Source organism: Triticum dicoccoides, chromosome 5A, assembly GCF_002162155.2.
Source record: "Triticum dicoccoides isolate Atlit2015 ecotype Zavitan chromosome 5A, WEW_v2.0, whole genome shotgun sequence".
Lineage (NCBI taxonomy): Eukaryota > Viridiplantae > Streptophyta > Magnoliopsida > Poales > Poaceae > Triticum > Triticum dicoccoides.
In genome coordinates this window covers 230,578,261-230,650,349 of record NC_041388.1, presented here as the reverse complement: position 1 = coordinate 230,650,349, position 72,089 = coordinate 230,578,261, and positions in this window count along the sequence as shown.

The following is a 72,089-nucleotide window of genomic DNA, read 5'->3' as shown; positions in this document are numbered from 1 at the left end:
AGATTTAATAGGGGACACATCAATAACTTTTAGATCTTCATCTTTATTATCATGGAAACTAAAAAAACGTGCTCTTATAAAGGAATCTTTCTTAGCACGGATCCTAGCGGTTCTTTCTTTGCACTCATCAATGGAAATTATCATGGCTTTGAGAGACTCATTGATATCATGCTTAGGTGGAATGGATCCAAGTTTCAAAGAATCAACATCAAGAGAAATTCTATCAACGTTCCTAGCCAACTCATCAATCTTAAGCAATTTTTCTTCAATCAAAGCATTGAAATTCTTTTGCAAAGTAATAAATTCTTTAATATTAGATTCAAAATCAGAGGGCATCTTATTATAATTTCCATAAGAATTGTTGTAGGAATTACCATAATTATTAGAGGAATTACTAGGATAAGGCCTAGGATTAAAATTTCCTCTGGACGCGTTGTTACCAAAATTGTTCCTACCAACAAAATTCACATCCAAAGATTCATTATTATTCTCAATCAAAGTAGACAAAGGAATATCATTAGGATCATAAGAAACACTTTTATTAGCAAATAATTTCATAAGTTCATCCATCTTTCCACTCAAAACATTAATTTCTTCTATTGCATGCACTTTCTTATTAGTAGATCGTTCAGTGTGCCATTGAGAATAATTAACCATAATATTATCTAGTAGTTTAGTAGATTCTCCTAAAGTGATTTTCATAAAAGTGCCTCCCGCGGCTGAATCTAAAAGATTTCTAGAAGCAAAATTCAATCCAGCATAAATTTTTTGTATAATCATCCACAAATTCAAACCATGAGTAGGGCAATTCATATCATTAATTTCAGCCTCTCCCAAGCTTGTGCAACATGTTCATGATCAAGTTGCTTAAAATTCATAATATCATTTCTAAGAGAGATGATCTTAGTGGGAGGAAAATACTTAGAGATAAAAGCATCTTTGCACTTATTCCACGAATCAATACTATTTTTAGGCAAAGACGAAAACCAAGCTTTAGCACGAATAGATTCAATTTAACAATATCATTGTCCACACCTTTCTTATATTGCATATCACACAAATCAACAAAGCTATTTAGATTGGTAGCGGCTTCTTCACTAGGAAGGCCGGAAAACGGATCTTTCATGACAAGATTCAACAAGGCAGCATTAATTTCACAAGATTCAGCATCGGTAAGAGAAGCAATCGGAGTGCTAATAAAATCATTATTGTTGGTATTGGTAAAGTCACACAATTTAGGATTATCTTGAGCCATCGTGAGAAGCAAGCAATCCAACACACAAGCAAACAAGGAACGGGCAAAAGAGGCAAATAGAGAAAGAAAGGGAGGATAGAGAGAGAGAGAGGGCGAATAAAACGGCAAGGGTGAAGTGGGGGAGAGGAAAACGAGAGGCAAATGGCAAATAATGTAATGCGGGAGATAAGGGTTTGTGATGGGTACTTGGTATGTTGACTTTTGCGTAGACCTCCCCGGCAACGGCGCCAGAAATCCTTCTTGCTACCTCTTGAGCACTTGCGTTGGTTTTCCCTTGAAGAGGAAAGGGTGGTGCAGAAAAGTAGCGTAAGTATTTCCCTCAGTTCTTGAGAACCAAGGTATCAATCTAGTAGGAGGCTACGCGTGAGTCCCTCGCACCTACACAAAACAAATAAATCCTCGCAACCGACGCGATAAGGGGTTGTCAATCCCTACACGGTCACTTACGAGAGTGAGATCTGATAGATATGATAAGATAATAATTTTGGTATTTTTATGATAAAGATGCAAAGTAAAATAAAAGGCAATGAAAATAACTAAGTGTTGGAAGATTAATATGATAAAGATAGACCCGGGGGCCATAGGTTTCACTAGTGGATTTTCTCAAGAGCATAGATATTTTACGGTGGGTGAACAAATTACTGTTGAGCAATTGACAGAATTGAGCATAGTTATGAGAATATCTAAGTATGATCATGTACATAGGCATCACGTCCAATTGGTTCATCTATGCTTATTGATCGTGGTGACTTGGAAACTTTACTAGTGATGCATGCTTGCTTGATTGAGCCTATTGTATTTGGTTGTTCTCGCTTCATATGCCTCCATACTATGAAATGCTCCCTTGTCCTTTCTTATGATGAGCATGATGCATACACTTGTTGGGTATTTTACCACACGAATGATAGGTTTTGCATCTCCGCTAACCTCATTTGTTTTTTCGAGTGCTTGTCATGTTCTTTCATTTTGCAGGATTCACAAGGCGATGCCATCATGAGACAATTTGGTCATGTGAAGGCATACACGATGTGCAATACCAACATTTGCGGGAATCTCCTAAAGGTGAACTCCTTCCCTTTGAGCCATCCTCAATTACGCATTTTGGATCGGTCACTCTTTCATTATTGTCTCCTTGTTGTCTATATGATACATCTCGTGAATGGAGGAGCAACATGGGAGATTGGCTCTATGGACCTTCAAATTGAGGAGCGCTCAGACTTATTGGAAGCACCTTCGAGCCTCCACTCATGCCATGACATCGAGCATTGGTACACCAACACCTCCATATTTGTTGATTGTGCTCACACATGTCATGCTCATTGGACATCTCACACTCATGACAAATTTGCATCTTATGCATGGATTGACTCATATTATGATTGCCTTGTTGCATCTTGTATTCCCATGTCATCCATGATATATGAGCTTGTGCATTTTCTTAGCAAATTTGTTGTGATCTTTCTTGATGGCATATTCATACATCATGATCATAGTGCCCATTATCAATTGCATGATAACATCATAACATTGAGCACCAATTACCATGTTCATGCTTTTGATACACCGTCCCATTATGACATAATTTTGCACAATGGTTGCATTGATCACATTCACCACACCTTTGTGCATACTACAAATTATATTGTTCCCATGAATGCTTTACATATCATTCTATATCATCTTGATAAGCTTCATGCGCTTTGTCACAAACAATATTATCGAACGGACTCATTCTTACATGATGGACACTTTGTGTGCTCTAACCATTGTATTCCCGAGTGTCATTTGTGTTTGCTCTTTTTGCATGTATACCACTCCGGCGACACCTTGGAGTACTTGGATTGTGCAACGTCTTCCATTCCAACCAACTACAAGTCCGTCCACGACTACTATTTCCATGGTGATGAGGATCACAATCCGAGGTCGGATCTTTCCCAAGGGGGAAGATGATGGGGAGCATCCCACATTCATCCCCATGTACACTCCCACTACTCTCCAAGCCCCAAGAGAACATAAGACGAGACCTCAAGTATACGCCATTGGACACAAGGTGAACTCGCTCCTCTCCGAATCGTCACTTTCCACATGTGAGACATGGTTACTACCTCAAACATGTGTGCTATGCATGACCAGGAACCAAGAGGAAGCCCATGGAAAAGAAGGTGAGGACACCAAGCGCGAGGAACAAGAAGAAGAGCTGCGGAAGAAGCTCCATCCACCGGACGACCGGTCGGGTCCGGACGTCCGGCGCCTGAAGACCCACCGGACGACCGGCCCAGACCGGACGACCGGCGACCCCGCACCCGAGCCAAATGAGCGGACGTCCGACGCCAGCGGACGACCGGCGACCGGACGACCGGCCACCTCTGGAAATCCAGCACACCAACGTCCGAGCCAGATCGAGCGGACGTCCGACGTCTACCGGACATCCGGCCGCCCGTGAGCCACCGGACGACCGGTAACTGTCGGACGTCCGACACCTGTCTGCGCATAGTGTATCAGGCCCGAGGCCCATGTACCCCTTTGCCCCTCACTTACCCCTTCGTGGCCCTAGACCATATATACTCCTCCACCTCCACCATTTGAGGGTTAGCATTGGTTTAGCTCATATTTGGAGATAGAGCATTGCTCATCCACATCGGATCTACTCCACGAGAGAGACCGCGGCCCCTCCTCGAAGAAGATCCCTTTGGATTCAAGACCTCCTTGCGGAGAAGAACATCAAGACCTCGTCACGGAGATGACTGGTTACCTCTTGTATCGTCTGTTGTTGACTTTGGATCTTGTATCTCCTCTCGTGTTCCGAGGATCTAGCACATGTGTGACTTAATCTTGTTGGTTTGAGTGTTCCTCTTTGTGCCCCTTTGTGATTTCCCGTCTTGTTTTCCCCTCGTGTTCTTCTGTTCATCGCGGGATCCTCTCCTTTCGTGTAAGATTGGCCGAATAGGGTTCTACCCTAGATCAAGAGCTCTTGAAACCGAGGTGACATCTCTCCTCTCACATTTCCACTTTGATGCACATGAGACATGGCTACTACCACATACGAACACTTTGTGCATACTCAGGTATCATGGAGAAGCTAAGGAGCAAGGAGACGAAGAAGAAGAAGATGGACGTGAAGACGGAGAAGAAGAAGTGATGAAGAAGAAACTACAGGCTCCGGACGTCCACTCGCCACCGGACGTCCGACGATCTCCAGGATCCGGACGTCCAGCCCTCTCCGGACGACCGACGCCATTGCACCCAAGCCAAATCTACGAATCTCCGGAATCCAACGGACGACCGATGCCCGAATGACCGACCCCGACCGGACGTCCCACCGAAGACCACCCGAGCCGAATCTACGGACATCCGACAGGCACTGGACGTCTAGACCCTCGCGAGCCTCTGGACGACCTGTGACTCCCGGACGTACGACGCCTGTGTGCTGTTTCGTGTTGGGCCGCAGCCCTTGTACCCCTTTGCCCCCCTCTTTTGCACTAAGACTATATATAGACCTCCTATTCCTTCTAGCTAGGGTTAGCAAAGGATTAGCTCATATTTTGCGTGAGAGTTTTGCTCATCCACTTGGTTACCTTCTCCTCGAAGATTCGAGCCTCCACCGAAGAAGATCCCCAAAGCGGATTCAAGACCCCTTTTAGGGAAGAACTCAATACCTCCTTTGGAGAAGAACCGGCTACCGTGTACCGTCCGTTGTTGACTTTGATCTTGTATCTCCTATCGTGTTCCGAGGATCTAGCACTTGTGTGATCATTCTTGTTGGTTTGAGTGTTCTCTTGTGTTCCCCTTGTGATTTTTCCCTCGTTTCCCCCCTCGTGTTCTTCGTGTTCATCGCGGGATCCACTCCTTTCATGAAAGATCGGCCGATTAGGGTTCTACCCTACATCACCATCACTTGACTGACCAGATTTAAGGGGCATTTAAACAACATGTGCAACATATGAACTAGCATAAACATTGCATATTCCAGATTCTACAATGGAATGCACATGTATTAGGTTATGCCATGTATGATGATGCCTAAATGTACACTATAGCAGGCAGAAGTGATTCATCATTGCACGCACAATTGAATTGCAGGTTAAGGGCTAGTTCTATTCCGCCTTTTCATAGACTATTGTCAAAATAAGCCATAAAATATGTAAAGATGTCAATTTTGAGTTATGGTCTTGGGCTTAACTTATTTCGCTTTGGAGGGGGGTGTTTCGGGTAGAAGCTCACTAAAAATTGAAGGGAAGGGGAATAGTGAAATGACTCTGTCGTCTGCCTATATTACACTCAAAATACCACTGCTCACGCCCGCGTCACACCTGACCCTCAAGTAAAAACAAACACGCAAGCGTTCATTGCCCTGCCCGCTTGCATCTCCTCTCCCCTTTCCCTCTACCTCGATCTCTTGCCTGCAGTGCTAGGGTTCCTCCAGCGAGCCGTCGCCACTGATCCCATCTGGCCTGGTTCTCGACGATGCTCTGTCCAGCTAGGCTACATGGTCGGCGGGTAGGACCAAATCTCCCCGGCTGCTCCTCCCTCTGGCACCTGCCATTGTGGTCTGTCCAAGCACTACTCTGGCTGGCACCGCACAACTACGACTGATGCCACACTGTGGTAGAAGGCACCTTATTCCCCCTCCCCTCCTCCCAGGTCGTGGCCTTGAGGTGTTGCTGAAGGATGAGCTCATCCAACAAGGTGAGGATCACCTTTGATTTTTTTTGCCAAATTTTCATTCTGATCCGCTATATGATGAATTGCTATGAGATGGTTCTACTGCTGCTATATGATGCATTGCTATGAGTTGCTCCTACTGTTGCTATATGATGAATTTCTATGAGTTGCTGCTGCTATCCGATGAATTGCTATGAGCTGCTGCTATATGATGAGTTGCTATAAGCTTCTCCTCCTGCTGCTATATGATGAATTGCTATGAACTGCTCCTGCTACTGCTATATGATGAATTGCTATGAGTTGCTCCTGCTGCTATATCATGAATTGCTATGAGCTGCTCCTGCTGCTGCTATGTGATGAATGCTATGAGTTGTTGCTGGTATATGATGAATTGCACACTACTGATGCTGCTGCTGTATGATGAGTTGCTATGAGCTGCTGCTAATGCTACTGCTATATGATGCTTTCAGGTGGTGCTGCTATATGATAATAACCAGCCACTTGGTCCATCGAATTTTGATAAATAATTGTTCTTCATTTAAATTTGGGTCATGCGTTCTTCGTTTAAATTAGGCAATGGGATCTCTATGGAAGACATTGACCAAAGTAGATTGTGCCAAGTAGATGGTATCTTTGTATTTGCATTTTGAACTAATAGTGATGGTCTATTTTCCTATCATATTAATTACTACACTGGGTTCAATTTGTGATGTTTGCAAGTCAAATTAATTTTTATATGGGCAGCAAAATGACAAAATATAATGCAATCTAGACTTTTCACTGATCATACCAAAGATAAGCTGAAAAGGAAGGCAATGAAAAGAACTGGTTGGCTTATTGCCTAGAGCTTATATTCACATGTGCTTATTTTCTTAGGATAACCCATAATAACTGTCCCTAAGATACTTGGCCAATAGAACTGACATACAAATAACATGTCACGATGATTGCAATGAAGGAGTGACCTACCATAGTACATTGTATAGGCTCACCATTGCCTCTCCTTTTTTGTGATGTTCCATGAAAATGCCACATACATCTTGTACTTTTTCATTTCGTAACCCTATCCGCAAGTTGACACGGCTAATTTCAGACATCTCTACATGATAATACATTGCATATCCCTTGCGCATATTTAAACCACCAATTAACGATTGTGTGTGTAGCATAAACTAGCTGATGAGGACATCAATACAATTGTTACACCCACAGCCCCTGCTGCTATACATACTGGACCAATTACTAGAGCTCGTGCACGCCAACTAAATTACCAGGTACTTTCGTTTCTTGGTAATGATTCTAATGTTCATGAGAATATGATGCTGCCTAAATTGGATACATTTGTTTTGCTTACAAATGAAGGGCCTAGCTTGGAAAAGGATGAACATTGGAGCAAGAACAAGCATGGAGATGATGGCATGCGCAAGGGGAACAAGAACGGAGTTACAAGTGATGATTTCAGGACTTTGAAGCCACCATAATGGGTGCATGAAGCCTTGGACGAAATATACAAGATGCCACTTCATAAATTTCGTCCCGAGGCTATTTTAGGTGTTGCGTCACCTTATTATTGGGCCAGGCCCATGTAATTTCGAAATACATAAGTATAGGCTATTTTTAGAGTCCGTATGTGTGGGGAAACAAGAGATAGGGTTGATTTCGGACCCCTCCACCAAGGGCCACGAAATTCCCCCCTCTTCCTCCATATATACAGCCCTTAGGGCATCGTTTAGATTTTGGGTTTTGTTTAGATTAAAAGTTCGCCATAGCTGCAACTTCGCGTACTTCATTTGTGTTCAACGACCAGACAAAGGCGTCACAGAACCCCACCTTGATCAATAAAGCTTTCATCTTATATTCGCAATATCCAGATTGCAATCTTAGTTTCTTGCTTGTTCTTCGTTTGCTCGCAGGAAACAGACCCTCGTGGTCAGGTTGATCGTGCTCCGGCGAGGTCAATAACCTCTCGGAGTTGGTTTAGCGATTGCTAAGGCGCGACGTCCTCGCACGTTCGTAGTCGGATCGTCAAAGTCGACTTCCACCAAAGCGAAATCCACCATCTCATTGAAAGACGGGACACCTTTGCCTCTATCAAGTGGTATCAGATTTCCAGGTTGCTCGGTGAGATTTTACAGTTTTTCGTAGTTTAGATCGAGTCTGTTCTTCATACCTACAGTCCACGAAAAAGCCACACAAAAAAAATTAGGGTTAGTTCATCATATCCGAACCAATCTGAGCCTTTGCATAATCTTTTTAGGGTTTTGCTTTGTTGAATTTGCGGTTGCATCGTCGGTCTAGTTGCTGGTCTTAGAGTCTAGTCTTTTAGAGTTTCGAGTTCTGGTCATAAGTTGTCACGCCGCCGCCGCACCATCATCATCGCCCCTGCCATCTACCACCACCGCTCCGAATCCGTATCCATATACCACCACCAATCCGTGCCCATATACCACCACCGATCCATATCCATATACTACCACCGCTACCACCACCGCTGCCATATACCACCACCATATATCCACCACCAATCCGAGTTCCTTGCTTATTAGGTTTGTTTTCGGGATCCATCTAGACTCCGATTCGTGTTTCCTTGCCGGAGTAGGTTTCGGAAAAAAAAAATTCGAAAACGCATTTTTCGAAAAAATTTCTGGCTATCCTATTTTTAGGTGTTTCTGAGTGTTTTGAGACAGGTGCCATTATAGGAAGTTTTTTTTGACCCGTTTCCAGTTTTTGGGTCCGGGCAGTCGAAAAAAAAAATTGGTCGAAAAATTTCGTGCCCATCCTGTCAGTTTGAGCTAGGAAGAGTTTTGAGACACTCGCCATTATAGTGATTTTTCGCAAAAAAAAAAGCGAAAAAAAATAATTCAGAGTGTGCTTTTCCCTTGTTTACGTGCCGTGCCGTCATTTTGTTGGTGTTCTAGGCTCGCGTCTCTAGCACAGTCTAGCCTAGGACCAGCACAGTACCGTCGTTGAGCGTTTATTCAACTTTGCATCTCTGAATTGATTATTGCTGACCCTTTTTGCTACCATAGTATAAGCCTTCCCAGCTCCACATACATCTACGTCGTGCGTTTGACTCTCCCTGGTAATCGCTCTATCCAAGCTTTGAGAGTTTTGACTACAACGGTTGCCGATCACCGCCTGTTGCTGGGTAAGAACTGGTAAGAATTTGAGATTTGCTTGACGGATTTGTGACACCCACCACCACCACTTGTTCGTAGTCTGTAGGATCATATTCTTGTGTGTTTCTATTGCTGCTAACCATGCCAGGATCACAAGCCGACGAGATTGACTGGGAGAATTTATCGAACAAGGAGCTTCATGATAAGTTTCAGCAAATGATGACTGAACAGGTGCAAGATGTGCTGAACAATTTTGAAGAGGCCATGGAGAAGATCACTGGCCTTGAGAAGACGTTCGAAACAAAGCTCGATAACAAGTTTAATGAATTGCTCGCGCGTCTTCCACCACCACCACCCGCTGCACCTAACGCACCTCTCCAACAACAACAACAATGACTACCTCCACGTCGCGAAGCAGACCTCCACCGAGCAAGCCGTGTTCCTCTTGCGTTTGGCCAAACTGTTGGTGCTGCTGTTGATACTTCTGTGGCTCCTGCTGCTGATGCGGAGGAGGATGATTATGTGGGAGATTATGAGGATGAGGTTGATCAAAATCAACACTACGTGCAGCCACCTGTACCACCACCAGCAGGTCGACCTCAGGTATATATTCGTAATGGTAGGCCTGCACCACCACCTCAGGTATGAGATGATGTCCATATTCCTAAACTGAAATTGAATATTCCACCATTTGAGGGTAGATATGTTCCTGATATATATCTTACTTGGGAGTTAGAAACTGAACAACGATTTACATGTTTACAATATCCTGAGGAGAGACGAGTTGCTGCTGCTGTTTGTGCTTTCACTAGTTTTGCATGTGTATGGTGGTCTGAACATTGTAGATTATATCCTATTCCAACTACTTGGGCTGCTTTGAAAACTGCTATGCGTACGCGTTGGGTTCCACCATATTATCAACGTGAATTGCTTCAAAAATTGCAGCATTTAAGACAAGGAAAAAATTCTGTAGAAGAATATTATCAGGAATTACAAACTGGCATGATTAGATGTGGTATTGTTGAGGAGAATGAAGCTATGCTTGCACGTTTTCTAGGTGGATTAAATAGAGAGATTCAGACCATTCTAGACTATAAGGAGTATACTAATATCACTCGTTTATTCCATCTTGCTTGTAAAGCTGAACGTGAAGTGCAGGATCGACAAGCATTGGGGCGAACTAACTTTTCTGCAGGCCGACCTTCATCATGGACACCACGTGCATCTTCTACTTCGACTGCACCAGCACCTCCATCAGGTGCCACCTCCAGCCGTGATACAAGAAAATAGGCACAACCACCATTATCTGCCAAGAGCGCACCTGCGGGGCCTACACAGCGTTCTTCTTCTTCCATAGCATCAACAGGGCACACAAGTGATATTATTTGTCGTCGTTGTAAGGGAGGAGGTCATTATGCGAGAGAATGCAAATCTCCGCGTGTGATGATTGCTACCGCGGATGGTGGATATGAGTCCGCTAGTGACTATGATGAGGAGACATTGGCTCTTATTACACGTGAAGAACATGGTGGAGATGATTCTGATCATGAGACGCAATACATGGCTCCTGAAGACGCTGACAGGTATGAATGTTTAGTTGCCCAACGTGTTTTGAGTGTGCAGGTCACACAAGCTGAGCAAAATCAGAGGCACAATTTGTTCCATACCAAGGGAGTTGTGAAGGAACGTTCTGTGCGTGTCATAATAGACGGAGGGAGCTGCAACAACTTGGCTAGCATGGAGATGGTGGAGAAGCTTTCTCTCACCACAAGACCACATCCACATCCTTACTACATCCAATGGTTCAACAACAGCGGCAAGGTTAAGGTAACTCGTACTGTTCGTGTGCATTTTAGTATCTCTACATATGCTGATTATGTTGATTGTGATGTGGTACCTATGCAAGCATGTTCCTTATTACTTGGTAGACCATGGCAATATGATAAAAATTCTGTACACCATGGTAGAAACAATCACTATACTCTTGTTCATAAGGATAAAAATATTACTTTGCTTCCTATGACTCCTGATTCCATTTTGAAAGATGATATTAATAGAGCTAATAAAGCACAACAGGAGAAGAATAAGAGTGAAAATCAGATTGTGGCAAAAGAATTTGAGCAACAAATGAAGCATAATAATAAACCATCTAGTGTTGCTTCTGAAATTAAATTGAAAAGTGCATGTTTATTTGCCACCAAATCTGATATTGATGAGCTAGATTTCAGCAAATCTGTTTGCTATGCTTTTGTGTGCAAAGAGACATTATTTTCATTCGAGGACGTGCCTTCCTCTTTGCCTCCTGCTGTCACTAACATTTTGCAGGAGTTCGCTGACGTTTTTCCACAAGACGTGCCACCGGGATTACCGCCTATTCGAGGGATTGAGCATCAGATTGACTTAATTCCCGGTGCTTCACTGCCAAACCGTGCACCATACCGTACCAATCCAGAGGAGACGAAGGAGATTATGCGTCAAGTACAAGAGCTTCTCGACAAAGGTTATATACGCGAATCCCTTAGTCCTTGTGCTGTTCCTATTATTCTAGTGCCGAAAAAGGATGGTACATCACGTATGTGTGTTGATTGTAGAGGCATTAATAATATTACTATTCGTTATCGTCATCCTATTCCTAGCCTAGATGATATGCTTGACGAATTGAGTGGTTCTACAATATTCTCCAAAGTTGATTTGCGTAGTGGCTACCATCAAATTCGTATGAAATTGGGAGATGAATGGAAAACAGCATTTAAAACTAAGTTTGGATTATATGAGTGGTTAGTCATGCCTTTTGGATTAACTAATGCACCTAGTACTTTCATGAGATTAATGAACGAAGTTTTACGTGTTTTCATTGGACGATTTGTGGTAGTTTACTTTGATGACATATTGATTTATAGCAGATCTTTGGAGGAACATTTGGAACATTTACGTGCTGTTTTTATTGCCCTACGTGATGCACGTTTGTTTGGTAACCTTGGGAAGTGCACCTTTTGCACCGACCGAGTATCTTTTCTTGGCTATGTTGTTACTCCACAGGGAATTGAAGTTGATAAAGCCAAGATTGAAGCTATTGAGAGTTGGCCGCAGCCCAAAACAGTCACACAAGTGAGGAGTTTTCTTGGCCTCGCTGGATTCTATAGGCGTTTTGTGAGAGATTTCAGTACCATTGCTGCACCTCTCAATGAGCTTACAAAGAAAGATGTGCCTTTTCTTTGGGGTACCGCACAGGAAGAAGCCTTCTCCGTATTGAAAGATAAGTTGACACATGCTCCTTCACTCCAACTTCCTGATTTTAATAAGACTTTTGAGCTTGAATGTGATGCTAGTGGAATTGGATTAGGAGGTGTGTTATTACAAGATGGCAAACCCGTTGCATACTTTTCTGAAAAATTGAGTGGGCCTAGTCTGAATTATTCTACTTATGATAAAGAATTATATGCTCTTGTTCGGACTTTAGAAACATGGCAACATTATTTATGGCCCAAAGAATTTGTTATACATTCTGATCATGAATCTTTGAAACATATTAAAAGTCAAGCTAAACTGAATCGTAGACATGCTAAATGGGTTGAATTCATTGAGACTTTCCCTTATGTCATTAAACACAAGAAGGGAAAAGAAAATGTTATTGCTGATGCATTGTCTCGTCGCTATACTATGCTTTCACAACTTGACTTCAAAATATTTGGTTTGGAGACCATCAAAGATCAATATGTGCATGATGCTGATTTTAAAGATGTAATGCAGAAAGGACGAATGTGGAACAAGTTTGTCGTTAACGATGGATTTGTGTTTCGTGCTAACAAGCTATGCATTCCAGCTAGCTCCGTTCGTCTTTTGTTGTTGCAGGAGGCGCATGGAGGAGGATTAATGGGACACTTTGGCGTGAAGAAGACGGAGGACGTACTTGCTACACATTTCTTTTGGCCAAAGATGAGACGGGATGTTGAGCGTTTTATTGCTCGATGCACTACATGTCAAAAAGCTAAGTCACGACTCAATCCTCATGGTTTATATATGCCTTTGCCTGTACCTAGTGTTCCTTGGGAGGATATATCTATGGACTTTGTTTTAGGTTTACCTCGAACAAAGAAGGGGAGGGATAGCATATTTGTTGTCGTGGATAGATTCTCGAAAATGGCACACTTTATACCATGTCATAAAAGCGATGATGCTGTTAATGTTGCTGATTTGTTCTTTCATGAAATTATTCGCTTGCATGGTATGCCAAATACTATTGTTTCAGATCGTGATACTAAATTTCTTAGCCACTTTTGGAGATGTTTATGGGCTAAGTTGGGGACTAAACTGCTTTTTAGTACTACTTGTCACCCCCAAACTGATGGACAAACTGAAGTAGTCAATAGAACGTTGTCTACTATGCTTAGGGCTGTTTTGAAGAATAATAAGAAAATGTGGGAGGAATGCTTGCCTCATATTGAATTTGCTTATAATCGTTCATTGCATTCTACTACTAAGATGTGCCCTTTTGAAGTTGTGTATGGTTTCCTACCTCGTGTACCTATTGATTTGTTGCCTCTTCCATCTTCGGAGAAGGTTAATTTTGATGCTAAACAACGTGCTGAATTGATTTTAAAAATGCATGAGTTAACTAAGGAAAACATTGAGCGTATGAATGCTAAATATAAACTTGCTGGAGATAAGGGTAGAAAACATGTTGTGTTTGCACCTGGAGATCTTGTTTGGTTACATTTGCGTAAGGATAGATTTCCTGATTTGCGCAAATCATAGCTAATGCGACGTGCTGATGGTCCCTTTAAGGTGTTAGAGAAAATAAATGATAATGCATATAAACTTGAGCTGCCTGCAGATTTTGGGGTTAGTCCCACTTTTAACATTGCAGATTTGAAGCCTTATTTGGGTGAGGAAGATGAACTTCCGTCGAGGACGACTTCATTTCAAGAAGGGGAGGATGATGAGGACATCAAAACAATTGTTACACCCACAGCCCCTGCTGCTATACATACTGGACCAATTACTAGAGCTCGTGCACGCCAACTAAATTACCAGGTACTTTTGTTTCTTGGTAATGATTCTAATGGTCACGAGAATATGATGCTGCCTAAATTGGATACATTTGTTTTGCTTACAAATGAAGGGCCTAGCTTGGAGAAGGATGAACATTGGAGCAAGAACAAGCATGGAGATGATGGCATGCGCAAGGGGAACAAGAACGGAGTTACAAGTGATATTTCAGGACTTTGAAGCCACCATAATGGGTGCATGAAGCCTTGGACGAAATATACAAGATGCCACTTCATAAATTTCGTCCCGAGGCTATTTTAGGTGCTGCGTCACCTTATTATTGGGCCAGGCCCATGTAATTTCGAAATACATAAGTATAGGCTATTTTTAGAGTCCGTATGTGTGGGGAAACAAGAGATAGGGTTGATTTCGGACCCCTCCACCAAGGGCCACGAAATTCCCCCCTCTTCCTCCATATATACAACCCTTAGGGCATCGTTTAGATTTTGGGTTTTGTTTAGATTAAAAGTTCGCCATAGCTGCAACTTCGCGTACTTCGTTTGTGTTCAACGACCAGACAAAGGCATCACAGAACCCCACCTTGATCAATAAAGCTTTCATCTTATATTCGCAATATCCAGATTGCAATCTTAGTTTCTTGCTTGTTCTTCGTTTGCTCGCAGGAAACAGACCCTCGTGGTCAGGTTGATCGTGCTCCGGCGTGGTCAATAACCTCTCGGAGTTGGTTTAGCGATTGCTAAGGCGCGACGTCCTCGCACGTTCGTAGTCGGATCGTCAAAGTCGACTTCCACCAAAGCGAAATCCACCATCTCATCGAAAGACGGGACACCTTTGCCTCTATCACTAGCCATGACTCTGTGTGCTGGACTAGTAGGCACTCTAAGGGAGCCTAATGTAGTGCACTGGAATTCCTACATGCCACCTACGATTTTGTGTAATGTACTACCTCTGTTCCTAAATATGTCTTTGTAGATATTCCAGTATGGACCACATACAGATGTATATACATGCATTTTCGAGTGTAGATTCACTCATTTTGCTCTCTATGTAGCCTAGAAAGACTTATATTTAGGAATAGAGGTAATATCATGTATGACATCTACATATCTAATTTAGCAGCCAGTAGTAGACATCATTGTCTGCACAAAGAGATTACTGGTCGAAAATCCTAGCAAAGCACATTGGCAGGAACACAACAATACAAAAGAGAGACAGAGAGAGACACACTTACAAGATCACATCAATGCCTCAATCTAGGATCTTGGTTGGCCAAGCTGCTAGATCCAGAAGAAACATCGTCCTTGTAGTTTTTGCCAGCTGCATAACATGTAACAATGACCTATTCGTATATTTGAAGTACATCAGGCAGGTGATGCTGGACAGGTTTAAAGGTGACAAGTACCTAGGCCATGGCGGGTGCTTGGCATCTTTCCAGATGGCGGGAATCAGGTTAGAAACGTCAAGGGTGATGACGCTGCGCTGGCTGTCGGAGTCCGGTAAGGATATGTGGAACCGTCGAGTAGGGTGTTTGGGATCGGCTCCGGTAAGGTGGAGTACGGTGTGGGCGAAGCGGATCTAAGGCCGTGGACGAGGGTGTCGGTGAAGCTGCACCGGCGGTTGGGTTCAAAATGGTGTCGACTATGCGGATCTGAGGTCGTGGACGGGGTGTCAGAAGCTGCTCAGGTAGGTTGGACGAGGGTGCGATGAAGTGGATCCGAGGCTGTTGGGGATATTACTACTGGACGTAAACCGGCCAGGAGCAGCCGGGTTAACTCTATGAAGATAGAAGCCCATAAAGACGTGAGGATAGTGGCGCTTTACGAAGGCCCAAGGCCCAAAGGTGGGTTCAGGCCTGTAGATGTAAACCGACTCTCTCATGTAAACTTGCATTGTAAGATAAGAAGGATAGAGACCGAGTTGGACACTTTGATGATCCGGCCTCGAGACTCTGTAAACCGGCGGGCGTCAACCTCTGTATATAAAGGGATGACCCGGCCGCAGTTTAGGGACAACACACAACAAGTCGAGAGCCAGGCAAAGCGGATTCACTCCCTGGTCATCAAAACCCTAGCAATACCAACACAACTAGACATAGTCTTTTACCTTCAACAAAGGGGCCGAACTAGTATAAACTCCCGTGTCCCTTGTCCGGTTTAACCCCTTTAAGCTAACCCGTCGCGATGGCTCCACAACTAAGTCCTTTCACGAGGACATCTGCCGTGACAAAACCACGACAGTTGGCGCCCACCGTGGGGCTATCATACGATGGTTTCGAGTTCTTGAAGGGCAACTTCGAAGGACTCAAGGGATACGCTATGGGCCGGATGACTAAGAGTCGTCGCGGCAAGCTCTACATCAACGATGCAGGATGAGGTCCCGAGGCCGGTTCAATTGAATACGGGTATCGGGTCCCCTTTGGTGGGATTCACGTCTTCATCGGCAAGATCGGCGAACCGGGCCCTGAGCCGGACACCTGCACCGACACGATCGAGACGGCTCAGCGTGCAAGCTTTGCCCCGGTTCAGCCTGCCGTAAAACATGTCTTTGTAGGTGTCATTCATGGAGCGGAATATGAGGATGGACCGGCGTCTGATGGAGAAAACATTGTCTGTTCCGATGACGAGTCTTCAACCGGAGAGACCGAGTCGTTGTATCAGCTGGAGGACGACCGGATTAGTGGAGGTTCCGATGGCAACAGTATTCTGGACCCCCTCGATCTGCCAAGCCGGGTCGCGGTCTTCATGGCTCGTACACAACCAACGCAACATTCTTCTACCGCCACGACAATGATCTCTGGTTCAGCAACAGCAACGCCAGCGGGAGCAGGGGGGTCTGCGCCGCCTCCGGCTTAGGTTTTGTCTGATTTGTTCGACACATTGGCAACATTGCTGGCAGGAGAAGTGGATGCGGCAACCCGAGATCAGCACAATGCGGAGATTGCAAAGGTGAAAGATCAGATAATTTAGGCTAAAGCGGACCTGGCAGTAGAGAACGCCATGATGGCTACAGAACAGGCCGAGTTAGAGGCTCAGGCCTACCGGCTTAGGCTGGATCAAAGCGCCTCAGATGATGTCATCAGGAGGAGATACCGGTCGCACCTCCCGCTGGGTTATGAGCCAAGAAATCTCTTCAACACGCCAGGAGCTGGAACCAGTAACCAGCCGGTAGTAAACCGGACGGAGGCACCGGTAACAGGAGCGCCAGTTCAGCCAAGCATGATGAACCCGCCTCGTCAGAACAACATTGTGCCACAGTATGTTCCGACGCCCCCCGGGCATTACTCCAACCCGTTGGATAACATTGTGGCCGCCGCTTCACGATTGGCAGCCCTCCCAATTGATGGCGAGTCACCGGTGGTGATTAAGACGCGACGGGCCAGAGAGCTCCTTCAAACAGCTTTAACCCAGCAGTAGGCTTATTCGCATAGTCGCGAGAGGATTCATTCCACCCCCCGTCTGAGTCAGAGCTACAGCAGGCACGTTGAGGATGAACTGGCCGTGTCAAGCAGTGCACGTCACTGTAACTCACTGCGAGGGCATAACCCGGCAGGTGGTGGTGCTAATGCGCAGGATGTGGTAGATCATGGTCGTGCACGTCGAGAGGCTGAGTTAGCAGCACAGCATGCGGCTCGTTAGCTCACTCCGGTTCCTCCTACCGCTTCAGTGGAGCCAGGTGTGGTCTTCAGTTCTTTAGGGGTGCCGTGTCTCACCCCCGCTTTGTGTAATGTATGACTGCCCAAGGATTTTAAAGGCCCTCATAAGGTGCCCAAGTACACCGCCGATTTACCCCCTGAGTGATGGGTTGAGAGTTATGAAATGGCGATGGAGATGCTGGATGTGGATGAAGCGGTGTGTGCTAAGTACTTCACCATGATGTTGGAGGGGACAGCTCGTACTTGGTTAAAAAGCTTACCGGCTAACTCCGTCGGGTCATGGGCTGAGTTAAAAAACCGGTTTATCCAGAATTTTAAGGATACTTGTAAGAAACCTATGTCGATCGTGGACCTGGCTGCTTGTGTTCAAGAGGATGGAGAGTCTACAACCCATTGGGTGAAGCGAGTCTCACCTATTCTGCATTCATCGGACCACATCAACACGGACACAACAGTTTTGACGTTGGAGGGCAATTGCCAGTTTATGCCATTAAAACTGAAGTTAGGGAGGCTCAAATGTCACTGCAATGACATGTCAACCCTTATGGCTGCTTTGGTGAAATATGTCAATTCAGATAGTACTAAAGACCCTGAGTCTGAGGATGACAAACCGGGGAAGGGGAAAAAGAACGGCAATGCCAAGGGGCAGCAACACAATCTGGTAGGTCATGGGAATAATGGTAAGCGTAAGGCAGACAATAGTTTGGACTTAGTGGCTAACACCAATGCTCAGGATAATGGTCGGTGTCATAAGGGCAAACCGCCCCAGAGGGGCAGAGGGTTAGGCCCCAATCTGGAGCGCCTGTTAAATCAACCTTGTCCAAAGCATGGATGAAAGGAGAAGCCAGCTTCGCATCTTTGGAAGGATTGCTTCATCATGCGAGAGTTCAAAAATTCCAATATGTTTCAATACAACAATGGCCCACCCGGCGGTTCAGCAGGTGGTTTTCATGGGTCGGGTTACGGAGGCGGCAGCTCTGGTTGAGGATTCCAAGGCCAACAGACAGGACATGGCAATCAAGGTAATTAGGGCAGTCAGGGAGGTTATAATCATCAGGGGAATCAACATCAGCAGTAGTCGGGTTATCAGAGCAATCCGAAGCAGTTGAATAGTGGGCAATATCATGTCTTCACTACTAGCTTGTGCAAGCATGATCGGAAGCTTCACAAAAGGGCAGTGAACTCTGTTGAACCGGTAGTGCCTCAGTATTTGCGCTGGTCTGAACAACCAATTTTATGGAGTCGAGAGGATCACCCACCCCGGGTTGATAATCCGGGTCATCTGGCCTTATTGGTGGCACCTCAAGTTGGGGGGTATAAGTTCACCAAGGTGCTTATGGATGGGGGAAGTAGTATCAATATCCTTTACTATGATAGCTTCCGCCGTATGGGATTGACAGATAAGAATCTTAAACCGTCGAACACCATTTTTCATGGTGTGGTGCCTGGTAAATCGGCGTATCCATTAGGCAAGATATCCCTAGAGGTGGCTTTTGGAGATGATCATGATTCAAGGTCAGAAACGTTGACTTTTGAGGTGGTGAAAATCAAAAGTCCGTATCATGCCCTGTTCGGACGACCGACTTATGCCAAGGTCAAGGCGAGGCCGTGTTATGTGTTTCTATAGCTTAAGATGCCGGGTCATAAGGGGACCATCACAGTACATGGGAGCAGGAAGATCGCTTTGGAATGTGAAGAGGGTGATGTGGCTTATGCTGAGTCGGTTTGTGCCACAGAGGAGCTGAAGTTTTATAAGGACAATGTTGATCCGGCAGACATGACTTCTTTGAAAAAACCAACTATGGAGCATGATCCGGCGTTGAAGTTTAAATCGTCTACAGACACTAAGATGGTTGATTTTGTTCCTGGCGATTCATCTAAGCAGTTCAACATCAGCGCTAACCTGGATCCCAAATAGGAAAGCACGCTCATCAAGTTCATCCATGAGAACCGGGATATCTTTGCATGGAAGCCTTCTGACATGCCTGGTGTACCGAGGGAACTCGCTGAGCACACACTTAATATAGATCCTAAGTTTAAACCGGTCAGGCAGTTTCTCCGCTGCTTCAACGAAGAAAGGCGTAAGGCTATTGGTGAGGAGGTAGCTCGGCTGTTGGCCACAGGGTTTATCGTGGAGGTCTTTCACCTAGAGTGGCTGGCTACTCCGGTGCTGGTACTTAAGAAAAATGGCACTTGGCGTATGTGTGTGGATTACACAGACTTGAACAAAGCCTGTCCAGCTGATCCCTTTGCTCTCCCGCGTATTGACCAGATTATTGATGCTACGGCGGGTTGTGACCGTTTGTGTTTTCTGGATGCTTATTCTGGTTATCATCAGATTAAAATGGCAGTTAAGGACCAGGAGAAGACATCTGTTATAACTCCCTTTGGAGCCTTCTGCTATGTGTCTATGCCTTTCAGGCTCAAGAGTGCCCAGGCGACTTATCAGCGTTGTGTGCAGAATTGTCTTCGTAAACAGATTGGGCGCAATGTCCACGCTTATGTGGATGATATTGTGGTGAAGTCCAGGAAAGAGGAAACATTGATGGATGACTTGAGAGAGACTTTTGACAACCTCCGGGTTTATAAGATGATGCTTAATCCAAAAAGAAATGTTTCTTTGGTGTTCCGGCAGGCAAGCCCTTGGGGTTTCTGGTGTTTAGCAGGGGCACTGAGGCTAACCCAGAAAAAATTTCAACTATCACGTCCCTGGCTAAACCGGCGTGTATCAATGATGTTCAGTATTTGGCATGACGGATTGTAGCTCTAAGCCGGTTTATCAGCCGCCTTGGGGAGAAGGCTATTCCTTTGTTTCAGATGCTAAAGAAAACGGATGATTTCATCTGGAGTGATGCGGCTGATAAAGCATTTGAGGATTTGAAGAGACAGTTGGCCGAGCCGCCCGTCCTTGCGGCTCCGGTCGATAACGAGCCCTTATTGCTATATGTGGCTGCTAATGCCCGGGCTGTTAGTGTGGCTATTGTTGTGGAGCATAAGGAGGCTGGAAAGGAGTATCTGGTTCAACAGCCGGTTTATTATATCAGTGAGGTGCTTATCGAATCAAAGCAGAGGTATCCGCATTGGTAGAAGCTGGAGTACGGGGTTTTTATGGCAAGCCGGAAGCTCAAGCATTATTTTCAGGGTCATCCTATCACAGTGGTCAGTTCAGCCCCTCTGGGAAATATCATTCAAAACAGAGAAGCAATTGGCCGGATTGCCAAGTGGGCTATGAGCTTGGACCTCACGGGATAAAATATACGCCTCACACAGCAATCAAATCCCAAGCACTTGTGTACTTCATCAATGATTGGACAGAGTTGCGGGCACCGGAGGAAAAGCCAGATAACACATATTGGACCATTCACTTTGATGGGTCTAGACAGTTGGAGGGCTTGGGGGCTGGAGTCATATTAACTTCCCCACGAGGTGACAAGTTCTGTTATGTTCTCCGCTTAATATTCCAACAACGCAGCTGAGTATGAGGCCTTACTCCATGGTCTGCGGATGGCTAAGGATATGAACTTAAGCCGGGTTAAGTGCTTCGGTGACTCAGACCTGGTGGCTCAGCAGGTATCTGGCACTTGGGATTCTAAGGATCCACTCATGGCTGCATATCGACGAGAGGTGGACATAGTGGCTGGTCATTTCAAGGGCTATCAAGTTGACCATATAGATAGGCGAAAAAATGAAGTAGCGGACGCTTTAAGTCGTCTAGGCTCTCAGCGTAAACCGGTGCCACCTACTGCCTTCCTCGACGTATTTCATAATCCGCCGATCAAGATACCCACAGAGGAGGAGTTGGCTATTCCTGACCCGGAGGCCCAGTTGGTTGCGGCTTTTCATGTTATACCGGATTGGACAGTCCCGTACCCGGCTTACATGAACCGGGGCGAGTTACCGGATGATGAAATTTTGGCCCGGCAGATAATCGGGCGATCCAAGTCAATGACCATTATCAATGGGGAGCTACATCATTACAGCGTCACAGGAGCAATTCAGCGTTGTGTGTCTCCTCAAGAGGGTTGTGAGATTTTGCGAAAAATCCACGAAGGAGATTGTGGTCACCACACCGGTTCAAAATCCTTAGTGGCTAAGGCTTTTCATCACGGCTTCTATTGGTTAACGGCTCATGCTGATGCTGAAGATTTAGTAAAAAGGTGTGATGGATGTCAGAAATTTGCACGCCCGCTCATATTCCGGCTCAGGAGTTGAGAATGATTCCGATCACTTGGCCGTTTGCAACTTGGGGGCTCGATATGGTTGGACCCTTTAAGAGATCCAAGGACAAAAAGACCCACCTATTAGTGGCGGTTGACAAGTTTACCAAGTGGGTAGAGGCAGAGCTAGTCAGTAAGTGTGATGGAGCCACGGTGGTTCAATTCATCAAAAAGGTGATATTCCGGTTTGGTTTTCCACACAACATTATAACTGATAATGGTACTAATCTGTCCAAAGGTGCTATGGAAGAATTTTGTCAACGTGAGCACATCAGGCTTGATGTGTCGTCAGTAGCTCACCCCCAATCTAATGGTCAAGCAGAGAGGAAAAAATCAAGAAATTTTGAGAGGTATTAAACCCCGGCTTGTGGTTCCTTTAAAGCGGACGCCTGGTTGTTGGGTGGAGGAGTTGCCTTTCGTATTATGGAGTATCAACACCACACCAAGCAGATCTACGGGTTACACGCCTTTCTTCATGGTTTACGGAGCAGAGGCGGTTCTCCCTAGTGACATCTGTCATGACTCACCCCGTGTGGCGGCTTACGTTGAAGCTGAAAATGAGAAGGCACGTCAGGACTCACTGGACCTGTTAGATGAGGAGCGTGATCTCGCAGCAGCGCGGTCTGCGATTTATCAACAAGATCTCTGACGTTATCACAGCCGCCAGTTAAGACCAGAACTTTTCGAGAAGGCGATCTGGTGCTCTGGCTCATCCAGGATCAAACTGATATGCACAAGTTATCCCCACCTTGGGAAGGACCTTTTGTGATCAGCAAAAACCTACACAACGGGTCATACTACCTTATCGATGTTCGAGAGCATGGAGACTCACGTAAATCGGAGGAGGAGACCAAGCGGCCGTGGAATATAGCTGATGAGGACATCAATACCATTGTTACACCCATAGCCCCTACTGCTACATATACGGGACCAATTACTAGAGCTCGCGCACGCCAATTAAATTATTAGGTACTTTCGTTTCTTGGTAATGATTCTAATGTTCATGAGAATATGATGCTGCCTAAATTGGATACATTTGTTTTGCTTACAAATGAAGGGCCTAGCTTGGAGAAGGATGAACATTGGAGCAAGAACAAGCATGGAGATGATGCCATGCGCAAGGGGAACAAGAACGGAGTTACAAGTGATGATTTCAGAACTTTGAAGCCACCATAATGGGTGCATGAAGCCTTGGACGAAATATACAAGATGCCACTTCATAAATTTCGTCCCGAGGCTATTATAGGTGTTGCGTCACCTTTTTATTGGGCCAGGCCCATGTAATTTCGAAATACATAAGTATAGGCTATTTTTAGAGTCTGTATGCGTGGGGAAACAAGAGATAGGGTTGATTTCGGACCCCTCCACCAAGGGCCACGAAATTCCCCCTCTCTTCCTCCATATATACAGCCCTTAGGGCACCGTTTAGAATTTGGGTTTTGTTTAGATTAAAAGTTCGCCATAGCTGCAACTTCGCGTACTTCGTTTGTGTTCAACGACCAGACAAAGGCGTCACAGAACCCCACCTTGATCAATAAAGCTTTCCTCTTATATTCGCAATATCCAGATTGCAATCTTAGTTTCTTGCTTGTTCTTTGTTTGCTCGCAGGAAACAGACCCTCCTGGTCAGGTTGATCGTGCTCCGGCGTGGTCAATAACCTCTCAGAGTTGGTTTAGCGATTGCTAAGGCGCGACGTCCTCGCACATTCATAGTCGGATCGTCAAAGTCGACTTCCACCAAAGCCATATCCATCATCTCATCGAAAGACGGGACACCTTTGCCTCTATCAAGTGGTATCAGAGCACAATTTGTTCCATACCAAGGGAGTTGTGAAGGAACGTTCTATGCGCGTCATCATAGACGGAGGGAGCTGCAACAACTTGGCTAGCATGGAGATGGTGGAGAAGCTTTCTCTCACCACAAGACCACATCCACATCCTTACTACATCCAATGGTTCAACAACAGCGGCAAGGTTAAGGTAACACGTACTGTTCGTGTGCATTTTAGTATCTCTACATATGCTGATTATGTTGATTGTGATGTGGTACCTATGCAAGCATGTTCCTTATTACTTGGTAGACCATGGCAATTTGATAAAAATTCTGTACACCATGGTAGAAACAATCACTATACTCTTGTTCATAAGGATAAAAATATTACTTTGCTTCCTATGACTCCTGATTCCATTTTGAAAGATGATATTAATAGAGCTAATAAAGCAAAACAGGAGACGAATAAGAGTGAAAATCAGATTGTGGCAAAAGAATTTGAGCAACAAATGAAGCCTAATAATAAACCATCTAGTGTTGCTTCTGAAATTAAATTGAAAAGTTCATGTTTATTTGCCACCAAATCTGATATTGATGAGCTAGATTTCAGCAAATCTGTTTGCTATGCTTTTGTGTGCAAAGAGGCATTATTTTCATTCGAGGACGTGCCTTCCTCTTTGCCTCCTGCTGTCACTAACATTTTGCAGGAGTTCGCTGACGTCTTTCCACAAGACGTGCCACCGGGATTACCGCCTATTCGAGGGATTGAGCATCAGATTGACTTAATTCCCGGTGCTTCACTGCCAAACCGTGCACCATACCGTACCAATCCAGAGGAGACGAAGGAGATTATGCGTCAAGTACAAGAGCTTCTCGACAAAGGTTATATACGCGAATCCCTTAGTCCTTGTGCTGTTCCTATTATTCTAGTGCCGAAAAAGGATGGTACATCACGTATGTGTGTTGATTGTAGAGGCATTAATAATATTACTATTCGTTATCGTCATCCTATTCCTAGGCTAGATGATATGCTTGATGAATTGAGTGGCTCTACAATATTCTCCAAAGTTGATTTGCGTAGTGGATACCATCAAATTCGGATGAAATTGGGAGATGAATGGAAAACAGCATTCAAAACTAAGTTTGGATTATATGAGTGGTTAGTCATGCCTTTTGGGTTAACTAATGCACCTAGTACTTTCATGAGATTAATGAACGAAGTTTTACGTGCTTTCATTGGACGATTTGTGGTAGTTTACTTTGATGACAATATTGATTTATAGCAGATCTTTGGAAGAACATTTGGAACATTTACGTGCTGTTTTTATTGCTCTATGTGATGCACGTTTGTTTGGTAACCTTGGGAAGTGCACCTTTTGCACCGACCGAGTATCTTTTCTTGGCTATGTTGTTACTCCACAGGGAATTGAAGTTGATAAAGCCAAGATTGAAGCTATTGAGAGTTGGCCGCAACCCAAAACGGTCACACAAGTGAGGAGTTTTCTTGGCCTCGCTGGATTCTATAGGCGTTTTGTGAGAGATTTCAGCACCATTGCTGCACCTCTCAATGAGCTTACAAAGAAAGATGTGCCTTTTCTTTGGGGTACCGCACAGGAAGAAGCCTTCTCGGTATTGAAAGATAAGTTGACACATGCTCCTTTACTCCAACTTCCTGATTTTAATAAGACTTTTGAGCTTGAATGTGATGCTAGTGGAATTGGATTAGGAGGTGTGTTATTACAAGATGGCAAACCTATTGCATACTTTTCTGAAAAATTGAGTGGGCCTAGTCTGAATTATTCTACTTATGATAAAGAATTATATGCTCTTGTTCGGACTTTAGAAACATGGCAACATTATTTATGGCCCAAAGAATTTGTTATACATTCTGATCATGAATCTTTGAAACATATTAAAAGTCAAGCTAAACTGAATCATAGACATGCTAAATGGGTTGAATTCATTGAGACTTTCCCTTATGTCATTAAACACAAGAAGGGAAAAGAAAATGTTATTGCTGATGCATTGTCTCGTCGCTATACTATGCTTTCACAACTTGACTTCAAAATATTTGGTTTGGAGACCATCAAAGATCAATATGTGCATGATGCTGATTTTAAAGATGTAATGCAGAATTGTAAAGAAGGAAGAATGTGGAACAAGTTTGTTGTTAACGATGGATTTGTGTTTCGTGCTAACAAGCTATGCATTCCAGCTAGCTCCGTTCGTCTTTTGTTGTTGCAGGAGGCGCATGGAGGAGGATTTGATAGAGGCAAAGGTGTCCCGTCTTTCGATGAGATGATGGATATCGCTTTGGTGGAAGTCGACTTTGACGATCCGACTACGAACGTGCGAGGACGTCGCGCCTTAGCAATCGCTAAACCAACTCCGAGAGGTTATTGACCACGCCGGAGCACGATCAACCTGACCACGAGGGTCTGTTTCCTGCGAGCAAACGAAGAACAAGCAAGAAACTGAGATTGCAATCTGGATATTGCGAATATAAGATGAAAGCTTTATTGATCAAGGTGGGGTTCTGTGACGCCTTTGTCTGGTCGTTGAACACAAACGAAGTACGCGAAGTTGCAGCTATGGCGAACTTTTAATCTAAACAAAACCCAAAGTCTAAACGATGCCCTAAGGGCTGTATATATGGAGGAAGAGGGGGGAATTTCGTGGCCCTTGGTGGAGGGGTCCGAAATCAACCCTATCTCTTGTTTCCCCACACATACGGACTCTAAAAATAGCCTATACTTATGTATTTCGAAATTACATGGGTCTGGCCCAATAATAAGGTGACGCAGCACCTAAAATAGCCTCGGGACGAAATTTAGGAAGTGGCATCTTGTATATTTCGTCCAAGGCTTCATGCACCCATTATGGTGGCTTCAAAGTCCTGAAATCATCACTTGTAACTCCGTTCTTGTTCCCCTTGCGCATGCCATCATCTCCATGCTTGTTCTTGCTTCAATGTTCATCCTTCTCCAAGCTAGGCCCTTCATTTGTAAGCAAAACAAATGTATCCAATTTAGGCAGCATCATATTCTCATGAACATTAGAATCATTACCAAGAAACGAAAGTACCTGGTAATTTAGTTGGCGTGCACGAGCTCTAGTAATTGGTCCAGTATGTATAGCAGCAGGGGCTGTGGGTGTAACAATTGTATTGATGTCCTCATCACTAGATGATATGCTTGATGAATTGAGTGGCTCTACAATATTCTCCAAAGTTGATTTGCGTAGTGGATACCATCAAATTCGTATGAAATTGGGAGATGAATGGAAAACAGCATTTAAAACTAAGTTTGGATTATATGAGTGGTTAGTCATGCCTTTTGGGTTAACTAATGCACCTAGTACTTTCATGAGATTAATGAACGAAGTTTTACGTGCTTTCATTGGACGATTTGTGGTAGTTTACTTTGATGACATATTGATTTATAGCAGATCTTTGGAAGAACATTTGGAACATTTACGTGCTGTTTTTATTGCTCTACGTGATGCACGTTTGTTTGGTAACCTTGGGAAGTGCACCTTTTGCACCGACCGAGTATCTTTTCTTGGCTATGTTGTTACTCCACAGGGAATTGAAGTTGATAAAGCCAAGATTGAAGCTATTGAGAGTTGGTCGCAGCCCAAAACGGTCACACAAGTAAGGAGTTTTCTTGGCCTCGCTGGATTCTATAGGCGTTTTGTGAGAGATTTCAGCACCATTGCTGCACCTCTCAATGAGCTTACAAAGAAAGATGTGCCTTTTCTTTGGGGTACCGCACAGGAAGAAGCCTTCTCGGTATTGAAAGATAAGTTGACACATGCTCCTTTACTCCAACTTCCTGATTTTAATAAGACTTTTGAGCTTGAATGTGATGCTAGTGGAATTGGATTAGGCGGTGTGTTATTACAAGATGGCAAACCTGTTGCATACTTTTCTGAAAAATTGAGTGGGCCTAGTCTGAATTATTCTACTTATGATAAAGAATTATATGCTCTTGTTCGGACTTTAGAAACATGGCAACATTATTTACGGCCCAAAGAATTTGTTATACATTCTGATCATGAATCTTTGAAACATATTAAAAGTCAAGCTAAACTGAATCGTAGACATGCTAAATGGGTTGAATTCATTGAGACTTTCCCTTATGTCATTAAACACAAGAAGGGAAAAGTGATAGAGGCGGGGGTGTCCCGATCTTTCGATGAGATGATAACTATCGATTTGGTGGAGACGACTTTGACGGTCTGACTACAAACGTGCATGACGTTGCGCCTTAGCAATCGCTAAACCAATCTCCTGAGGTTACTGACGATGCCGGAAGCACGGTCAGCCTGACCACGAAGGTCTATTCCTGCAAGCAATCGAAGAACGAGCAAGAATATGATAAAGCAATCTGAATATTGCAAATATATATGAGGTATTGATAATGGTGGGGATCCGTAAGCGGTCTTGGTCTGGTCGTTGGACACAAACGAAGTACACGAAGTTGCAATGGCTAACTTTTAACTAAACAAATCCCAAGGAAAAGCTACTAGATGGATCTACTTATATAGGAGCAAGGGGTGGAGGCCAAGGAGGTGGGAGGACGTCCCAAGGCAGCCTAAAACTAAATCTAGGTCGTACAAGGCCAATGGGCCCAAGTGGAGGTGATGTAACACCTTTGGACTTGTAGTTTGAGTCGGATTCTGCTGCAGCATCAGATTGTTTCGTCCACAACTCAACGCTCCGGACGAATTTGAAGGTGATTCCAATTGGGTTGGAAAGTGCACGAAATCTAGTTTCCAACAAAAAAAGAATCACCCAATTCGGAGTCCGTATGAAAAACTTGTGTGCATTTTGAGTCAGGTGTGTCTGTGCAGTCCGAATCTGAATCCAGAACGTGAGAGACTTGGACTCTATCTTCTCTTGGGCCAAAAGTGACGTGAGAGAACTTTTTGGATAGCAAATAAACATCTCTTTCTTCCTTATCTTCATATGTGGATTGTACAAATGTCCCATACACCTGCAATTAGACAAAACACAAAAGTGTGTGAAGTATTTTTGTTCTGGATAACATAAATAGATTATTGAATAGTTTGCACTAGAAATCACCTGACAAATATGCATATATGCAATATTTTTGGTCATATCCAAGGTAGTCATGTCCTCATCATCCTCCCCTTCTTGAAAATAAAGCCGTCCTCGGCGTTGCTTAATCTGAAATGTGGCTAACAAAAGAGACAAGGTGTACATGTTGTATATGTATATGTCATCCATTTTTACTTCCCTTGATTTTTGCATATATGACACATGAATAGATGAGTAACTTGCATAGTTCATAAAATCTAAAGCCAAAAAATTAGCACAAGAAGTAGAAGGCATGAAAATATTGCAACTCAGTTTGCACATATAAGTGAAGCTCTTATTCATTTCAAAAGATTGACAATGTTCATCATTAAACTATCCCAATTTTGGTGAATAAACCTTACTTGCATCAAATTTACATGCTACAACATGCTTAAATAAGCAAACATGCAATAAGTCATTCAACACAGAATCATCACCAAGATTAGAGGTCATATCAAAATGATTAAACATTGGTTCTTTTGCATCAATAGTTAATTCAATGGGTGCACTCAAAATTGTTGGTATTTCAGTTGTTTGATCACATGGCAAAGTCAAATTATCAACGTAGTCCTCTAAAATAGGTGGTGTGATCAAAGTAGTGGGTAGCTCATCAGATGGTGCATTCAAATTGACAAGGCATTCATCATTCTCATGTAGAGATGGAAGATCAGTACCTTTGTCATTACCTCTTATGATCAACTCAGATGATGTAGCCACTCTCGGGGGCGATGTGTCACATGGTGGAGGTGATGTAGTCCTGACAACAACGGATGTGGTTGTCATAGTATGCTTAGTAGTTGAAGGAACAATCATATCAACTCTTGGAATGTGCACCGCGCGCTTGTTCTCCTCGTGGCCAACATGTCGTTTTATTTCCTGTTCAGCTTTGCAAGCAAGATGAAACAAATGGTCCATAGGATAACACTCTTCATGAATTAGTATCTCTTGAATATCACGGTTTAATCCTCCCCAAAATCTATCCATAAAATCATCTTCACTTTCTTCTAAAGAGGAATGCAACAAGGTAGTTTGTAAATCATCATAATATTTTGTTATAGTTTCACTACCTTGTTTTAAGTGTTGCAACTTCTTAATCATGTCACGAGTATAATAAGCAGGGACGAAAGTATGTCGCATGACAAGTTTCAAATCATCCCAAGTAGTAGGTATATAATCAGGGTGTAACCGACAATATTCACTCCACCAAACCAAAGCATAACCAGTGAAAGAACCAACCGCAACCTTAACCTTTTTATGTTCATTGAAATTATGGGAAGCAAATATATTTTTTATGTCGAACTCCCATTCAATATATAAAGCAGGTTTAAAACGGCCATTAAATGGTGGTATAGATACATTAACCTGATCATGTGCATTTGGATGTTTGTGCACCTCTCGTGACGGTTGTGGTATTTGCAAAGGTGGTGGCACGTCTCCCGCGATCGACAAAGACCATGAATTGACTCTGGATCCTGTCATGATTAGTAGAACATGAAACAAAAACCCAAAAATAATGTTCCTATAACTACTAGGATGTGGTGGTAAAACGCTCACAGTAAAGCAAATATCAATGTCTTACAAGTTCTTACCATGCAGCAGGCGGTGATCGGCAACCAGTGGTGTCAAGTAACTCCGAATATTGAGTAAAGCGATTGCCAGGGGAGCGTACGTATACACGGTGTAGAAATATGTGGAGCTGGGTTGGCTATATATGGTAGCAAAAGATTAGCAATAATCAATTCAAAGATGCAATGTTGAATAAACGCTCAACGACGGTCTGTGCTGGTCCTAGGCTAGACCGTACTAGAGACGCGAGCCTAGAACACTAATGAGGTCACGGCGTAGCACAACTAGCATCAATGAAGGATACTAAGTAGCTCTTGACAGCAAGATATAAGTGAATATCACAACGGCAGTGAAGATAATGATGAAAAACAACTGCGAAGCAGGATATACAACAACTCTCTCTCCAACTTTCCTCTTGAAAAGTTTAAGACAATTTTCTGATAAATTCTTTCAAAGAATGCTATTAACTCAAGCTTTCCAATGCAAAAAGAATCACTCAATTCCGAGTTGATATGAGGAGTCAAAGAATTCTAAAACTGGCCTGAAAAATTGGAACAAGCTGTGTTCATGAACTTCGGAGGGAAAAAAGACCTATTTAGAAGCCGATTTTGAGGTGTCAAATATTGAACTAGCTTCTGCAACTATTTAGATGCGGCTCATCGCTAGCTTCAATTTGAGTACTCACGGAGCCAAAACGGACTTCGTATGAGGAAGATACACCTGTTTTACTGAACAGTGCGCAAAACAGATTCCAATCCGAATTCAGGTACGAGATTGATTCTAGATAGATCCAGTTTTTTTTCTTCTCTCTTTTTTTCTCACGCTTTTTATTTCTTTTTCTTCTCTCTCTTTTTCTTTTTTTTCCTTTTTTCTCTTTTTTTCTCTATCTTTTTTTTTCAAGACAAACTAGATAAGATGCAGATTGGATCAGGCGAAGATGTGAATGACCTCAACTATGATTATGACAATGAACAGTGCGTAGCACGTGGTGAAAATTAATAGATGGGATGGTGGACAGCGGAAGGGATAATGATGCAGCGGTGGCGTGACTAATGTGAACAGAACTCGAAACTCTAAAGGAACTAGACGCTAAGACCAGCAACTTACACGACGATGCAACCGATAATTCAACTATGCAAGCAATGAATAGAAAATTGCAAAGGCTCAGACTGGCTTGGATAAAGGATGAACAGATCTAACTTTTTTTTGTGTGGCTTTTTCTTGGACAATAGGTAAGAAAATAAATCTAATCTAGGAAAACTGGAAATTCTCACCGAGCAACCTGAAAACTGATACCACTTGATAGAGGCGGAGGTGTCCCGATCTTTCGATGAGATGATAACTATCGATTTGGTGGAGACGACTTTGACGGTCCGACTACAAACGTGCATGACGTTGCGCCTTAGCAATCGCTAAACCAATCTCCTGAGGTTACTGACGATGCCGGAAGCACGGTCAGCCTGACCACGAAGGTCTATTCCTGCAAGCAATCGAAGAACGAGCAAGAATATGATAAAGCAATCTGAATATTGCAAATATATATGAGGTATTGATAATGGTGGGGATCCGTAAGCGGTCTTGGTCTGGTCGTTGGACACAAACGAAGTACACGAAGTTGCAATGGCTAACTTTTAACTAAACAAATCCCAAGGAAAAGCTACTAGATGGATCTACTTATATAGGAGCAAGGGGTGGAGGCCAAGGAGGTGGGAGGACGTCCCAAGGCAGCCTAAAACTAAATCTAGGTCGTACAAGGTCAATGGGCCCAAGTGGAGGTGATGTAACACCTTTGGACTTGTAGTTTGACTCGGATTCTGCTGCAGCATCAGATTGTTTCGTCCACAACTCAACGCTCCGGATGAATTTGACGGTGATTCCAATTGGGTTGGAAAGCGCACGAAATCTAGTTTCCAACAAAAAAAGAATCACCCAATTCGGAGTCCGTATGAAAAACTTGTGTGCGTTTTGAGTCAGGTGTGTCTGTGCAGTCCGAATCTGAATCCAGAACGTGAGAGACTTGGACTCTATCTTCTCTTGGGCCAAAAGTGACGTGAGAGAACTTTTTGGACAGCAAATAAACATCTCTTTCTTCCTTATCTTCATATGTGGATTGTACAAATGTCCCATACACCTGCAATTAGACAAAACACAAAAGTGTGTGAAGTATTTTTGTTCTGGATAACATAAATAGATTATTGAATAGTTTGCACTAGAAATCACCTGACAAATATGCATATATGCAATATTTTTGGTCATATCCAAGGTAGTCATGTCCTCATCATCCTCCCCTTCTTGAAAATAAAGCCGTCCTCGGCGTTGCTTAATCTGAAATGTGGCTAACAAAAGAGACAAGGTGTACATGTTGTATATGTATATGTCATCCATTTTTACTTCCCTTGATTTTTGCATATATGATACATGAATAGATGAGTAACTTGCATAGTTCATAAAATCTAAAGCCAAAAAATTAGCTCAAGAAGTAGAAGGCATGAAAATATTGCAACTCAGTTTGCACATATAAGTGAAGCTGTTATTCATTTCAAAAGATTGACAATGTTCATCATTAAACCATCCCAACATTGGTGAATAAACCTTACTTGCACCAAATTTACATGCTACAACATGCTTAAATAAGCAAACATGCAATAAGTCATTCAACACAGAATCATCACCAAGATTAGAGGTCATATCAAAATGATTAAACATTGGTTCTTTTGCATCAATAGTTAATTCAATGGGTGCACTCAAAATTGTTGGTATTTCAGTTGTTTGATCACATGGCAAAGTCAAATTATCAACGTAGTCCTCTAAAATAGGTGGTGTGATCAAAGTAGTGGGTAGCTCATCAGATGGTGCATTCAAATTGACAAGGCATTCATCATTCTCATGTAGAGATGGAAGATCAGTACCTTTGTCATTACCTCTTATGATCAACTCAGATGATGTAGCCACTCTCGGGGGCGATGTGTCACATGGTGGAGGTGATGTAGTCCTGACAACAACGGATGTGGTTGTCATAGTATGCTTAGTAGTTGAAGGAACAATCATATCAACTCTTGGAATGTGCACCGCGCGCTTGTTCTCCTCGTGGCCAACATGTCGTTTTATTTCCTGTTCAGCTTTGCAAGCAAGATGAAATAAATGGTCCATAGGATAACACTCTTCATGAATTAGTATCTCTTGAATATCACGGTTTAATCCTCCCCAAAATCTATCCATAAAATCATCTTCACTTTCTTCTAAAGAGGAATGCAACAAGGTAGTTTGTAAATCATCATAATATTTTGTTATAGTTTCACTACCTTGTTTTAAGTGTTGCAACTTCTTAATCATGTCACGAGTATAATAAGCAGGGACGAAAGTATGTCGCATGACAAGTTTCAAATGTGCATGATGCTGATTTTAAAGATGTAATGCAGAATTGTAAAGAAGGAAGAATGTGGAACAAGTTTGTCGTTAATGATGGATTTGTGTTTCGTGCTAACAAGCTATGCATTCCAGCTAGCTCTGTTCGTCTTTTGTTGTTGCAGGAGGCGCATGGAGGAGGATTAATGGGACACTTTGGCGTGAAAAAGACGGAGGACGTACTTGCTACACATTTCTTTTGGCCCAAGATGAGACGGGATGTTGAGCGTTTTATTGCTCGATGCACTACATGTCAAAAAGCTAAGTCACGACTCAATCCTCATGGTTTATATATGCCTTTGCCTGTACCTAGTGTTCCTTGGGAGGATATATCTATGGACTTTGTTTTAGGTTTACCTCGAACAAAGAAGGGGAGGGATAGCATATTTGTTGTCGTGGATAGATTCTCGAAAATGGCACACTTTATACCATGTCATAAAAGCGATGATGCTGTTAATGTTGCTGATTTGTTCTTTCGTGAAATTATTCGCTTGCTTGGTGTGCCAAATACTATTGTTTCAGATCGTGATACTAAATTTCTTAGCCACTTTTGGAGATGTTTATGGGCTAAGTTGGGGACTAAACTGCTTTTTAGTACTACTTGTCACCCCCAAACTGATGGACAAACTGAAGTAGTCAATAGAACGTTGTCTACTATGCTTAGGGCTGTTTTGAAGAATAATAAGAAAATGTGGGAGGAATGCTTGCCTCATATTGAATTTGCTTATAATCGTTCATTACATTCTACTACTAAGATGTGCCCTTTTGAAGTTGTGTATGGTTTCCTACCTCGTGCACCTATTGATTTGTTGCCTCTTCCATCTTCGGAGAAGGTTAATTTTGATGCTGAACAACGTACTGAATTGATTTTAAAAATGCATGAGTTAACTAAGGAAAACATTGAGCGTATGAATGCTAAATATAAACTTGCTGGAGATAAGGGTAGAAAAAATGTTGTGTTTGCACCTGGAGATCTTGTTTGGTTACATTTGCGTAAGGATAGATTTCCTGATTTGCGCAAATCAAAGCTAATGCCACGTGCTGATGGTCCCTTTAAGGTGTTAGAGAAAATAAATGATAATGCATATAAACTTGAGCTGCTTATAGATTTTGGGGTTAGTCCCACTTTTAACATTGCATATTTGAAGCCTTATTTGGGTGAGGAAGATGAGCTTCCGTCGAGGACGACTTCATTTCAAGAAGGGGAGGATGATGAGGACATCAATACCATTGTTACACCCACAGCCCCTACTACTACATATACGGGACCAATTACTAGAGCTCGCGCACGCCAATTAAATTATCAGGTACTTTCGTTTCTTGGTAATGATTCTAATGTTCATGAGAATATGATGCTGCCTAAATTGGATACATTTGTTTTGCTTACAAATGAAGGGCCTAGCTTGGAGAAGGATGAACATTGGAGCAAGAACAAGCATGGAGATGGTGCCATGCGCAAGGGGAACAAGAACGGAGTTACAAGTGATGATTTCAGAACTTTGAAGCCACCATAATGGGTGCATGAAGCCTTGGACGAAATATACAAGATGCCACTTCATAAATTTCGTCCCGAGGCTATTATAGGTGTTGCGTCACCTTTTTATTGGGCCAGGCCCATGTAATTTCGAAATACATAAGTATAGGCTATTTTTAGAGTCCGTATGCGTGGGGAAACAAGAGATAGGGTTGATTTCGGACCCCTCCACCAAGGGCCACGAAATTCCCCCTCTCTTCCTCCATATATACAGCCCTTAGGGCACCGTTTAGACTTTGGGTTTTGTTTATATTAAAAGTTTGCCATAGCTGCAACTTCGCGTACTTCGTTTGTGTTCAACGACCAGACAAAGGCGTCACAGAACCCCACCTTGATCAATAAAGCTTTCCTCTTATATTCGCAATATCCAGATTGCAATCTTAGTTTCTTGCTTGTTCTTCGTTTGCTCGCAGGAAACAGACTCTCGTGGTCAGGTTGATCGTGCTTCGGCGTGGTCAATAACCTCTCGGAGTTGGTTTAGCGATTGCTAAGGCGCGACGTCCTCGCACGTTCGTAGTCGGATCGTCAAAGTCGACTTCCACCAAAGCGATATCCATCATCTCATCGAAAGACGGGACACCTTTGCCTCTATCAATAGCTCTTCTTCGGCCTTACTATACTTAAGCCACAGGCTCTTCTTATGTACATATTTATGACAATGTATATATTATGTAATAAACCAGAGCCTCAGCTAAAGCGGGGTCTCTGTTCTTTTTTACATCATGTGTGGTTCCATGGGGGCTTCTACTTACAAAGTGGAGTTCTATTAACCCAACCTATAAAGGAAATCACTAGGGGGCTTGGTCGTATTCGAACCATAGCTACACTTCTTGATCGGTTTAGAACCAAAAAGGGAAATCACTAGGGGGCTTGGTTGTATTTACACCATAGCTACACCTTTTGATAGGCTTAAAGCCAAAAGGAAATTATGTGGAACCAAAGAGAGTTTGTTGCATAAAGCACAACTCAAACATAGGTAACCACTGAGCATAGCTCACATATTACTTGGGGGCTCCTTGCTTCTCAAAGAACAACGAGCTTGCACCCTTGTAATAGGCTATCAAACCAGGCTTGGAAGCCAGGTCTATTCACCTAAAACCCTGGGTTATCCTACCTTTTTAAGTAAGCCACTCCGTCCAGGTAAACCTGGTATGACCCATCGAACATTTGACAAGTCAATCTCATAGACCCTGAACTTGTCGAAGTTAAACGATGATTGGTTACAGATTGAGGTCCATCTTAAAAGGCTTTGAAAAATGGTTTAACTCAGCGGCTTGGCAGCCCATGAAAAGCCTCGATTTAGGGCCTGGCAGCCCATGAAAAGCCTTGCGTATTTCTTTTGGATTTGCTGTTTTGAAACATCTTTTGATAAGGGATTTATGAATATTTTCTGATAAACCGGTGTTTATTACAGCCCAACATGGCTTTCAACGCTCAGTTGTTAGTACATGATCAGTTCTAAAATAGCAGTAAGTTGCTCCGGTCTGGTTTTGACTAGTTGTCACCAGCATTATACGAACAAATCGACAGTTATTGTAATCCGGTATGGTTTTTCTATGAACTGACAAGAGGGAAAGGAGTCATCAATACTCCAGATTGGTGTTTTCACCCTTACTATAGAAACAATTGGTCAACCAACGAGATATATCACAGGAATCATCTATTTTATATCTAGTTATTACAATCTTGGTTATCCATCCAAGTTATGTATATATTTTTTGGGCATCATGACCCGTCTAGTGGTAAACCACTAGGACACTTTCAAGTTCTTACATGTAGGAACAAGTTAAATAAAAGCCATAATGGACTATGCATATAATAGTTCCCAATGGCATGGCAAGTTCTCAATGTCAGGAAAAACAAACATGCTCGATGGCATGACAGAGAAAGTGTTCACGGTATCCTATTACAAGGCGCTTTAAAGAAGCCCAAATTGAATAATTGTTTTAATAGGAGTGGCAACTGATAAACCGGCCTCCGGTTTATGATTCCTCATCTGGACGGCTTGAAGATTGAGGGTCATCTTGAGCGGGCGCATTTTCTTCATCCCTACCCAGTCGCTGGAAATCAATCATTGACCAAACGATTCCAGTTAAGGCTTGAAAACAACTTCTTCATGAATAAGGTTGGAAGGGTCAATGTCAGGAGCGTAAGTGTGCTTATGGATGGGCGGAACAAGATCTTCTACATTATGAATTGGCGCGGGCTATATTTTCCCCTCAACATCGTAAACCGGTTGATAATGAGATAGATCTGTGGCGTCCGCCAATTTGCTTGCTATAGGCCGCATTTCCTTTGTCAGCCTTCAGAGATCATCATTGTTGAAGTTTGTACCATCCTCCTTCACGCTGGGTAACCTTGGCCGATATCTGCCAGTTCAAGATCTGGAATCCATGCCTTACCCCAGATTAGTGCGGTCAGCACACCTGACCTTGTGGCTGATCTCTTCAGTTCATCCAACTGGGCAGGCAGCATGGCTAGCTTTTCGATGGTTTCTTTTATCAGCGTTGGAGGAGGCTTGTTATATGCTGTAGTGCAAATGGCTCGTCGGGATCCAGAATACAGTTGTTCTATCAAAGCATATGCCACTTTAAGCTTCATCCGCATGTCAGAACCTAGATGAGTAATGCGGGTCCCTGGAACAGTTAAGGCATCAGTAAACCGGTCTTTGATAAGATATTATGGATTGGAAAAAATTCATATGCGGATACTCACCAAATACGGCAGAGGTCATGGCATTAATTTGCCATTTTAAGCCGGTCAGTTCTTCAACCACCGGCTTCAGGGCTGCTTCTGTGTCTTCGACCTTCTTTGTTAAACCGGCCTTTTCTGTCTCCCAGTCTGCACGCTCTTTGTTAAAGGTTTCCTTCAACTTCTCCATGGCTGCTAAGGCATTCGTCAATTCTTCCTTGGCCTTGGAAGCCTCCGCTTGCTGAGATTTAATGTTTTCCTGAAGGTCAGCGGTTTGAGCGTCCTTCTTACTCAGCTCGGCCTACAAGAGCAAGATAAATCATCAATGAGATATGCATATTTGAAGTACCAAGCGTATAACATGTTATGCACTTTGTACTTGGGGGCTAATGCCTATTGGCTCTATCATCAGAAATTTTTGCAAGTCCCAAGTACAATGCACGCATTATCCTTGACACTTGGGGGCTAATGTACATCTGTTCAAAGTTGGAGCATTGATTCAAGACCCGGTTTACCTTGGAAAGATAAACCATCCCTTGGGGGCTACATAGATGAAAATTACAGGAATACAATGATGAAGTACCGGTCTATTTCAAAGGATCACCTGACATATGGGGGATAAGCATGCAAGGGCTGAGATATTACAAAGTCCCGATTTATTATTGCTATCATAAACCGGCCCTTGGGGGCTACTAGAGTTGGCATTTACAATTGGACTTAAGAAAGGAGAAGTTATGTCAGTACCTCATAACGCTCCTTCATTAGATTCACCAAACCGGCTTCATGATCATGGTTTGAGTGCAGACGGTTTAGGAAGCCAGAGTGGAGTTCTTGAGCACTGAAGTGGGCATAGCTTGATAAATCGGTGCTCCACTTGCCTTTCTCCATGGCAGCACGTTCTTCTTTGGCACTATGTTTCGCCAATACAACAAGTTGGCCAGGAGAGGTGTGGCCAATACCGGTAATGATAACCTCGTCTTCTTTGTCTCCAGCAGCCTTTTCTGGAGTTGATGGAATGTCAGTAGTTTTCACTAGACTAGAAGGTCTGTCATCAGTCCGGATTGGATTCACCGGTTCATCATCTGGCATAGCAGTATCAACTTCTGCTTGTTCATCAGCATTATGATTTTGAGGGGGTGGTTCATCAAATGTAGCCTCAGTATTTGGACCCTCCGGTTCTGCAGTTTGCTCCGGTTCAATAACCACATGGTCTTCGGGCGGATTATTCACCCGAGCCTTCTTACTGGGTCTGGCTTTGGCTCTAAATAGAACAAGATGCAAAGGTTAGCATAGCATATAAAGGGTGAAACGTCAAAGGATTGGGTTGAAATACTTACCCGGCCACGGTTTTGAGAGGACGGAGTTGTGTCGCTGTTGACTCGCTAGAGGAGGAAGGAGGTGTCACCTGATAATTCGAATCAGACGGATGAAGAGGTTGTCGAAAATAGCCTTCCTTGGGATAAGAAGTGTCAGAAGTGGGTGAGACCTCAGATCGGCGTTTCCGAACCGGGGTGTCTGGTAAACCGGTCGAAGTAACCTTTTGGCCGCTGTGCCGGGTTGTGCGGCGAGCCTCGTGCTGCTGCTTCTTAAAAATAAATGTTGGGTCCAAGTGAGCAAGAGGATGAGAAATGCTTACTTTCCGGACTACTTGATGGATTTTTTGTGTTGGCAGAGAGTCTGAACCAGAGGAAAGGATAATTACCTCTGCATCGTCAGCTTGGCTGCCCTCAACGTCCTCCTGATAAGTATCATTGTCAATGAGATGCATGAAAAGTGAACCAAGAGAATCAAGATCTGCCTCTACTTCCGGTTTAACCGGGTCGTCATCAAGCTCGAAACCGATGGGTTTAGGTGCTTTTTTCTTTGTGGTTTTCTTGACGGCTTTCGTCTTAGGACGAGAAGGCTTCGCTGCTTTCTCCTGAGGTTTCTTTTTCCAGAAAGGATTGTCACCTTGTTTAAACATGAGCAAAGGGTATTCAAAGATTGCACAGTTCAAAAATATCAGGTGTAAAGCGGAAGCACAAACAATACTAACAGCGGGCGGTTTATTTTGCGTATAAAAGGGGCTTAACCCGGTCTTGCTACAGACAACTTCCGATTCGTTCAATATTTTCTTAACAGATTCAGTGACTTCTTCATCTGTTAGCTGAATATTGATATGGCGCTGGGAGTCTTCTACGTCACCAGTATACTCACACATTAAACAGGAGCGGTGACTTAACGGCAAAATGCTCCAGGATATCCAACAACAGACGAAGTCCATGCCTATTAAACCGTTGGCCAAGAAAGCTCTTAGATTGGCGAGTTGAGGTGCGTACGAGGCCCATTCCTGGGCACTTAGTCGTTACAGAAGTGGATGATTATTAGCAAGCCGGTGTGCATGATAACCCGGCAGAGGGATCTCATCCTCGGGAGATGTGTCTCTGCAATAGAACCAAGTTTGGTTCCACTCCTTTGGGTGGCTCTGGAGTTTGGCATGAGGAAACTCAACTTCTTTCCTTTTCTGAATGGAGACGCCGCCAAGTTCAGTATTGGGTCCGTCTACGAATTCAGTGCGCCGGTTTAGATGGAAGAAATCCCGGAACAACTCGACAGTTGGTTCTTCTTGTAGGTAGACTTCACAAAAAACTTGAAAGTTGCATATATTGGATACCGAGTTGGGTCCAATATCTTGAGGGTGGACCTGAAAGCTAGCAAGTACATCTCGGAAAAACTTCGATCCGGGCGGTTTAAAGCCACGGCCTATGTGATCAACAAACACCACTACTTCACCCTGCTTAGGGGTGGGAGGATTTTCCGTCCCAGGAACTCGCCACCAGATCTCATTCTTCTTTGGTAAGGTGCCAATCTTGACCATTCCGTTGAGTTTCTCCTCACTAACCCGGGAGGGGACCCAGTTGCAGGAATAAAAGTGCTTGGCCATTGCAAGTGAAAGGCTGGGAAGAAAAATAATGTCAGTTTATGATTCATCAATGGTGATTCATAAGGTACAACAAGGAAAAGGAATCCAAGTATGTGCAAATTGGTAAACCGATGACAGGGTATTTATGAATGATAAGGAATGAACAGAGGCAGAAGTATATGCATACTGTTAAACCGAAGTATAAATAAATTAGCGGTTTAAAGGGGACTAATGGTACCTGCTGGATTATCATACTTCAAAAAGTTAAACTGCCTATACTGGTGTGAAAGGTATAGATCTAAAAATACCTAAGTGAGGGAAACATGTTTCACATGATTGCATTGAAATTTTGGATCTGCCGTAAGTCAAGAAAAGGAAAAATATGAGACTTAAAATCTTTGGTCCCGAAGCAGTTCACAAAAGGTCCAGATCAAGTTACGATGTATTTAAGGTTTGGGTCAAATGGCTGAGATAAGGAGTTCCATAGCTACGATGCGGAACACGCCAAGATTGAGCTCTGCTATCTATGGGTGGACGAAGAACACAAGGAGAGCGACATGAACCCACATGAACCCTAACGGCTCTACAGAGGAAAGAGGAAGGGCTTACATCAGTTGTTGAGGTAGCGGAGGTGTGCCGCGTCTCTCTGGTGCGACCAGGTCGATGCAGCGGTCGTTGGTGATGCAGAGGTGAAGCTCGACGACGGTGGCAGCGCTCGGGTGCAGGGGCGTCACGAGGAGGAAGAAGAAGCAAAGAGACGAAGGGGGAAAAGAAAAATGACCCTTGGTCCTATTTATAAGGTAAATGGAGAGGTAACAGGCGAGAGAATCAAGGAGCCTGAATATTTGATACCTAACGAAGCGGTCGCCTCGATTGTCGGAGGCTCATTAACTAAAGGTGAGATGTATCATTTTTAAATAACAAAGTGACGTCATGGCGATTTATCATGATCTTGGAGTATGACGTCACGGCGGTTTTCAAGATCAAGGTGAAGATGCAAAGGAGGAATTTTTCTAAGTGTTGAAGATTGATATGAACAAGTTCAAATCAATCTGGGGCCTAATGTTGGGAATATTACTACTGGACGTAAACCGTCCAGGAGTAGTCGGTTTAACTCTATGAAGATAGAAGCCCATAAAGACATGAGGATGGTGGCGCTTTACGAAGGCCCAAGGCCCAAAGGCGGGTTAAGGCCTATAGATGTAAACCGACTCTCTCATGTAAACTTGCATTGTAAGATAAGAAGGATAGAGACCGAGTTGGACACTTTGATGATCCGGCCTCGAGACTCTGTAAACCGGCGAGCATCAACCTGTGTATATAAAGGGATGACCCGAACGCAGTTTAGGGACAACACATAACAACTCGAGAGCCAGGCAAAGTGGATTCGCTCACTGGTCATCGAAACCCTAGCAATACCAACACAACTAGACGTAGGCTTTTACCTTCAACGAAGGGGGCGAACTAGTATAAACTCCTGTGTCCCTTGTACGGTTTAACCCCTTTAAGCTAACCCGTCGCGATGGCTCCACGACTAAGTCCTTTCACGAGGACATCTGCCATGACAAAACCACGACAGAGGCCATGGACTTGTGAGTTGGCAAAGCGGCCCCGGTAGGGTTTAGAATGGTATAGGCGAAGCGACTCCGGTAGGGTTGACGATGGTGTCAACGAAGCTGCTCCGGTAGGGCCGAGGAAGGTGTCGGCGAAGAGGATCAGAGGCCCTCGATGGGGGCGTCGGTGGGGCGGCTCCAGGGGTGTGGACGAAGCATCTCTAGTGGGGAGTACGAAGGAGCCGCTGCAGATGCGCTACAGTTGATGAGAGTACCGGCGAAGTAGATATGGTGCCGTGGATAAGGCCGACACTAAATGGGTTGTGGTACAGTGGTGGATGAGTAGTCTACTTGTTTCTAGGGGAGGTGGGAGGGGTAGATGCGGCCGCAGATGCACATCCGGCGAGGTGGATGCCGCTGACAGTGAATGGGCTCTGGTATGCCGGTGGATGAGCGGTCTATGGTTTCAAGAGGGGAGGGGTAGAAAGGCCGATGAAGTACGGAGTGTGTGATGTAAGATGATATTGTGTTGTGGAGTTAGTCGTTTTTGCGGGAGGGGGGAGGAAACGGGGGTGCCGTGTGGTGGGGGAACCGAAAGTTACCAAAGTAGCCCCGACCTGTTATGTAGATGAGGGCGGTATTGTAACTGTTGTTCTCCATGCACCAAGGACAAAAGGGGAAGTTCGCATGCTAAAGACTAGGTGGCGGAAATTTTAGAAGGAGACGGGAGATTTTGCCGCCTGCGGGATCGTTCGTATCCAGTTTCAACTAATTTTGGACAGTGCTAGCGGGAAGGTCATGCGAGACTGTTTGCACGGGGCACGCGTCAGCAGATAATAACTGGTGTGAAGTCCACCCCAGAAAAAAAGACAATAACTCGGGATGATGCACCAATAACTTGGACATTCATGCAGGCGCAACCAATCGTATGGGTGTATAGGCGTGTTCACAAAAAAGGGATCAAACGCTCAGCCTATGTATTTCTCGTGTAAATAGATAATTTAGTGCCATTGGTTATTTAGCTTAAACGTAATGCATTGTCGTGTTATTGTAGAGGCGCACAAAAAGAAATGGATATTGTAGTCCCACAAAAAAATGGATATTGTAGTCTGCTACTTAAAAGTGTTACCTCATATGATTACATAGCCTCCATTTCATAAATTGCATACCCGTTGAATTCATATATGAATATTACATATATTACTTCATAATAGAACCTTAAATCATCCAAGAAATGAATTTGGATGCAAGACTAACAATGGTGCATGTACATGATAGCTACATTGGTTGTTTGAAGAAACATCACTATAACTTTGGCATGCACAATTGAAAAGGATTATTTAGAAAGAAAAAAGTGTGACATGTGAGTGTCCAATCTTTATAGCGTTGAATCGATACAAAGTAGATATTGATTTATGTTCAAGTGATGCACGTCCACGATTGCTAGATAGTGATACGTGAATGAATTGTGCAATCTCTCTCACACGCATACATATCTCATTTCTCCGTGGGCATCGGAATCACACACGCGCACTTCGTGTATTTCTCTCCCTCCGCCAAGGTTAGAATTCGTCTTTCTACCCCATCCTACAAGTCTCTCACACAGAACCACACACGCTCTCTCTGTCGAACATGCCCACCCCTTTAATTCCGCCTACCCACCGCCACTAATGTCTCAAAGTATAATTATGTCTCTCACACATATGCCTAAGATTAACTCGAGTTTCGGGACCATATGAATACATACAATGGGATTCTAGCAGAGCACCTTTTGTTTTGACATCTCTCTCTCTCTCTCACACACACACATACACACACGAGCACGCGCGCGTAGACATTGTTTCTCGCTTCATTTTTTTGGCACTTGCATGCACACCGTTTGTTTATCTCCATGATGCTTTAAGTATGCCTCGCACACATGCTATATACCTATCACTTAATATATATATGCATCACACAAACTCCTTCTCCCTATATCTAAGTGTCACTGCCCCCCCCCCCACACACCCACACCCACACACTTCCCGACACCGAAGGAGTACGGTGACACCTTGATCTTCATACTAATCTATCTACTGGCTTCTCTCCAGAACACACACACACACTACCCGACACCGAAGGAGTAGGGTGGCACCTCGATCTTGATAGTAATCTATCTACTACTTCTCTCTCAAACACACGCACATACACACACACTCGCTAGTTGTGCCTCTGTGCCTACCACGCACACTCTCGATACGTCTTTCTCTCCCTCCCCCTCCCCCCAACAATGACAGCAGAAGGGTGACAACTCAATCTGATCTTAATCTATCAATTGGTTTCTCTCTCAAACGTTGTGTCTTTGTGCCTCGCTCAGACACACTTGATGCGTCTTTCTCTCCGTAGCCCCCTCGACATGTAGACTTCTCGCGCGCGCACAACTATAGTGACGATGACGCTGAACCCAGTGTGCCTTGTTTTTCCCAGCCTCATGTGATAGTTTTCACCTTGTTTTCTATTAATTGACAAGGCAACCTTTTCTTTGTTACTACTAGTGAATCTGAAATCATTCGGGGCAGACATCAAATATATCACTTCCACCCAATTATCGTAGTAACTATTTTAAAAGAAACTAGCTAGATGCCCGTGCGTTGCACGAAATATCAAGATGCATTTGTATGAGTAGTTTATCTTGTGATAGAAAAGGATGAACGAGGGAAGGCCTTATTTGCAAACGTGGAGAGTGCTGTGGGTATCTTTTTACAAAATTGCCATAGTTTCCTTCCTATCCGTTAGATATAAATCCGACGGCCTATATTGCAGGATGGCATGCACACCATCATCACCAACTCTGTCTTTTTAAAGATTTCAACAAGTGACTACATACGGAGCAAAATGAGTGAATCTACACTCTAAAATATGTCTACATACACTTCCGTATGTGGTAGTCCATTTGAAATCTGAAAAAAGACAAATATTTAGGAATGGAGGGAGTATAAGAGTAGACATGGAGATATATCTCCAGCATGGTCCACAACGAAAATGTGCTGGACTGGTTAGCGCCGGATGCTCACAACGCGATGACGTGAGTTCAAATTTTGTCTTTAACTATAGATTTTTATATTATATATTTTTTAATATATAATTATTTCGCTATTGTATTGACAGTGGAACCCACAGAGTACTTAGAATACAAGATTAAGGATGGACTTGTTTCTTTTTAACATTCGGTACGAAGCTGTAGCCACCCTGCAAGTCACGTGTACACTGTACATGCAATTAACTTTTTATAGAGGGAGAGTCATACACGCAATTAACTCAAATGGATTGGATGTCAATCTATTATTTCCAGGATAAGAGCATCTCCAACGGCAGCCGGCAAATTTCCTCCCGCTTCCTTCCGCGGAGGACGACATCAAACGCCACGGCATACATTTTCACAACTCAAACCAACCAGAGGAAATTCATGCAAACACGGACTGCTTTCATATATGCATGAAGGATTTCGTATAAAAAGCCAGATCTTCATAGAAACATGATGGATTTCATTACATTTACATGAACTAAGCGGTGCTAATCCGGCTCTCATGGTATAACTAATACAGTACCTAATCTAAATGGCCGCCCGCAGATCCCTTTGTCTTCCTCATGTCCGGCACACACTTGCGGGGTCGTCGAAGGTCCTCGGAAGAGACGAAGCGGCAAAGAAACCACCTGAATACGCAGTCTTCGCCTCGGCGGTGGCCTTCATGGGACCCAAGTGGCGTCGGCTTCCTGTGTTCTACTTCTCCTCAATGATGGCGGCGGACACGGAGAAGCTGGCCACCGACTCGTCGCTCTCCACGCACCCGACTTATGTCTCTGCCTGCATGGCACTGCCGCAGGCACTAGAGGCGCGCCCACAGACACGGGAGGTGTGGCCACTGCAGACACTAGTGGCACGATACGATGCGGCAGCAACGACACCCGTGTCGCAGTGCTCGACGCCGTGCCGGCGTGGAGCAACTCGCCACTCCTCATCGAGCTGAACTGGAGCGGCAAATTGCTGAACCACGCACCGGCTTGGGGCAGCAACTGGCTCCGTTAGGCCAAGCAAGATTGGTGAAGCACCGAGCAGCCTCGCCCGTATCCAGAGGGCTCGGTGGGCCACCCAGCCGGGTAGTATGCCACAGAACGGCTCCTCGGAAGCCATTGGAAGAGTGGAGAAAATGGTGAAGGAGGAGATGGGGGAGCGGCGGAGGGGTGTGATTCTTTCCTGCTGTCAGTCTGGCCTCATTTAAATATAGGGCGGACGGTAGGAGCTTGGTCGGTGTCTGGCCTAGTTTAAACTGAGGGCGGACGGGAGGAGCTCGGCCGGTGTTGCATTTAATTCTAGCCCGCTCATGAACGGACGTGTGGCCAGAGTAGGTTTCTCGGTTTGCATGTGGGTTTAATGGAGGCGTTTGACGAAGGCGAGGAGGCGTGTTCAGCCGGGCATCAAGCGGGCAGCGTAGTACTATTCGATTTGACAGCGGGCGGCGCAGTTCCTGATATGGCTTTAATGCAGACGAGGGAGAGGGTAGCGGTTCCTGAAATTTTGAACGGCCAATGATGCATCCTCCTTCAATTAGAATCATGAATGCATGAGGGAAGTAATGGGAGGAGGACTAGTAAAAGAGGCAGCACGATGTGAATGCAACGAAGTTTGCACTCATATAAAGGCGCCCCTCCATTCCAATGCATCTACCATATCATACGCACCTAAGCATTTCCCTAAGCACATGCACTAAGCACAAAAGTGCTCACTCCACACCCATGGCGGCGATGCGCGCGAGCGGCTGTGCCAGATGGTCCACGACACCAGCTTGTGGCATGGCGCTGAGGATCGTCTCCAGACGGTGTTGGCGACCAGCTAGTGGATGGCCATCGTCGACGCTAGCTACGACTCTCAGTTGGACCAGATGATCATTTCCACCACCAACAAGTTCACCGTCATCTAGAAGCTTGCAGACGACATCGTTGTATTCCTCCAGCCCGCACGCCCGGGCTCCTCATTGCCTGCCACCCTAATCGGCCTCCATGGTCGGAACCTCTTTCTAGCACTGGTGGCCCTGCGACTGCCCGCCGACGCCACGAAGAATGTCCACCTGGAGGTCGCGTTCGCCGCGAGGCGCCTCGCCCTACAAGAATTCGTCGACCTACACATTCACGTGTATGAGCAAATCGTGTACATAGGTATCTACGAGGCCAGTGAGGACGCTACGACGTTGGCCTTCCTCAACGAGCTGGAAGCCTTGGATGCCTTTGCTAAGAAGCACCTTGACCTCACCACAAAAGTCGCCACTCCTTAGCCACCGGTCGGTGGCCTGACGCGCTGAGTTGAGGAGTAGGAGGAGGTCGTAGTTTGATGGATGCATCTTTCTTCTTGCCTGCTGTAACCACCACTGCGATCGCATCATCGTGGCCTTAATTCTTATTGTGCTATTGCATTCTCATTCTAGTCAATACATACATGTGCGATCCCTTTGCTTAATTATATGCATCACTGTAACTAGTAATCCATCCGTCAATTTATAAGTTGTGCTTACCTTTTCCATCAACTTCATTCAACGCATGGGCATCTTGCTAGAAACACTAGAACATGTCGGATCGCATGTGACCAAACCGACGATACACCAGCCTAGCCACTACCCTGCTTATCTAGCAGAAAAAGCCCCGCCCTAGCGTTTCTAGTCGTTATTTCTATCTATCGATCGTGCCAAGGAGCAGAACCAAATGTTACAATCTATACATGTTTCTCTACTCCTACTCCTGTAAAAGACTCAGTTGGTGATGGTGGTGTGTCTGCCATCCGTCGTTTCTGACCATTAAATTTGCATCTAACGGTTGTGAGGTAAGTTGTGGCATTTTTGCAACAATAGGCCACTTCTCCGCTCCAATTTGCAAAAAAACCCTTATTATCTTGAAAGCAGCCACATCTCACCCTCACCTCATCAAAACAGCCCGAGAAATACATTTTGAGTGAAAAGTAATATATTTTTAGTGGTATATATGTATATCAAAACAAGAGTGTTTTCTCTCAAGTTTGTGAACAAGTACTACTATTCTACTACTTTGGATCCGTCGCAACACACAAGCACATTGCTAGTAAAAGGAAAAGGCCTGCCGTGTTCGCGTCGCACCCCCACACGCCCGGGAATCGGGAGTACTCCACGGCCCGTCCGGCACGCCACATAGCTAGGGAAGGCATGTTGCCTAGCATTTTCACTTTCATGTGGGACCGCATTTGAGAAAACCGACTATTAGCAAACTGCACCCCCCCCATCGTGTTGGAAAACCGAAACGAGGAGGGGAAGATCTAGCTGTAGCACAGAAGCCAAGAAATTTGGTGTTAGATGGGGCTCATTGATAAAGTAGGAGCATTCCGTACTAGTACTCCTACTAGTATGAAGTTTGTACTACAACTAGTACTACCACTATACAACTAGGTACGTGCACGGCACGACATCGTAGGAACAAAACACGCAAAGATCTCATTTTGGGTGATTTATCTTTTTTCAGTCAACATAGTATGAATAATATGATGTGGGGAGCACCCATGAAACTTATGTGGCTTGGTTGCATGGCTAGGAAAGGCTATAGAAAATAAATAGATAATGTGTTTAGAGTGCACTCCGCTAAATAGATATACTTTGGATCAATTGCAATGCACGGGCCGGCACATTGGTAGTAGTAAGAAACAAATTCCGGGTTTGGCATGATTTCGTACTACGGGAGCACCACAAGGCCTACCGCAGGAGTTACATTTCCCTCTCGGGGCCCACGGGACCGAACTTCAGTGGCTTAGTGCACCGGCCTATGAGTCGATGACATGTGGACCTTAAATGAGGCTGGACCACATGTCATTCTCATGATGGTGGCATGGTTCGCAACTCACTCATTCCAGATGAACCGACAGGTGGTGGCGTGGCCGTGGCGAGGGTGCCACAGTTGGGCGTCGGGGCGCTATGAGGCATAGATGGGCACACCGGCGGGTACTACCTGTATTACATAAGTACTCCGGCCGAGGAGGATTCATGCTCAGGACAAAATGTGTCACAGCCTGATGAGGACATCAATACCATTGTTACACCCACAACCCCTGCTGTTATACATACTGGGCCAATTACTAGAGCTCGGCCAATTAAATTATCAGGTACTTTCGTTTCTTGGTAATGATTCTAATGTTAATGAAATATGATGCTGCCTAAATTGGATACATTTGTTTTGCTTACAAATGAAGGGCCTAGCTTGGAGAAGGATGAACATTGGAGCAAGAACAAGCATGGAGATGATGGCATGCGCAAGGGAAACAAGACTGGAGTTTCAAGTGATGATTTAAGGACTTTGAAGCCACCATAATGAGTGCAAGAAGCCTTGGACGAAATATACAAGATGCCACTTCATAATTTTCGTCCAGAGGCTATTCTAGGTGCTGTGTCACCTTATTATTAGGCCAGGGCCATGTATTCTCGGAATACTTAAGTATAGGTTGTTTTTAGAGTCAGTATGTGTGGGGAAACAAGAGTTAGGGTTGGTTTCCGACCCCTCTTCCAAGGGCCACGAAATTGCCCCCTCTTCCTCCATATATACAACCCTTAGGGCATCGTTTAGACTTTAGGTTTTGTTTAGATCAAAAGTTCGCCATAGCTACAACTTCGCGTACTTCGTTTGTGTTTAACGACCAGACCAAGACGTCACAGAACCCCACCTTGATCAATAAAGCTTTCATCTTATATTCGCAATATCCAGATTGCAATCTTAGTTTGTTGCTTGTTCTTCGTTTGCTTGCAGGAAACAGACCCTCGTGGTCAGGTAGATCGTACTCCGGTGTGGTCAATTACCCCTCAGAAGTTGGTTTAGAGATTGCTAAGGCGCGATGTCTCGCACGTTTGTAGTCGAATCATCAAGGTCGACTCCCACAGAAAACGATAGCCACCATCTCACCGAAACATCAGGACACCTTTTGATGGGGAGCATCCTATGGTCATCCCCATAGACCTTCCACCGTCTCATCAAGTGCCAAGAGGAACCATGACACGAGCCCGAGCTAGAGATCTCGAGAACAAGGTGACTTCTTTCCTTCGTGATATCCCATTTGATCCTCTCGAGACATGGCTACTACCTAAGTCCGGAATGTTATGCATGATTAGTTATCAAGAGGACCCTCCCGAAGATGCACATGAAGTCGGACAAACCGCCAAGTCCATGGATGAAGAGAAACGCCGAAAGGAGAAGAAGGCAGCTCCAGGACCCGGACATCCGGCCCCAGGCCCGGACATCAGGCCGCTGGAGACGACCACTACAGCAACAGCCACCCAGCCGCCAAGTGCTACAGGCCCGGACATCCGGCGTCAACCCCGGACATCTGGCGCCTCGCCAGGTCCCGGACATCCGGCCTCGCCCCCAGAAATCCGGACACCACCAGACAAAGAGCAACAAAGTCAGCTCCTCCAGCCCGGACATCCGGCCTGCCAGCCCGGACATTCCGTGAAGCCCCGGACATCCGGCCCGTCGCCCGGACGTCCGGCCTCCCCTGCCTGCGTACAGTGCTTCTGGGCCGAGGCACATGTACCCATTCACCCCTTAGACTATATATACTTCCCCACCACCTATGTTTTAGGGTTAGCGTTGTGTTAGCTCATTTGTGAGATAGAGCTTCGCTCATCCATATCGGATCTACTCCTTGAGAGAGACCGTGGCCCCTCTTCGGAGAAGATCCACCTTGGATTCAAGACCCCTTTACGGGAAGATCCCCTTGTGGATTCTAGACCTCCTCACGGAGGAGAACCGGCTACCCTTTGTATCATCCCTTGTTGGATTTGGATCGTGTATCGCGTTGTGTTTCGAGGATCTAGCACATGTGTGATTGTTCTTGTTGGTTTGAGTGATTCTCTCGTGTTTCCCCTCGTGTTTCTCCTCGTGATTCCCCTCGTGTTCTTCGTGTTCTTCGCGGGATCCGCTCCTTTCGTGAAAGATCTGGCCACTAGGGTTCTACCCTACATCATCTTGGTATCATGAGCCACGTTGATCACGATTTTGGAGCCTCCCCTCGTAGTTTTCCAGCCTAATTTTGTTGTGTTCTTCCCCAATTTCGAAATTCCCGACCAAAAATATCCCCCAATTTTTTTGTGATTTGTTGGTTTGACGAAGTTTTGTTGGATTTGATCCATGGATTTGCTTGGTTTCAAGTGGATCTAGCATATCCCCAAGTTTCACCATCTTTCATCCACGAAATCTCTCCAATTTTGACCTTGCAATCATGAATTTCCGCCCCCAATTCGAAAATTTCCGCCCCAAACGAGATCTGGAATCGTCGGGCCGGACATCTGGGCCAAAGGCCGGACTTCCGGCTCCTGGAACGCCAAATCTGCTCGGTTCTGGACACTGGCAACCGGAAATCCGGAGCAAACCCCGCATGTCCGGCCTGTGGGGTTTCAGCCTTCCCCATTTCACCGTTTTGTCCATAACTAATTCATCCGGAGTCCGTTTTTGACGTTCTTTAGCTCGTTTTGAAGCTCTTGACACCCCCCTTCACACAAAAATACTACCATCACCATTTGACTCCATCAAATTTTTGGAACTTTGGCATCTTTGCCTAGGACTTCCACCACAACCTTCGCATAACCACCACTGACTTCCGCAACCTAACCAATTTTGTTCCTTATAGCATTTGTGGTTGCTTGAGTAGTGATTCGAGTCTCCTAAGGTGTTTAGGCTACTTAGGGACGATTGCTTCTTCATCAACCACCACCACCACCACCATAACTCCCACATAGGCTTGCCCACCATACACTTCCACCACCCGAAGTTAACCCAATTTTGTTTGTGTTGTGAGTTGTGTCTCCTAAGGTGTTTCGGCTACTTAGGGACCGTGCTTCCAACTCCGACACCATGTATAGTCCACCACCTTACCCTCCACTTCTGCATTGCCTACTCGCATAACCCATCATTGCATTTTCGCAACCACCATCGCATCCCGCTACAACCATTTGACATTTGAGATTCTGAGTTCGTGGTTTTTCCGTTTCCTAAGGTGTTTCGGCTACTTAGGGATGAGTCTCCATCATCTTGGTATCTACATCAAGAACACCGCCACTCATCCTCAACACGGACGGTAACCTCCATATCATCTGGGTATCGTGGTATCCCTCCGTTGTATATCCCCTTGCCATTGCATTGATAACCCCTAGCCCATTTTGCGTCACTTGCCTATCCAGACTAGCCTTTGAGTATTGCCGGCAACGTTACTTGTGCACATTAGTGATCTACACCTCCCATTGCATACATACCATATCATATTGGTATCATATCATCCCTTGTGTCACAAGATTGTTCCCATATATACCCAATTGCTATCTTGGTTTGTGCATTTCGCATTATGGCCATACAAAAAAATAGAAAAAGCTTTTAAGCAGAGAAAAAGAGTGAACAAAGAGCTTGTAAGCAAGTGCCATAGCATCATACCACATTGCATAAGATTGTCATATCCGATCATCTTGGATCATACCACCGGAACATCATATGCATAGCTTACTTGGGATAGAAGTCGTTGCATTTTTGTCTCCTGTAGGTTGTGCACAAGTGTCATATCCGCCTATTGAGCAATCGTTCTAGCGTCTCTCTAGAGTTGTGTGACAAGAGCATTTTCCGTGGATTCCACATTTTGAGCTCATTCCTTGGTTGCACGACCCTATTTATCTATCCGTGTGTGTGTTTCCATGTGCCACATATTGCTATTGGTCTACTTGTTTCACTTGCGAATTTGTGAATCTCTTTCAACATTATTGACTCTTGCTAACATTTTGCATCAAATTTTTTGTTCCACTATCCTCACTGAGCTCCACCATAAGCCTTATTTGTGTAGGTGTGAGAAACCGACAAGAATTGGTACCAATTGTGCTATTTCCTTGTTACATCATTCAGTGGTCATTGATCCATCTTCAACATTGGTCAAGGTACATTTGGTATAGTTCTTCTCCTTTCTCCACTCACATTTGCTCGAGTATTGTGATGGATAGGCAAGGCATTTCATCTCCGATCTTCCACAACAACGACGGCGTGAACAACTACATCACCAAAGCGTCAATCTTCAGTCTACAACGACAAATGCAAGGCGCACAATCAAGATTGCGAGAGCGCATCGAGAACCTCTCCATCGACATTCGTCACTCCGAAGCAAGGAAAAGGGACTACATCGACAACAAGCTTTCCGCACAAACGGAGGAGCAAAATGCAAGGATGGAGGAGATTCGTACCTTGTTGATCAACCGTTCTTCCCCTTCATCATCCTCAAGGCAGCGACGTTCAAGTCACAAGTCTTCGGAGCGCAAAAATGATGCAAGCGCAAGTCGTCCACGTCCACATCTCCATGGCGACCACCATCACATTCGTGATCCACATCGTCATGAATGGCAAGTCACCTCCAAGCATCATGTGCACGATGACGACGAACGGCATCGAGCTCAAGCACGACAACGACACCATCATCATGAAGATGCTCGCCAAGCGCAAATGCACAGGTCCCAACAAGCCCTACTTCATGCCAAGGCCAACCTTCATGAGCATAAGAGAAGACCGCGAGACGAGCACCACCAAGACGGAGCTACGGCTACAACAACCACTTCGGCATCTTCGCCAAGTGCTATCAAGGCATCTTTGCCTTTGGACGTATAGCATCTTCGCCTACTTCCCATGAGTTCGCCTACATCGACATCTTCACCAACGAGGCGACCACCTACGAGTGAGGGCGACACTTCCATCTTCGGAAGCCCCCCAAGGAAGATGGCCGAGCATGGGACATTCCCTTCGGTCATGGAGACAAGCTACGAGGTGCCACATCATATGGTCCTCCAACAACAAGACAGTGACAAGACGGTCGAGCAAGGGCCATCCCCTTCGACCACGGTGACGAGCATGAACCTCTTCAACAACATGAAGACAGCGCCCATATTGGACTCATACTCCGAGTCAAGCTACGAGACCGCACATGAGACCTTATCTTTGGTCTTAGAGGAGAGTGATGATGTGCCATCTTTGGCATTCATCCCCGGCTACGACAACGACATGATTGAGCATGGAGACATTTGCACCTACATCTCTCCGACACCCATATGCCATGAGATGCCCCAATTGCCATGTGAGGAAAGCCACCACCACATGAGTGACATGAGTGACTCCACCATACGTGACATTGAGAGCATTTCCTATGAGAGGATGAGTGTGACCACCACTAGCCCCACACTTGAGAGCATGCCACACATCCTATGTGAGGTTGAGGGCCATTTGAGTAACTCCACCAACCATATGAGTGAGAGCATCCAAGAGGGAGTGAGTGAGCCACCACACTTAGTGAGTGAGGTAGTTGACACAGCACGTGAGGCCACTATGATTTCTAACGACCTAACCTCTACTCCGCGTGTGTTTTCTTCTTTGGTGCTAGGTCTCCTACATGATGACATGCCTATCCTCGACGAGTCCATACCTCCAATGGAGACAACAATGGCCATGGTGGAAGAAGATGCACACCCCACATGGTTCCATCAATTTGAAGATGACCACGACTCGGTCTTCGACACCGCACCTACAACACATGAGAGATGCTCCAAAGGTAACATAGGTGATGGTGCTTCTCTTGTCCCACTAGTGGACTATCTCACCAATGATTGCTTGCATGATGTTGATCCACCTATTCCCGTGCTTCATGCTAGTGCGAATTCTTCATGTCATGACTTAACAATTTATGATGAATATGATGATGATCATGTTGATTTGTCTAGTTGTGATGCTATGCTCCATAGGACATCATGTGAAAATTCTATTGGTCACATCATGTTTGATAATCCTTTGAACTTGTCATATGCTATGAGTGAGATATCCCATTTTGCATCATTTCAATCTCAACATAGTGACTATGCATGCCCCATTACAATAAATCCCATTTGCACTTATGGCATAGATGACGAGATGATGGTCATTGGCTTTTGTTTCTCTTGCGATGATATTCCTATGCTTGCTTTGCAAAATTTGCACAATTCATCTCATAGGCCATGCCATGAAAATTATTGTCTATCGCATGATTACATCCCTTGTGTGCACCATATACATACCATTCCTCACAATGCTCTAGATATTGCGAGTGATGCATTACATCAATTGAGTCTCCATTATGCCATACATAACAACAAACCTATCATGATGGATGACATGTTTCTATATCACACATCTCATTTATTTGAGCATAGGATATTTCGTACTAACCGACACAAGCACGTGCGCATCATGATGGATGATGTGTACATATACCATGCACACACAAATTTTCCTTTGTCTTTGTTTTGTGTAGGTACCCACGTATACTCGTCAACCTCTCAATCCCAAGAGTTGATGAAATGAGCTCTTGAGAGCAAAGATGACTTGGGATCCCGTGGATTGTACTTCCCATCATTCCCTTCGCGCCACGACTTCGCGCATTCCTTTTACTTGGCTCTCACACGACTTTGGGATATATATCACTTGTTACGTTATGCCCATTCTCTCGTGTTCACTTTGCATGCTATGCCTCTTTTTATGTCTTTGCCATGCAATAGTGACCCTTGCTTGCATATACCCATGATTCACCATTTTACTACTCATATGTGTATTTGCATGCTTGGTTGCCATGTTTATCATGTGCCTCATGCTATTGTTGCTTGTTGTGTTGGGAGAGTCATGATGTCCCATTGCTATTGACATATGGCCTCTCTCCAATACATTGATGATACTTTGCTCATATCCTCCTTTCATGCTTGTGCTATGTCATGTGAATTATTCATGCACACTATTTGCACCCATGAAATGCTTGCCATGATACCTCCTAGTATGTTGCATCTTCGCACTACTAGCTTGCTTCACTTGATTGCTATGATTGCTTGCTTTGTCGCATCACCCATGTTCCATTGTTACTCGCTTTCTTGGGTTGATGACGTATATGTTCATGCCTCTCACTTGATTTGTCTTGATCATTGTCTCTTGTCTCCATTAGTGCCATATCTAATATACCCTTGTATTGAGTGCCAACTTGCTATGCTTATTGATCGTGGAGACTTGGACATATTACTTGTGATGCATGCTTGTTTGATTGAGCCTATTGTATATGGTTGTTCTCACATCATATGCCTCCATACTATGAAATCCTCCCTTGTCCTTTCTTATGATGAGCATGATGCATACACTCGTTGGGTATCTTACCACACGAATGATAGGTTTTGCACTTACGCTAACTTCATTTGTTTTTCCGAGTGTTTATCATGTTCTTTCATTTTGAAGGATTCACAAGGTGGTACCATCACGAGACAACTTGGTCATGTGAAGGCGTACATGATGTGCAACACCAACATTCTCGACATCCTCATAAAGGTGAACTCCTTCCCTTTGCGCCATCTTCACATATGCTTATTGGATGGGCCATACTTTCATTGTTGTTTCCTTCTTCTTGTCTACATGATACATATATCGAATGGAGGACCGACATTGGAGATGGACCCTATGCACCTTCAAGTTCAGGAGTGCCACGACATCGAGCTATGCACATCATACTCCGTGAGCGATATCTTCAACATCAAAGATCTCTCCCCCTACCACGTGATGAAGATTTCGATCCGAGGTCGGATCTTTCCCAAGGGAGGGGAGATGATGCGGAGGATCCTATGGTCATCCCCATGGACCTACCACCGTCTCATCAAGTGCCAAGAGGACCCATGACATGAGCCCGAGCTAGAGCTCTCGAGAATGAGGTGACTTCTTTCCTTAGTGATATCCCATTTGATCCTCTCGAGACATGGCTACTACCTAAGTCCGGAATGTTATGCGTGATTAGGTATCAAGAGGACCCTAACGAAGATGCACATGAAGTCGGACAAACCGCCAAGTCCATGGATGAAGAGAAACGCCAAAAGGAGAAGAAGGCAGCTCCAGGACCCGGACATCCGGTCGCTGGAGACGACCACTACAACAACAGCTGCCCAGTCGCCAAGTGCTACAGGCCCCAGACATCCGGTGTCAACCCCGGACATCCGGCGCCTCGCCAGGTCCCGGACGTCCGGCCTCGCCCCCGGAAATCCGGACACCACCAAACAGAGAGCAACAAAGTCAGCTCCTTCCGCCCGAACATCCGGCCTGCCAGCCCGGACATCCGGCCTGCCAGCCCGGACATCCGGCTCTCCGTGAAGCCCTGGACATCCGGCCCATCACCCGGACGCCCGGCCTCCCCTGCCTGCGTGCAGTGCTTCTGGGCCGAGTCCCATGTACCCCTTCGCCCCTTAGACTATATATACTTCCCCTCCACCTACGTTTTAGGGTTAGCGTTGTGTTAGCTCATTTGTGAGATAGAGCTTCGGTCATCCATATCGGATCTACTCCTTGAGAGAGACTGCGGCCCCTCTTCGGAGAAGATCCACCATGGATTCAAGACCCCTTTATGGGAAGATCCCGTTGTGGATTCAAGACCTCCTCACGGAGAAGAACCGGCTACCCTTTGTACCGCCCCTTATTGGATTTGGATCGTGTATCTCATTGTGTTTTGAGGATCTAGCACATGTGTGATTGTTCTTGTTGGTTTCAGTGATTCTCTCGTGTTTCCCCTCGTGTTTCTCCTCGTGATTCCCCTCGTGTTCTTTGTGTTCTTCGCGGGATCCGCTCCTTTTGTGAAAGACCGGGCCACTAGTGTTCTACCCTACATCACCTTTGCCTCTATCAAGTGGTATCAGATTTTTAGGTTGCTCGGGAGATTTTATAGTCTTTTCGTAGTTTTGACCGAGTCTGTTCTCATACTTATAGTCCACGAAAAAGCCAAAAAAAATTAGGGTTAGTTCATCCTATCCGAACCAATCTGAGCCTTTGCATAATCTTTTCTGTATTTGCTTTGTTGAATTTGCGGTTGCATCATAGTGTCAAGTTGCTGGTCTTAGCGTCTAGTCCGTTAGAGTTTCGAGTTCTGTTCACAGGTTTTCACGTCGCCGCTGCCATATATATCACCACTGCATTATCATCATTGTTATCGTATACCACCACCGCACCAACTTTTATCACCACTGCCATATACCACCACCACATATTCACTGCCAATCCGAGTCCATATCCGCCACCACCTATCTACTGCCATCACGCCAATCCGAGTTCCACCAGATTCATCGCTGCCACCAGTCTGAGTTCCACCAGATTCATCTCCGCCACTAGTCCTAGTCTGAGTCCAGTATTTTGTTACTCTGTTTTGGATTTCCAGATCACGCCATACTCCGAGTCGTGACAGAGTAGGACTCCCGAACTTTCGTGCTACCCGCAGTAGAAAAATAGTTCCAAACTCAAAAAAACTAAGTCTGGAAAATTCTGGCTAGGCAGTTTTTAGACCATTTGTAGACTTTTTCGAAAAAAATTGTCGTGGAGCAAAAAAAAGAGGAAAAAAAGTGAAAAAAAAGAAAAAAAATGCAGAGCGTGCTCCTCCCTTTTTATGTGTAGTGTCGTGATTTTGTTAGTGTTCTAGGCTCGCGTCTCTAGCACGGTCTAGCCTAGGACCAGCACAGTACCGTCGTTGAGTGTTTATTCAACTTTGCATCTCTGAATTGATTATTGCTGACCTTCCTCAAAAAAAAGATTATTGCTGACCCTTTTTCTACCATATTATAAGCCTTCCCAGCTCCACATACATCTACGTCGTGCATTTGACTCTCCCTGGTAATCGCTCTATCCAAGCTTTGAGAGTTTTGACTCCGACGGTTGCCGATCACCGCCTGCTGCTAGGTAAGAACTGGTAAGAATTTGAGGTTTGCTTGACAGATTTGTGACACCCACCACCACCTCTTGTTAGTAGTCTGTAGGATCATATTCTTGTGTGTTTCTATTGCTGCTAACCATGGCAGGATCACAAGCCGATGAGACTGACTGGGAGAACATGACGAATAAGGAGTTGCATGATAAATTTCGGGAAATGATGAGTGGACAGGTGCAAGATGTGCTAAACTGATTTGAAGAGGCCATGGATAAGATAGATGGCATGGAGAATACATTCGAAACAAAGCTCGATAGCAAGTTTAATGAATTTCTCGCGGTCTTCCACCACCACCGGCTGCACCTAACGCACCTCTAACAACAACAACAACAACAACAACAACAACAACAACAACAACAACAACAACAACAACAACAACAACAACAACTACAACAACAACAACAACAACAACAACAACAACAACAGCAATAGCAACAACAACAACAACAACAACAACAACAGCAACAGCAGCAATAGCAACTGCAGCAATAGCAACAGCATCAGCAACAGCATCAGCAGCAATAGCAACAACAACAATAACAACAGCAACAACAGCAACAGCAACAACAGCAACAACAACAACAACAACAACAACAACAACAATGACGACGACGACGACAACGATGACTACCTCCACGTCGCGGAACAGCCCTCCCCCGAGCGAGACGTGTCCCTCTTGCGCCTGGCCAAACTGTTGGTGCTGTTGTTGATACTTCTGTGGCTCCTGCTGCTAATGCGGAGGAGGATGATTATGCGGGATATTATGAGGATGAGGTTGATCAAAATCAGAGCTACGTGCAACCACCAACACCACAACCACCAGGTCGTCCACATGCAAATAATGGAAATGGTAGGGCTCCCCCTTAGGTACGAGATCATGACCATCTCCCTAAACTGAAATTGAATATTCCACCATTTGAGGGTAGATATGTTCCTGATATATATCTTACATAGGAGTTAAAACTGAACAATGATTTACATGTTTACAATATCCTGAGGAGAGACGTGTTCCTGCTGTTGTTTGTGCTTTCACTAGCTTTGCATGTGTTTGGTGGTCTGAACATTGTAGATTATATCCTATTCTAGCTACTTGGGTTGCTTTGAAAACTGCTATGCATACTCGTAGGGTTCCATCATATTATCAGCGTGAATTAATTCAAAAGTTGCAGCGTTTAAGACAAGGGAAATTTTTTGTAGAAGAATATTATCAGGAATTACAAATTGCCATGATTAGATGTGGTATTATTGAGGAGAATGAAGTTATGCTTGCATGTTTTATGGGTGGATTAAATAGAGAGATTCAAACCATTCTAGAGTATAAGGAGTATAATAATATCACTCGTTTATTCCATCTTGCTTGTAAAGCTGAACGTGAAGTGCAGGATCGATAGGCATTGGCGCAAACTAACTTTTCTGCAGGTTGATCTTCATCATGGACACCACGTGGATCCTCTACTTCCACTACACCAGCACCTCCATCAGGTGCCACCTCCAGTCGTGATACAAGAAAGCAGGCACAACCACCACAATCTGCCAAGAGCACACCTGCCGGGCCTGCGCAAAGCTCTTCTTCTTCCATGGCATCAACAGGGCACACAAGTGATATTAGTTGTCATCGTTGTAAGGGAAGAGGACATTTTGCGAGAGAATGCAAATCTCAGCGTGTGATGATTGCTACTGAGGATGGTGGGTATGAGTCCTCTAGTGACTATGATGAGGAGACTTTGGCTCTTATTACACACGAAGAACATGGTGGAGATGATTCTGATCATGAGACGCAATACATGGTTGCTGAAGATGCTGACATGTATGAATGTTTAGTTGCTCAATGTGTTTTGAGTGTGCAGGTTACACAAGCTGAGCAAAATCAGAGGCATAATTTGTTCCATACAAAGGGAGTTGTGAAGGAACATTCTATTCGCGTCATCATAGATGGAGTGAACTGCAACAACTTGGCTAGCATGGAGATGGTGGAGAAGCTCTCTCTCACCATAAGGTCGCATCCACATCCTTACTACATCCAATGGTTCAACAACAGTGGCAAGGTTAAGGTAACATGTACCGTTCATGTGCATTTTAGTATCTCTGCATATGCTGATTATGTTGATTGTGATGTGGTACCTATGCAAGTGTAACACCCTGGATGCAACTTGCCATATTTGTAACTCCGACTCTGCCATTTTGGGCTTTAAGTTATGAGATTTCCCTTTGTGGTTGGGTTTTTGTCTTCGTTTTGCTTTTTGTTCATGTCTTGCATTTCATATGATTGCATCATGTGCATATCTATGTTGTGTTGTGCTTATGTCAACTTGCATTTCCATGATGTTCATGCATGTTATATCGTTGCATGCTCCATGGGTGATCCATGCACCATCACTTCTCCTTCCTACCCCTTTCTTCCATTCTTTTGCAAGTCCCATATTGCACTACTCCATTAATGTTCAACTTTTTCCTACAAATATTAGACCTTGCCTACATCCTCTATACCAATTTTCATCTCTTTTGAATATGTTTTGGTTGGATTAAAAATTGACTCAAGTTTGAATTTAATTCAAACTTGATTTTATTTTCTTCCCTTAAAAATCCCCAAAGCAATATAATCAAATGACCCATAATTCCAGGAGTCCATAGGTATCCTTACTTATTTCTGTTTCATACCCAATATCATTGGCCTTTTCCCTTTTGTTGGTTGTTTATTTAACATGCAGAATAATATGAAAAGGAAAAGGCCCAACTTACTTGCAGTCACCTGGGCCTCTTCCCTCCAGAACCGGCCTAGTCAGCATCCCGCAACCCAGCTAGCCCGCAAGCGATAGGAGCTTCATCCTCCTGTACGGCAAACCATCCAGAGGAGCCACGTCAACACGCCCGATGATTTGACGGCCGTCGGTGCCCCTAGCCCCTATAAATCATGTCCAAACCCTACCCCGGCCTCTCCTCTATCCATTCAGACCATCCCCTTCCCTCGCCGCCGACTAGGATAGCGCCACACGCCGCGCCCTCTCCCTGCCCGGCATGCCCCCACCGAGCTCGAGTTCAAGCTCGGGGTAGCCTCTTCGACCGCGTTTCGATCCCTCCTGCCGTCGTGGGGGAGTCCGCCAACTTCCTCTATGTCTCCTTCCACGATGAACGCGACCTCTACGGCCTCAGGATCGACTTCTCCGACTTGTCTTCTTCCTCTTCTTCCTGGACAGCAGCCGCGCCATGTTCAGAGCTCGTCTGTGTCGCCGCAGGCTCGTCTCTGTCGCCGTCTTTTTGTCCTAGGGTAAGGAGGTATACCCAACTTCCTCCCTACCCTTCCTGTCGTCAATAGATCACCGCAGGCGCCACTTCGTTTCAACCTTTCCCGTGCCCTCGGTGCTCCGGCGACGTTGTAACTTTTTTGGGTAGTTCCTGTCATGGCCGCGGCTTGCCCATGTGTTCCCCGCTCCGCCTTGCCACACTCGCCTCAACACTCTAGCAAGCACGCGCATGCGCTCCCGCAGAGCAGCATCCCCGCACGAGCCCCAGGCCTCGCCTAGCCACCGAGGCGAGCACGAGCTTGTCCTCGGGAATGCCCGCACGCGTGCATTCCATTGCTGCTCCGATTGCACGCGCGCTTCCTTGCCCCATCTCATATGACCGCTAGTGCTCTGCAGCTGCAGAAGTCGCCGCCTTTGCTCGTTGTCGACGTCGGAACTCTGCTACACGTTCATGGCGATTTCCAGGACCGGGCTTCTCTCTGTTCAAAGGGAGACGCGCCCCTTCATATTCACACTCCGGGCTCGTAGCCCACTGGTTGCTCCTGCACGCTCAGATGTAGGAGGTGCTAGGTTCGAGTCCCATGTGCTCCTATTTTTGCTAACTATTTGTCTTATCCTGGAGTCGCTAACAACCAGCCCCCACATGTCATTCACACTCTCCAACCGGCCCCCGCATGTCATCCATAGCACCCCTCCTTTTTTTTCTCTTTCACCCCGCGGTTTCCATTTCTAGAAAGTAGCACCTTTCCATTTCTGGCCATGCCAAATTCTGCACATTCCATATTAGGCATATTCCCATTTCTGTTTATTTTCCTTTTGTGGCACATGGCTAGCTTCATTTTCATGCCTACTACATGTTAGTATTTATGCCATGTCCTTTTGTGTACTTTGATGAGTGGAAAAAGCATGCCAATTTGCTATCATAATGTGATTTTGACATGCTCTATTTTCTGCTAAGTCTGTAACTATTAATAAAACTTGCTATGTTTACATGGGTGCCATCATATCTTCTGTGCCTTTTTGGCTCATGATCAGTAAGGGACTTTTGATCTATGCATTTAGTAGAATCATGCCATGCCTTTGTTTGCTATGATATGTTCTTGTAGCATGTTGTTCGCTAGCTCTAAGCATGGCTTCCTGATGCTATTTCTGACATGTTAGTATTTTCACTAAGTATGTGAAGCTGATATCTTTTGCACTATTGACATGCTTGTTTGAACCTGTTCTTGTGAGATTTAGCCGTAGCTCAGTGTTCATGTTTTGTCAAGCATCTTGAGTACATCACTGTCATATGCCTTGTTGCTATGTTGGAGTGTAGTAGCTTAGTTTCTTGTTGCATTATAGGTGGCATCGTGCTGTTAATCGCAGAATTGTGCCATTCTTGTTTTGCTTGCCATTTGCAAACCGTGCATCCGACTCCGGTGATCTTTATATCGATTTCGACCGAAATAATCTCATCTTTCTAGTGGCACACTTGGTTTTCCAAGTTGATGCATTGTTCATTCTTCCCCTTCCAAAGCACGCATATGCATTGCATATCACATCCCGCATGTCATGCCATGTTTTGCATCATGTTGTTTGTGCATTGCACCGTGATTGATTGTTGGTCTGTTTGCTTGTGTTCTTGCTTTGGGTAGAGCCGGGAGATGAGCACGTGATCGAGGAACCTGTTGAGTACGCTAACGAGGATCAAGCTTTTGTCAACTCTGAGAACTTTGCAGGCAAGATGACCATACCCTCGAAATCACTTCTATCTTTGCTTTCTAGTTGTTCGCTCTATTTCTATGCCGCGATACCTACCACTTGCTATATCATGCCTCCCATATTGCCATGTCAAGCCTCTAACCCACCTTTCCTAGCAAACCGTTGTTTGGCTATGTTACCGCTTTGCTCAGCCCCTCTTATAGCGTTGCTAGTTGCAGGTGAAGATGAAGTTTGTTCCATGTTGGAACATGGATATTGTTGGGATATCATTATTATATCTTGTTTACTTTAATGCATCTATATACTTGGTAAAGGTTGGAAGGCTCGGCCTTATGCCTGGTGTTTTGTTCCACTCTTGCCGCCCTAGTTTCCGTCATACTGGTGTTATGTTCCTTGATTTTGCGTTCCTTACGCGGTTGGGTGTTATGGGAACCCCTTGATAGTTTGCTTTGAATAAAACTCCTCCAACAAGGCCCAACCTTGGTTTTACCATTTGCCACCTAAGCCTTTTCCCTTGGGTTCCGTGGACTCAAGGGTCATCGTTACTTTAAACCCCCGGGCCAGTGCTCCTCTGAGTGTTGGTCCAAAACAGAGCCACTTGCAGCGCCACGTCGAGGAAACTTGAGGGTTTGTTTTAGTTGTACGTATTGTTAATCCGGTGTGCCCTGAGAACGAGATATGTGCAGCTCCTATCAGGGTTTGTTGGCACATTCGGGCAGCTTTGCTGGTCTTGTTTTACCATCATCGAAATGTCTTGTAACCGAGATTCTGAGACTGATCGGGTCTTCCCGGGAGAAGGAATATCCTTCGTTGACCATGAGAGCTTGTGATGGGCTAAGTTGGGACACCCCTGCAGGGTTTTGAACTTTCGAAAGCCATGCCCGCGGTTATGGGCAGATGGGAATTTGTTAATGTCCGGTTGTAGAGAACTTGACACTTAACTTAATTAAAATGAATCAACCGCGTGTGTAGCCGTGATGGTATCTTTTCGGCGGAGTCCGGGAAGAGAACACGGTCTCGTGTTATGCTTGAGCGTGAGTAGCTTCAGGATCACTTCTTGATCAGTATTAGCTTCTCGACCCTGATTTGCTTCTCTTCTCGCTCTCATTTGCGTAAGTTAGCCACCATATATGCTAGTGCTTGTTGCAGCTCCACCTCACTACCCTTTCCTACCTTAAAGCTCAAATAGTCTTGATCTCACGGGTGTGAGATTACTGAGTCCCCGTGACTCATAGATACTTCCAAACAGATGCGGGTGCCGATGATGTCAGTGTAGGGGACGCTACCGAACTCAAATGGGAGTTTGACGAGGATTCGGGCCGTTACTATGTTTCTTTTTCGGATGATCAGTAGAGGAGCCCGGTTGGGACAATCGGGGATCTAGCATTTGGAGTTGTGTTTCTTTATTTTGGTTCCGTAGTCAGACCTTGATTGTATTCTGGATGATGTATGTCTATTTATGTATTGTGTGAAGTGGCGATTGTAAGCCGACTCTTTATCCCTTTCTTATTTAGTACATGGGACGTGTAAAGATTACCCCACTTGCTACAGACCTACCTTGTGGCTATGCCTCTAAGTTGTGCCCCAACAAGTGGGAGATATAGCCGCATTGTGGGTGTTACAAGTTGGTATCAGAGCCTTCCCCGACTTAGGAGCCCCCTGCTTGATCGAATCGCGAACGTTGTTGAGTCTAGAACAAAATGTTTTTAGTCTTAGGATTATATATATCGGAGAGTAGGATTCTTTTTACTCCTCAGTCCCTTCGTCGCTCTGGTGAGGCCTCCTAACATAGAGTTTTGACTCTTATCTCCTCAAATTTCACTAAAAAAATTTAGGATCACGCGGGTATCTTGGAATCGTTCCGATGGTTTTGTGACGAGAACATTATTCTTGGTGCCTCCTGACATTTAGGGATTGTGGCAGTGTCTCGGGGAGTTGAGCTCCGAGGTGTTGTCGTCACAATTTTATCGTTGCAGTTCTGGAATACCTGAGTTCGCTGACATCGAAAATCTCTTTTATGAAGTTGTTGGTGAGAGAACCTCAACGCCACCCAGTACTAGGGCGGGAGTTCGGGAGTATTGCCATAACTTGTATAATGGATGCTTTTCGAAGGTTGAGGTAAATGATTTTCGAAGGTTTCTTGGTTATGTGTTGAAGGATGGATACAGCTAGATGTAGGAATTGCTAGTTTTGGGTAAGATATTATGCTTCCCCTGTATCCCCAACACCTGATTGCATAACCAGGAAATTTCGGGAGTTTTATAGGTGGGAATTCAAGTAGCTCTAGTATTTCTTCCCGCAGATACTTGGTTTGTGATTGGGTAATCCTTACCAATTATTTGTTCATATCCGTACCTTATTGATTTATTCATCTACCATTATCTAAGTGGCTTCTCAACCTTAATGGAAGTGTGATGATTTACTTTGGAATTCATTCGTTCATCCTTGTTCGAATGTTAAGGCTATATGTTGCAATTTCGATTCATTGATTCAGCTTGAATATATGTCTTTCAAGATGCTAACGGATGTCAACCTCTTCAGGATGGCTCCAACGCGTCAGAATTCGAACCCTCCGCCACCACCTCCACCTCCGGAGGCATGGCAAGCTATCATGGCAGCCACCAACGCCAACACTCAGATGCTTTTGCAACTCTTGCAAGAGCGCAACCAAGGGCAAGGCAACCAAGGGCAAGGCAACCAAGGGCAAGGCAACCAGGGAAATCAAGGCCAAGGCAACAATCAGCCTAAGTTTGCTACCCTCAATCAGTTCCTTGCAAATCAGCCGAAGTCCTTCAGCAACTGTGTCGAGGCCACAGACACCGACGACTGGCTTGTGGATATCTGCAAACATTTTGAGTGTAGCAATGTCAGGCCTGAGGACTTTGTCAAGTTTGCTTTGTTTCAACCCAAGGATCAAGCTGCGGAGTGGTATCAACAATACAGAGATTCCGGAGGTGGTCGTGTGATTACCTGGGATGATTTCCGCCGAGACTTCAAAACTCATCACATTCCACCAAGCGTTGTTGAGAGCAAGCATGAGGAGTTCCGCAATCTCAAGCAAGGCAGCATGTCCGTGTATCAATACAATATCCGGTTTCAGAAACTCGCTTGCTTCGCTAATCAAGATGTCCCTGATGAAAAGAGCATGATTTATCAATTCAGAGGTGGCCTCAGAGAAGATCTGCAATTAGCTCTCGTGCTTCTTGAGCCGACTAAGTATGATGAATTCTACAACATGGCACTAAAGCAAGAAGCTGCTCAGCTCAAGTGTGATGCTTCTAAGAAGAGAGTCAGGGATGCAGTTCAATCTTCTTCTTCAACTCAAGTGGCATCTAAGCAACAGAAGTTCTGGTTGCCTCCTCCTCCTCCGTTTCGTCAGCCTTATCAGCAGAAGAGTAAAGATGGCAATGGATCTTCCCACCCACCCAACCCAGGCTATCAGAACAAAGCTCAGTCTCATACTCCAAGGTCAAGTGCTCCTTATCACTGTCCGCTCTCAGAGGTTACTTGCAACAAGTGTCGGCAGAAAGGGCACTATGCAAACAAATGCTTCAACCAAAGGTGCCTTCCGCCTCCTCCTCCTCCTGTGAGATCTGCCAGTAGTGCAGTGGTCAAGCATAATCCCAAGCATGCTAAGGTCAACATGATGAACGCAGCTCAGGCAGAGGATTCTTCAGAAGTGATCATGGGTAACCTTCCAGTTAACTCTTTTCCTGCAAAAGTATTGTTTGATACTGGTGCATCGCTTTCTTTCATTTCAAGACCTTTTGTTGCCAAGCATGAGTTTGTGACCGAAAAGATTCCTTTCCTGTTGAAGATTGTGTCCCCTGGTAAGCAAATGGCATCTAATAATTGCGTCCCGGATGTGTCTATCAAGATGGGCGACTATAAGTTTCTGTCTTCTCCTATTGTTCTTGGTGACTCGGATATTGACCTTATTCTCGGCATGGACTGGCTTTCTAAGCACAAGGCCTAGCTTGATTGTGCTGCCAGGCAAATTCAATTGACACACTCTTCTGAGGATGTGATCATCTATGCCGCTCGTGATGATACCATTCGACTGTTTTCTCTCAATGAGAAGGGCGAGTTGAATGCCATCTCTCAGATTCCAGTCGTTTGTGAATATCAAGACGTCTTTCCAGAAGAGCTTCCGGGAATGCCTCCTCACCGGCCAGTTGAATTCGTTATCGATCTTGAGCCTGGCACGGAACCTGTTTGCAAACGTCCTTACAAGAATGGACCAGAAGAGTTGAAGGAGTTGAAGAAACAACTCGATGAACAAGAACGTATGGGTCTGATCAGACCGAGTTCATCTCCATGGGGTTGTGGTGTTCTTTTTGTCAAGAAGAAGGATGGAACAGAACGACTCTGTGTCGACTACCGTCCATTAAACAAGAAGACAACAAAGAACAAGTATCCACTTCCCAACATCAATGAGCTTTTCGAGCAAATTAAAAGTTCTCAAGTATTCTCCAAGCTTGACCTCCGTATGGGTTATCAATAGTTTCACATTCGTGAACAAGATATCCCCAAGACAGCATTTAGAACAAGCTATGGTTCTTATGAATATACAATCATTTCTTTCGGCCTTGTCAATGCTCCTCCAACGTTCTCTCGCATGATGAACTTCATCTTCAACCCTTACACAAATGATTTCGTCATGGTGTATCTCGATGATATTTTGGTCTTTTCCAAGAATAAGGAGGATCATGCCAAGCATTTGAGATTGGTACACGACAAACTCAGAGAGCATCAATTCTATGCAAAGTTTTCCAAGTGTGAGTTCTGGCTTGACGAGGTTCTCTACCTTCATCATATCATCTCTGCCAAGGGCATCGCCGAGGGAGTCCTGGATTAGGGGGTCTCGGGACAGCCGGACTGTATCCTTTGGCCGGACTGTTGGACTATGAAGATACAAGATTGAAGACTTCGTCTCGTGTCCGGATGGGACTCTACTTGGCGTGGAAGGCAAGCTAGGCAATACGGATATGTATATCTCCTCCTTTGTAACCGACCTTGTGTAACCCTAGCCCTTTCTGGTGTCTATATAAACCGGAGGGTTTTAGTCCGTAGGACAACAGACAATCATACCATAGGCTAGCTTCTAGGGTTTAGCCTCTCCGATCTCGTGGTAGATCAACTCTTGTAACACCCATATCATCAAGAATAAATCAAGCAGGACGTAGGGTATTACCTCCATCAAGAGGGCCCGAACCTGGGTAAAACATCGTGTCCCCTGCCTCCTGTTACCATCCGCCTTAGACGCACAGTTTGGGACCCCCTACCCGAGATCCGCCGGTTTTGACACCGACATTGGTGCTTTCATTGAGAGTTCCTCTGTGTCGTCGCCGTTAGGCTTGATGGCTCTTACGATCATCGATAGCGATGCAGTCCAGGGTGAGACTTTTCTCCCCGGACAGATCTTTGTATTCGGCGGCTTCGCACTATGGGCCAACTCGCTTGGCCATCTGGAGCAGATCGAAAGTTACGCCCCTGGACACCAGGTCAGGCTTGGAAGTTTAAACTACACGGCCAATATCCGTAGAGACTTGATCTTCAACGGATTTGAGCCCCTGCCTTGTGCGTCACACGGTCACGATGAGTACGATTTAGCTCTACCATCGGACAGTGTTCAGGAGGTCGCACCGGCAGCCACTCCGACCCTCAATTTAGAGCCAGTTGCGCCGTCCATGGACGGGTGGATGGACCCCACCACGGAGGCCCTATCCTCAGCGGCGATTGAGCCGAACATCGACCTTACCCTTCATGAGAGCCGTGTTGTCAAACTGCTGGATCCCTCTCCGGCCACGGACTCCGAACCGCCTGTGCCCATCCCTAGCGAATCCGATTGGGCGCCGATCATGGAGTTTACCTCCACAGATATTTTTCAGCACTCGCCCTTTGGCGACATACTGAACTCATTAAGGTCTCTCTCCTTGTCAGGAGGATCCTGGCCGAACTATGTCCGGCAGGATTGGGATGCGGATGATGAAGAAATTCGCTGCCCACCCACCACCCACTTAGTAGCCACTGTCGACGACTTAACCGACATGCTCGACTTCGACTCCGAAGACATCGACAGTATGGACGATGATGCGGGAAACGAAGAGGAACCACTGCCCATAGGGCACTGGACAGCCACCTCAGCATACGATATATACATGGTGGACACACCCAAAGAAGGCAATGGCGACGAGACAGCGGAAGATGACCCCTCCAAGAAGCAACCCAAGCGCCGACATCAGCGACGCTGCTCTAAGTCCCTCCAAAGCAAAAGTGGTGATACCGGCACAGGAGATAATAGCACTCCGGATAGTGCCGAAGATGGCAATAATCCCCTCCAGCACGACTTAGGGTAGGAGGATGGAGAAGCCAGCCCTCCTGAGAGAGCGGCAGATGCGGAGGACGATAATTACATGCCTCCCTCCTAAGACGAGGCAAGCCTTGACGATGACGAATTCGTCGTGCCAGAGGATCCTGTCGAACAAGAGCGCTTCAAGCGCTGGCTTGTAGCCACGTCAAATAGCCTTAAGAAGAAGCAGCACCAGCTTCAAGCTGATCAAAATCTGCTAGCTGCCAGATGGACTGAAGTCCTGGCGGCTGAGGAATATAAACTCAAATGCCCCTCCAAGAGTTACCCAAAATGCAGGTTGCTACCCCGACTGGAGGAAGAAGCGTACGACGCGGCTGACCGGCCACCTCGTGGCCGCGACAGAGAGGCATTCCAGCCAAAAGCTCAGCCTGCACCCCGACGCCATTCAAATAAAAAGGCATGGGGAAATACGCCAGACCTGCGAGACGTATTGGAGGACAAAGAAAAACATGCAAGATCGATCTACGGATCACGAGGGCGTGCCACTACGCGAGACGATAATCGTCACGCCGGATACAGTAAAAGTAAATCTGGCCGGGCCGAGCACAGCGGGCAGGACTCATTGGTGCTGCGTCGCGATATAGCCCAGTACAGAGGCGCCGCACACCCCTTATGCTTCACAGACGAAGTAATGGATCATCAAATCCCAGAGGGTTTCAAACCCGTAAATATAGAATCATACGACGGCACAACAGATCCTGCGGTATGGATCGAGGATTTCCTCCTGCATATCCACATGGCACGCGGTGATGATCTACACGCCATTAAATACCTCCCACTCAAACTCAAAGGACCAGCTCGGCATTGGCTCAATAGCTTGCCAGCAGAGTCCTCGGCTGTTGGGAAGTTCTGGAAGCCGCATTCCTCGACAACTTTCAGGGCACTTATGTGCGACCACCAGATGCCGATGACTTGAGCCACATATTTCAGCAGCCAGAGGAATCGGCCAGACAATTCTGGACATGGTTCCTAACAAAGAAAAATCAAATCATCGACTATCCGGATGCAGAGGCCCTAGCAGCTTTCAAGCACAACATCCGCGACGAGTGGCTAGCCCGGCACCTGGGTCAGGAAAAGCCGAAATCTATGGCAGCCCTCACGAAACTCATGACCCGCTTTTGTGCGGGAGAAGATAGTTGGCTGGCTCACAGTAATAACATATCAAAGAACCATGGTACTTCGGATACCAAGGACGGCAATAACAGGTCACGTCGCAACAAACATAAGCGCCGCATTAACAGCGACAATACCGAGGATACGGCAGTCAATGCCGGTTTCAAAGGCTCTAAACCCGGTCAGCGGAAAAAGCCATTCAAAAGAAGCACTCCGGGCCCGTCCAGTTTGGACCGTATACTTGATCGCTCGTGTCAAATACACGGCACCCCCGACAAGCCAGCCAACCACACCAACAGGGATTGTTGGGTGTTCAAACAGGCCGGCAAGTTAATTGCCAAAAACAAAGATAAGGGGCCACATAGCGATGACGAGGATGAGCCCCGGCAGCCGAATACCGGAGGACAGAAGAGGTTCC